Source organism: Eulemur rufifrons, chromosome 30 (genome assembly GCF_041146395.1).
Source record: "Eulemur rufifrons isolate Redbay chromosome 30, OSU_ERuf_1, whole genome shotgun sequence".
Classification (NCBI taxonomy): domain Eukaryota; kingdom Metazoa; phylum Chordata; class Mammalia; order Primates; family Lemuridae; genus Eulemur; species Eulemur rufifrons.
Window position 1 is genome coordinate 13,548,452 of NC_091012.1, and position 72,089 is coordinate 13,620,540.

The 72,089-nt window shown below is 44.8% G+C and overlaps 1 protein-coding gene and 1 pseudogene across 1 annotated transcript; one reads left to right on the forward strand and one right to left on the reverse strand.

Moving 5' to 3' along the window:
* Nucleotides 1–25,385: 25,385 nt before the first annotated feature.
* On the reverse strand, nt 25,386–26,336 carry LOC138378756 (olfactory receptor 10V1-like). The gene has a single exon (XM_069464130.1). The coding sequence runs from the start codon at nt 26,334–26,336 to the stop codon at nt 25,386–25,388; it is 951 nt and encodes a 316-aa protein (XP_069320231.1).
* Nucleotides 26,337–49,887: 23,551 nt separating this feature from the next.
* LOC138378757 (transcription initiation factor TFIID subunit 10 pseudogene) overlaps nt 49,888–72,089 on the forward strand; it is a 23,848-nt pseudogene continuing 1,646 nt past the window's right edge.

The following is a 72,089-nucleotide window of genomic DNA, read 5'->3' on the forward strand; positions in this document are numbered from 1 at the left end:
AGCATCTTAGAAACGACATGAAGGCATCTTCATGTATCAGTTGAGGTTTGTTCCCAGATAACATAAACCTCTCTGGCTAGTTTTGCACAGGAAATTTAACACAGAGAACCAGTTGCTTACAGAAGCATTTAAAGAGCTGGAAGAAGGAATGTAGGCTGAGGCTCTGGGAATGACTCCCACGACACCACAGAACTGACCTGCTTGGGGAGCTGGCACCCATGCCATAAGAGGAAGATAGAGAATCAGGAGGCTACTGGCTCCACCTTTGGTTCTCAGAACATACCGCCCTTGCTATGATTCAAGTACCAGGAAGTTCCGTCCCTTAAGCATTGGTTCCAGAGTTACTGTGCAGGCGCTAGATCAGAATAGTCCTTAAGAAAGGATGCCTTGAAACCAGTGGTGTACTGGTAATAATGGGCTCTCGGGAGGCAGGGAGGAGCCCTGATTCGTGGCATTTGCTGGTTTCCATGGTGTACATATGCCCATCAGAGCTGGTTTCAAGCAACCGACATAATATCTCTGAGGTTGAGTTGTGAAGAGATGCTCCCAATGGGCTGTCACCAGCAGGTACACTGCTTGCCTTGCATCTGCCTTGCACCACACACAGGAATCTCATCTAATGCTGACCCAGAAACATTAGTCTCTGTGACTTGCAGAGAGGGCAGAGGTAGCAGATTCCTCCTCATTTTGCCTTCCAAATTAAGTGCTAGTGCAACTAACTGGCCAGATCTAAAGGACATCTAGAATGCTACTTCAAAAGGAGCAAGGAAAATGTAGTTTTTATTTCTCCAATATCTGCTGTTGAAAAAGGCTCACTAGATGAAGGTGGGGTTGGATGGTGAGGAGCCAAACCACGGAACACACCACAGTCCTCCCTGGTGTTCCTCTGCATCCACATGTATACTTGTGAAACACAACGATAGCCAACACTTACTATGTTTCAGATGCTCTTTCCAGTGCTTTATATGGATATGATCATCCATTGCTGGATCGGCACCTTTGTCAAAAATTATTTAGCCATAGATGTATGGGTTTATTTATGGACTCTCAATTCTATTCTTTTGCTTTCTGTGTCTGTCCTCATGCTAGCACCACACACGGTTGTTACAGTAGCTGTGTAGTAAGTTTGAAATTGGGAAGTGTGAGTCTTTCGACTTTGTTCTTTTTTGAGGGTTTTTTTTTTTTTTTTTTTTTTTGCGACTTGGGGCCCCTTGCAATTCCATATGAATCTGAGGATCAGCTTTTCCATTTCTTCAGAAAAAAAAAGGCTGTTGGAATTTTGACAGTGATTGCATTAAATTTGTAGATTGTTTTGGGTAGTATTGACCACTTAACGATATCAAATCTCCCTACTCATGAACACAAGAAGTCTTTCTATTTATTCAGGTCAGTCTTTAATTTATTTTAGCAATATTTTCTAATTTTCAGTATGCAAGCCTTTCACCTCCTTGCTTAGATTTATTCCCTGGTGTTTCATTCTTTGAGATGCTATTTGAAATGGAATTGTTTTCTTAATTTCCTTTCTAGGTTGCTCATGGCAGGTCCATAGAAACACAATTAAGTTTGGCATGTTGATCTTTTACCCTGCAAACTGCTCAATTTGTTTATTAGCTATAGTAACTTTCACGTGAATTTTTGGGGGATTCTGTATACATAAAATCATGTTATCTGTGAACAGAGATAGTTTTACTTTTTTCTTTCCAATGTGAATGCTTTGCATTTCTTTTTTTCCAAACTTCCTCTGGCTCAAACTCCCAGTACAGTGTTGAAAGCAGTCATCCTTGTTTTGTTCCTGATGTTAGGAGGAAAGTTTTCAGTCTTTCACCATTAATATGATGTTAACTATGGACTTTTCATGGATGCCCTTTATCGTGTCAAGGAAGTTCCCTTGTATCACTAGTTTTTGAGCGCTTTTATTATGAAAGAGTGTTGGCATTTGCCAAGTCCCTAGTCTGTGTCTAATGAGAGGATCATGTGTTTTTTCCTCTCTTGGTCTCATTAATGTGGTCTATTACACTGATACATTTTTTTGTTGCTGTTGAGTTATACATGCATTCCTGGGATAAGTGCCACTTGGTCATCGTGTATAAACCTTTTAAAATCCTGTTGGATTTGGTTTGTTAGTATTTTATTGAGGATTTTTGCATTGATATTCATAATGAGTATTGGTCTCTAAATATCTTTTGATGCATGTGTTGTTGTCATGTAGCTTTGATATCAGGGTAATGCTGGCCTCACAGAATGAGTTAAGAAGTACTCCCTTCTCTCCTATTTTTACAAGACTTTGAGGATTGGTGTTAATTCTTTTAAAAATATTCGGTAGAATTACCCAGTGAAGTCATCTGGTTCTGGACTTTTCTTTGGAAGTTTTTGATTACTGATTGAATCTCTTTACTTGTTATACTTATGTTCAGATTTTTTTAAATCTCTTATAAATTCACTTTAGGCAGTTTGTTGCCAGGAAGTTGTCTATTCATCTAGTTTCTCTAATTTATTGGTGTACAATTGTTCATAGTTTTCTTTCATATTTTTTTTAAAGTTTTGTAAAGTTGGTACTAATTTCTCTACTTTTATTTCTAATTTTAGTGATTTGTGTCTATTCTCTTTTTTTGGTAGTCTAGCTAGAGGTTTGTCAATTTTGGTGCTCTTATCAATGAACCAACTCTTTGGTTTCCTTGATTCTCTCTATTGTTTTCTCTTCTCTATTTTATTTATATCAACTCTAATATTTATTATTTCATTCATTCTTCTATTTCAGTTTGCTCTTATTTTGCTAGTTCCACAAGACATAAAGTTAGGTTATTGATTTCACTACTGTCTTCTTTTTATTTTTTATTTTACTTGTTTATTTTATTTTTTTATTTTTTTTTATTTTTATTTTTTTTTTCGGCTCATCATGGGGGTACGAAGTTCAGGTTATATATATTGCCCGTGCCTCCCCATCCCAGCATACCACTCTGTCACCCTGGATAGAGTGCTGTGGCGTCAGCCTAGCTCACAGCAACATCAAACTCCTAGGCTCAACAATCCTTCTGCCTCAGCCTCCCAAGTAGCTGGGACTACAGGCATGCGCCACCATACCCAGCTATTTTTTTCTGTATATTTTTAGTTGTCCAGCTAATTTCTTTCTATTTTTTCATAGAGATGGGGTCTCATTCTTGCTCAGGCTGGTTTTCAACTCCTAAGCTCAAACGATCCGCCTGCCTCAGCTTCCCAGAGTGCTAGGATTACAGGCATGAGCCACTGAGACCGGCCTTTTTTTTTAAATACAGTCATTTACAGTTATAAAATTATTTACTACCTTCACTTCATATCATAAACTTTGTGTGCTTTGTTTCATCTTCATTAATCTCTAAATATTTCTAATTTCCCTTGTGCTTTCTTCTTTGACCTATTGGTTGTTTAAAATGTATTGTTTCATTTCTGCATATTTGGGAATTTTCCAGTTTTCCTTTTTTTATTGATTTCTAGTTTCATTCCATTGTGGTGGAAAAGATACTGGGAAATATTTCAGTCTGTTTACATTAATTAAGTGTAGTTTTGTGGTCTACCATAAGATCTCTCCTAGAGAATATTCCATATGCACTTGAGAAGAATGTGTATTCCGCTGTTGTTGGGTGGAGTATTCTACATGGGTCTGTTAGGTCTAGTTGGTCTATAACATTGTTCAAGTCCTCTATTTCCTTATTAATCTTTTGTCTGCATGTTCCACCCATTATTTAAAGTGGTGTACTAACGTCTCCAACTATTATTGTAGAGCAGACTATTTGTCTCTTCCACCCTGTAAATTTTGCTTCATATATTTTGGGACACTATTGTTTGGTGCATATATGTTCATAACTGCTATATCTTCTTGCTGAACTGACCATTTTTGTAAGTATACAAGGCCATTCTTTTGTGTTTTGTACAAGATTTTCACTTGAATTCTCTTTTGTGTGATATTAGTACAGACACTCAACCCCCCCTTTTGTAAAGTTTGCATGGAATATCCACTTCCCTTCTTTCAGTTTGATTCTATTTGTGTCTGTAGATATAAAGCATACAGAGTAAAATCAAGATAAACCATATACAAATGTTTAGAAGGGTTTTATATAAGAAGAAAATTATTTAAAAACTAGCAGAACACAGAGGTGCATATTAACATGTTTTAGTGCCATCAACTAGATCAATCCTATTTTTATTCATGACGTTATTTTTATATTAAAAAATCAAATGTCTATCTGAAACAATATAGCAAAAGTGTAGTCAGGAACATTCTATGAGTGGAAAGTAATGACTGGAGTCTAGTGGTGTGATCCATTAAAATGTATAGCAAACATAATTCTTAAGACTATGATGTGTCACAGCTATAGCAGTGTTCATTCCACAGAGAAGTTTCTGGGGAGATTTACAACTCAATGGGAACGGGCTGAATTTTGACCTACTGTGAAACTTGACAACAAACAAAGGTAACTTAGAGGCAACGTACTGGGAAATGCACTTGCAATGTGTTTGATAATGAAAGGGCTAATATCTTTACTATACAAGAGCTCTCACACATCACTAAGCAAAAGCCAAACAACCAAGTGGAAAAACAGATAAAGGTAAGCACAAGCAATTCTTAGAAGACAGGTAGGAGTAATATGGCCCAGCGAAGGAACAAAAAGATGTTAGGCTTCAGTAATAACCAAAGAACCACATATAACAACATTGAGAATTCATTTTCCCCCATCCTATTAGCAAACATTATGATGATTGATAAGACCCTTACTATTAGCATGAATGAAGATGGTGCCACCATTTTCGTAAAAAATTTTGCAAACTCTCTCAGAAATTTAAAAGTGAATGTCTTCTGTCCCAGCAACTCAAATTCTTAGCTTTGTCCTTTGGAACGTCTGTACAACCACAAAGATGAGCATACAACAATGGTCATTGCAGCATTCCCTTTTTTTCTTTTTTCTTTCAGCATATTACGGTGTACAAATATGTTTAGGTTACGTATACTGCACTTGCCCCACCCGAGTCAGAGCTTCGAGGATGTTCATCCCCCAGCCGGTGCGCACATGTACTCACCATCAAACTGATTTTCACTGATCAACACTTAAGTGCAGTATTATTTAAAAATGACTAAAAGTCAGAAACAACATAGGTAAGTGGTGTAGCACATTATAATGCATCCATAAAATGGTTTACTGAAAGAATGAGATGCATGGCTCTGCACACTGCTAGGGAGAATCGTCCACAATATATATATGTTAAGTGAAAAGGGGAAGCCACAGGGCAATGTATATAGTATCATCACATGTGTATGACATGAACAAACTCTGCCTTTGAAGCACAGAAGCATCAACCCAGCCTGTTAACTGTACTTTGTGTGTGTGTGTGTGTGTGTGTGTGTGTAAATGTTCAGTCTGCCTTAGTCTTGTCTTCAGTGTTTGAATTATTTTTCTTGGGGTAAGATTATTTTGGGGATCAGCAGAAAACAATGAAGTTGGCTGCAACTGAAGGGACACTGGCCTGGTCTGGTGCCTCAGCCCATGCCCTGACGTAGGTCCAGGGGGCCCTGCGCTGTTTGCTCCCATTCTCCAGCTGCAGGTCCCTCCTACAGGGCGCCTAAGAAGAGGTGAAAGCTGTCTGCCCCTTGCAACGTGTCAGAGAACAGGACACCGAGGGTCTCAGCTCCAGGGCCAGGCCCTGTTCTGTGACTTTGCTGGCTGAGATGCTCCCTCAAGCACCAAGCCACCCTCTCGCTCCTTGGATGGCTTCCCAACCTACCAGGCAGGTGGGCCTTGAGTTTCCTGATGTCCTGGGGCAGACAGACCTATCTGCAGACACACAGACAGGTGGTCACAGACTGACTTCCGCACAGCTCGGCCTCACTGTGCAAACTGTGCTGGTTGTCCCGCTGCCCCGGGGCAAGGCGCGGCTCCTCCCCTCTCTCCCTCTCAGGGACTCAGCTCTCGGGGTGTCTGCACGGGGGGCCTCCTCCACTGCCCCTGCCCGCCCCCGTGGTGCCCCACGACGAGCTCCACTTTGGTGTGAGGTCTTGCCCGGGTGTCCCTGCTTCACCATGACTCAAAGTCCTCTACCTACCCACGTGACAACCATTCTACATATTTGGGAAGACAGCAGTCAAGTGGACTCTGGAGGACTTGACTTAGAATTACAGAGTATTAGGGCCGGAAGGAACCAGTAGGATCATCTGCATCTGGGGCTTCCATTTTGTCTACCACAAGCCTGGCCAGATGCTCCCACCACCTGTGCCTGAGCCTTCAAGGGCTGGAGAGCTCACTCATTCCCCAGGAAACCTGCTGGCAGGACAGGAAGGTCTTTGTGACATGGCTCTTTCTCTTTCATTTTCCTTTGTGTACCTTGGGCTCAAACAGAGTAAGTTCAGTTGGTCCCAACAGTCCCAGTGCCTTTCCATAGTCCACAGGTTCCCCCACATCTCAGCGACTCTTCTCGGCTTTCATCCGTGGCCTTGACTGAAACCAGATGCCTCCCAGGACACTGGGGGCACCAGAAAAGGAAGCTGCTCTCATCCTTCAGGTTGGGAAGGTGGGGTTGGCATTCTACTCGCTTCCCACTGGGGCTTCCAGACACAACTTCCACCTGTCCTGTGAAAACTCCTGCTTCCCTCAGGTGGGACTGGCCTCAGCACTGCCTAGCTGTGCCACCCTATCTCTCTCCTCATCAAGCTCTTTCACGGATGAGAGATAGAGACCGCTAGAAACATCTTGGCTAAAGGGATATTTGTCGTAATGCTGAGACAGGCAACCACGTGGACATTGGTGTCAGGAAGCAAAGGAGGGCCATATTTTGTGGGACCTGGTCTACAGAGCTGAAGGTCAAGAGTGGAGTTGCCTGTAGAACACATTGAAGGCACATTCAATGTCCGGCCTGTTCCCCTGGCCCTGTCAAGCTAATAGCCACGGTCCAGCCTCCCCTGCAGCTTGGGGTGACCACGTGACATGGCTCTACTCAATTTCTTATCATTTCTCACAGCTAGGGCACAACTCGCAAGAGTTGTCTGTATGTACTCTCTGCTCCCTTCCTCTTGTCACAATCTCTCTGGAGCCTACTCCATTTGATAGCGTTTTGGCTGTTTTCTGTCTGCCTGATTTTGGCCACTGCCTCTTCCTCCCAGGCAAAGCCAGTGGGAAGCAGTTCCCCTGTCTTACCTCTCCTCAGGGGAGCTTGCCAGTCTTTGGGATTCAGGTCACCTGGTTGCTGTGTGAGCGGAGCTCTTTGACGTGCCCAAGAAAAGTGAATATTTTGTAGATTATCTGTTTGTTTTGTTGTTGTTGCTCTTGATTTGGGAGAAACATTCTCTAATCAATTGTTGGGCCTCAAAGACCGAAATAGATGGGCAATTACTCAGGCCCTACCTGATGTACAGAGTGGAAAGAACTCTAGGTAGGGAAAGCAGAGGCCCGAATTAGGGACTATCTTGATGGAGGTCCAAATAGAAACCGCTGCAGCTCTCCTTCTCCAACAAGAATATGCAACCTGAAAGATGTAATGCATCCCCTGGGAGAATCACAGAGATCAGTGCCAACATCCAAGCCCCTAAACATATGGGGAAGTTAATACCCATAGAACACCCCACCTGTCTTTTGCAGAAGACAGATAACTCTTGGAGAATGACAGTATATTATGTCATGCTTACTCAGATGCTGACACCAGTTGAGGTTGTTCTCAGCATGCGACCATTACTCAGCTATTGTTCTGGCAAACGTCTTTCCCTCTATACCAGTGAGCAAAGACTGCTGACAATCAGAAGTTGTTTTCTCTCACCATGCTCTCCTCGACGGAAAAGTAGTCTCCCTTTATTAAGTTTACATAAAGTTGTCATTGCAAAGTGACTTACTTTTATGTAGCTTTAAAATAATTCCATGGAGTACTAATCAGCCGTAAAAATCATGAACTAATGCCCCTCGTACTCTCCTGGATGGAGCTGGAGCCCGTTCTTCAAAGTGAAATATCACTAGAATGGAAAAACAAGCATCACAGGTACTCTCCGTGAAATTGGTACTCATTGATCAACACTGGGGCCAGGCACGGCGGCTCACGCCTGTAATCCTAGCACTCTGGGAAGCCGAGGTGGGCGGATCATTTGAGCTCACGAGTTTGAGACCAGCCTGAGCAAGAGTGAGATCCCGTCTCTACTAAAAATAGAAAGAAATTATATTGACAACTAAAATATATATATAGAAAAAATTAGCCGGGTGTGGTGGCACATACCTGTAGTCCCAGGTACTTGGGAGGCTGAGGCAGGAGGATCACTTGAGCCCAGGATTCTGAAGTTGCTGTGAGCTAGGCTGACGCCCTGGCACTCTAGCCCAGGCAACAGAGTGAGACTCTGTCTCAAAAACAAACAAACAAACAAAAAACCCAGTAATATGCGCATATGGGAGTAGCATTCACAGGGCGTCAGGCAGGTGGGAGAGGGGAGGAGGGGATGGGTATGGTTCGCAATGTCAGGGGGTTGGGCACACTTGTTGGTCTGAGTTGGGTGGTGCAAAGGCAATGTATGTAACCAAAGCCTTTGCACCCCCGTAATATTCTAAAATAAAACAATAATTAAAAAAGGAAGAAAAAGTGATTACAAATACTTACTATGTGAGTGACTTAAGAACATGGAATGTAACCCCCCTCCCACAAGAATGTTACATCACACCTTATCGGACCACACATGTGAGTTATAGGTAGGCCTCAACTGCTGGACTCCAAGACACACAGGAACCCAAGATTTTGACAGACGCACTGGGAGCTTAGGCTGTGGCAGGGCTACTCTCCACCAGCCTTGGAGCGATTCTCTGAAGCCTCGCCCACCAGTACTGCGGCACTGCGCTACTCTCTGGCTTTGAGGGACCTTGAGTGACATCGTGCGTCTCCACCGTGTGGGTCAAATCGTCTCTCCCAAGGACCTCTCCTAGAAAGGTCTGCCTCAAACCTCAATTAGACTTTATGTGCACCCTCAGTGAGAAACTAGACTTTAACACTTGGAGACTCTAGACAAAACTGGAACTCACTTACTATGGGGTTCAGGTGCCTCGTCTACAGAGTGTGTCTCCTATGAGATTGTTCTCATGCTTCTCCCCCTTGCAGCATTGTGGGGGAAAAATAATATCTTTGTGTGGAAATAAACCATGTGATTGATGAGATCACGCTTTGATCATTACCTCATTGCAACCATACAAAACACATACAGCAAAGCACACATATCTCAAGTTGTGAAGCTTCATGAATTTGAACAACTTCAAAATGCTCATGTGACCAGCACACAGATCAAGATATAGAACACAACCAGAACCCCTAAGGCACCCCCAGTGTCCTCTCCCAGTCAGTACCTCCACCCTCGGGTAACCACTGTCCTGGCTCGATTAACTCTCGCCTGTTTTTCATTTAGAGGAATGGACTCATCCAGGAAGTACTCCTGTGTGTCTGACTTCTTTAACGCAACAGTATGTCTGTGGCATTCATCCGTGTTGTCCAGTGTTTCAGTACATTCATTCTGTTTGTTGAGCAGCATTCCACTTAATGAACACACAACTTATTTACCCATTCTATTGTTCACAAAGACTTGGGCTGTTTCCTCTATGTGGCTATTACGAAGAGTGCTACTATGAAGTCAGTCTGGCCTATTTTTATTGGTCATCTGTTGCTGCATAGCAAATTACCCCCAAATCTAGTGGCTAGCACAACAACAAACATTTGTTGTTTATGGGGGTCAGGAATTTGGGAGTAGGCTAGTCAGGCGGTTCTGGCTCAGAGTCTTTCGTGAGGCTGCAGTGAAATTGTTGGTCAGGGCTGCAGCTGGAACCGCAGGACCGCTGCCTACTGGCTCAATTCCGGTGAGTGGTTTGGAGATAGGGCATTTAGGAGATAATTAAGGTTAAATTAGATGATAATGGTCATACCCTGATCTGATATGGCTGTACCCTAATAAGTATAGAGACACTAGAGCTCTCTTTCTCCACCATGTGAGGACACAAAGAGAAGGTGACCATGTGAAAGCCATGAAGAGGGCCCCCGGTAGAAACCAACCATGCTGGCACCCTGATCTTTGACTGCTCGGCCTCTATAACTGTGAGAAAATAAATTTCTGTTGTTTAAGCCACCCAGTCTGGGGCATTTTATTATGGAAGCTTGAGAAGACTAAGACAAATGTTGTTCATGATTTTTTCCTGATTAAAAGATGACTTCTCATTTAATTCCATTGTGGTCATAAAAAAAACCCTGTATCATTTTGATCCTTTGAAATTCCGTGAGACTTGTTTTATGGCCCAGCATATGGCGAAACATAATGTATGATTCATGTGCACTTGAGAAGAATGTTTATTCTGCTATTGTTGGATGGAGTGTTCTATACATTTTGAATAGGTCAATTGGGTTGATGGTATTCTTCAGATTATCTGTATCTTTAATGATTTTCTGTCTACTTATTTTATCAGTTACTGATTCTAGATATATTTTGAAGAAGGAACTTGTCTTAGTGCATTTTTGTTGCTATAAAGGAATACCCTAGGCTGGGTAATTATAACGAAAAAAAGGTTTATTTGGCTTATGATTCTGCAAGCTGTACCAAAAGCATGGTGCCAGCATCTGGGAAGGGCTTCAGGCGGCTTCCACTCATGGTGGAAGGCAAACAAGAGCTGGTGTGTGCAGAGATCACATGGTGAGAGAGGAGGCAAGAGAGAGGGGAGGGAGGTGCCAGGCTCTTTCCAACAACCAGCTCCTGTGAGAACTATTGGAGTGAAAGTTCACTCCCTCCCCCCCGCCCCCACAGAGAGGGCATTAATCTGTTCATGAGGGATCTACCCCCATTGCCCAACACCTCCCATTGGGCCCCACCTCCAACATTGGGGATCAAATTTCAACATGAGATCTGGGGAACAAACATCCAAACTATAGCAGAGCCAATAGGATTTTGATGAACTGGGTGTTGAGCCTAAGAATACTGAGTTATAGAAATGCCCCCTGTATTTCTGGAGACAAGATTTGATTTCAGAAGTCAAATAAGGCTTTGCCTTAAGGAAAAAATAAATGTGTTAGTTCAAAAGCTGCCTCCTCTCAGGAGGGCGTCTTGCTGGTCAGTAGAAGCTGCACTTCAAAGAGACAGCTGTAAACTGGGCCTTTGGTTCTCATCTGTTTTGAAAGACAAGGCGAGCCTCCCTTAGAACCAAAGGTTGTTGGAGCTGACAGGTGGACCTCCAGAGATGAGAGCTAATCAGATAGATATGCTAATGCCCAAGCCGGGCCCAGATGGAACCATGAGGTTAAAGTAATTAACACAAAGCACAGCCCATGTTGACTTCTGGGATCATCTCTGTCTCCAAGAACACAATCACCGGAGCCAAGATGTCTGTTTGTTGCTAAAGTAATAGCCTTATCATAAAACTTAGAAGTTTGCCCCAAGACGATTTTATAACTCATTGTTCCCCTAGTTAGAGTTAGCCAAAGGATCTGTAGTAGCCTTTTAGGAGACTTTGACCCTAAAGCAAACTGCCTGTTAGTATGAAAATCCCATTGCCCTTGGCAACCAGAGCCTGTATGTACCGTACATAATACCTGTGTGGAGTTTCAGTCAGGGAGATATTTTATGCGGGTAAAATATTTCCATCCGGATACCTTCCTTTATCTATTTTCATAAACTTTTACTTTATAAACTATATCTTTGGCTCTGTGTATTATTGTTGCCATTACTTTATCTTTTATTTCTGTTTCCTACTATATTTTTCATCCTTTGCGATGACCCCTGTCTGAGAGACCTGATTGGAATAAAAAACCTCTTTGCAGGGAGCGTAGCTAACTCCCTGCAAACTGGCGTAGTCAACTTAGAGACCATGATCGAAACAAAGAGAAAAGGACCTCTTCGCGGGGAGCATAGCTAACTCCCAGCAACTGGGAGTTAAGATGATCCCCAAAAGTTTTTGGCCCAAGCAACTGGAAAGGCAGAGCTGCCACCAAATGAGATTTGGAAGATGGCATAGAGCAGGATTCAGTGGATGGAAACAAAAGATCGTTTTTTGTGGAGTTTGCTTGAATACTTTTGTTGGAAAAATTAGTAAGATAGGACACAGGAGGAACAAGTTGTTTAAAATTATCCAATGTAGTCGGAGACTTCTCTAAACCCCAGGGCCTGCGTTTTGCACAACAGAGTCTGCAGATGCAGCTGGGTGTTAAAATGTGTCCTCCATTCAAACACTGAAGTGACTTGGGGATGCCTTATGCTCCAAGGATAATCTCAAGTTCATGTTGTCAGCGGTTCTTTGTTTATCAGGTCATTATATGTCAGAATGGCAGGCATGTTTGCTAAATAGTATGCACCCTGGGTGGTGCATAGGTAGGTCCGATGGAGGATAGGGAAACTCCAATGATACACTACTAACATCATTCCTGACTTAAACCCACTTCTGGATCTTAGTTAGGAGTACCTCCTGGCAGGGATCTTGGCACCACCTTGAGGTTATATGTTGAGCTCCTAGGATTGGAATTTCTGAATCTAGGAAGTGGTAATACTATTGAATAATACATACTTTTCATATCACTTTATTGAATAATATTTCTGCAAGCAATGGCATGGAGATAATGTTGCAATTAGTAGTTACTGGGAAGAAATCAAAATCCTAAATATCAGGTTCTTTATCTGTAAAAGGAAGATGTTGGAGAAGATGATCACCAGGGTCCCTTCTTGCTCTATTAAAATGCTCTGATTCCAATATTCTATCCTGTAGAAAAGCATGATCATTAATTTGAACTCACAGTATTTATGAAAACATATATTTTAACAAATGCATATTAAAGGTCTTTTCAGGTTCCTCTAGATTATATTATGCCATCTCACGCAGTAATATTATTGCTATGGCTGAATACTGGAATAAAGTATTAATAGGTTATTTTGGGAGATGTTAATTTGACTCATCTATTTCACATCCAAGTACAGATGTCTATTTGGCATTTGGATATAAGAGTCTGGAGTTCCAGATAGTGGTTTAGACTGGAGATGGATCTTTGGAAGACACCTGTACATACAGAGTCTATTTACAGCTGTTAGGTTGTATGACCTCACCAAGGGAGGCAGTGAGTGGGTCTACATGCACTGAAGGTGAAGCAGCCCATGCACTGAGTCCCACCATCCCCTGCCCTTGCACCAAAATGTTGCAATAGCCTCTGCTCTCCTTGCTATTTATATCCCCAACTACCTATTCATTTAACTTACCTCCAAGTCGTTGTCTTCATCTGTAAGTATGTGTCCACCCTGGAATGTTGCCAAGCTCACATGCATTCTTCCCTGGCCCATCTCAGCCTATTTTCAATGTGGAAGGCAGAGAGAACCTGCTAAGATATAAGGAAGAATCCTCCAGTGCCTTCAGTTGCATCCAAACTACAAAAACCTGGATATTCCTTACACTTTGGGTTGTAACTCCCATCATGGTGCACCTACGAAAGTCTTACCCCCCTACATCAGTTAAGTAATGCAGGTGGGGAGAAGGTAGGCCGCAACTTTAAATAGGGTGACCAGGAAACCCTTGCTGAGAGGGTGACATTTCAGTGAGCCAGGTGGAATGCTGAGTTCCAGACAGGAAAAAGGCAGTGCAAAGGCCCCGAGGCAGGACTGGGCTTGGTGTGTTTCATAAAGGGTGAGGGGTCCTGGGCCTGCGTGGCTGCATCAGAGTGAGCAAGGGGGAGAGTGGGAGGTGAGGAGCCCAGAGAGGAAATGGGTCAGATGGCTTTGGGTTCGCAGGCCACCGTAAGGGCTTTGGCTTTGACTCTGAGTAAGAGGGGACAGTTTGGACCAGGGGAATACTGCAGAGTAAGTAGGGTTTAAAAGCTGTCAGCGTTAGCAGTCCATCCATGAGACTACGGTGGCAGGCTAATTCTGGGTTTTGCTGGGTGAAGGAGGGACAATCAGACTAAAGTCTCACCTGCTGGGTGAAGTAACCCTACGATTGTGGGCCAGGGTTGGGGAACTATGTGAAATGGTCCCAGCGTCCCTTCTGTTTGTTCCTTTCCTCCAGTTACCACCTTGCAGCCCCTCCCCTCCCTCTTTGGATCCTTACCCACAAAATACTCATTTATTTCGTTTTCTACCATAATGTGGCTTGATGGCTTATCAACAAGGGGTCAATCCCTTAGCAGGAGACATGCCCGTTTCTCTCCTGAAGGAAAGGAGGGCCAAGGCTTTAGATCACAGTAGAAGGTTAAATAAGAAATAAAACTACGGTTCTTCAATTCAGTCATGGTCAAGACTTTTCTATTGCCATGGAAAAATTAAACAAAAAAAAATAAAAAATGTCCACATTGGTTTAAGTCACAGGGAGAACTCCTGGGTCTGCGCAGCTGAAAGCTACAAGGGCAGTTCCGAGCTTCGGGCATGGCTGGATCCAGGAGTCAGTTCTCTGAGATCCGCCTTCCTGCTCCAGCTTCTCCTCTGTCCAGAGCCAGCCTACCCCCTGGCAGCCCCCAGAGTGTCACTGGCCTAGATGGGATCACAGTGGCCAGGGGAATGCAATGTTTCGACTGGCCAGGCCTGAGCCTCATGCCTACCCCTGGATCAGGGCTGAAGTCAACGCCACCAGAATCATCACTGCTGAGGGGAGAGGAGGGAGGCTTCTTGAGGGAAATAAGGACGCTGGTGCCAGGAGAAGGGGAACAGATGCTGGGTGAAAACACCAACAGATGTCCTCTATGGTCACACAGACATTTCATCAATGCAAAAACCGTTTCCAATGTTTTAAAAGAACAAGACTAGGAAAGATTCTTCCTTAACAGAGCAGACTATTAGTTTCCAAAGTAAAAATATTTATTTCAAAAGTAATACATGCTTAATGAAAAGAGTCAAACACATCACTCTGGAATTTAAGAGGTGAAAGTTTCTATAATGCTGTTGTCAGACGATGAGCATTCCTGACAGTGGAGGTGGCTCATTACAGGTAGTGACTGTGTGTATCCCCACACGTTCACATGGCGGGGGCGCATTGCAAAAAGAGGAATGTGCTAAAGCCCATATGCAGAGATCTGTGACTTGTTTTCATCTCTTTCTGTATTAATATCTGGCTATCTGTCTTGCTCTTTCCCTAAATGCTTCATAATTTTCCACTGGGACAGTTGTACAGTTATTTATTAAAACTTTCCCCACTTGGTGTAAATTTACATTCTAAAAATTTTTATGTGATGGTGTAATGAACATCCTTGTCAATTGTACCTCATTTGCATATGCAAGAGTTTCTCTATGATAAACTCACAGGTGAGTGAAAATGTATGCATGTCTTTGTCTTTAGTTTCATAGAAAATGCCAAATAAATGTCCAGATGGATTTCATTACCACTCCAATTGATAGTGTGTAAGAGTCCTTGTTTCCAACTACAGCTTTGCCAAACATTGGAGACTGTCAATTAATTATAATAGTCCTACATTAAAATCTGCTCTTGTCCCACTGAACAAATCTTAAAGGTAAGACTCAAAAGGATCAAACTGTTTCCAGGTAACTTAGCATCTCAAAACACAGCTCAATAATATGTTTAGGAATGGAAAATATCAATCATCAAAACCAAAATTCACAATGTTGGGACTCCAACCTAAAATTACAAGGCATGCAAAGAAGCAGGGAAATCTAAGCTATTATGAACAGAGAAATCAATCAATAAAATATTTCCAATGTGGGAAGGAAGAAGTAAAACTGCCTCTTTTTGCAGACAAGCTGATGATCAATGTAGAAAATCTGATGCAACACACAAAAGAGCTAGTACAACTGTGAGGGACTTTTACAAGTTTGCAGGAAACAACATATTTTAGAGGGAGCTAATTCCTCCCCTCAAACAGTTAACTAATTGTCCCTACACTTTTCTTCACTGATCTGAAACAAGTCCAATAAGCCACAGACTCCTAGTCTAGTGTTTCTGGGTTGTTTGCTTTCCTCTTGCAAATTTGGTTTTTTATTTTTGCAGACATCAGACTCAGTGGTATTAAGGTGTGGGCAAACCAGAATTCCAGTGGGAGGGCACACTTCCCGAATAGTAATTTTGTACTGTAGGTCAATGGCCTTAAAAAGTAAATAGAAAAGTAAATGTTTAACTCAGTAATTCTAATTTTTGTAATCTGTCTTCAGGAAATAACCATTCAGGCAAAGACATATAGAATTACGTGGAATCATTACCTATAGAAGGGCAAAAATGGAAACATATTACATGGTCAACAATTACATTATAATGGTTCTTTTATGCATCCATTCAAGTGCATGTTTTTGAAGTATTTTCAGAAAGAGGAAAAGCTCCTAGTTTAAATGAAAATAATTCAGGAAAAAATGTAATGCTGAACTTGAAAATAATTATACTTTATATGTTATTGTATATTTAAAATATAAAAGCAAGTGTGAATTTAAGAAAATATTCTGAAAAGTTGACAGTAGTTAATGCTGAAGGACAGGACATAATTGATTTACATTTTCTTCCATTTCCTAAATTGTCTCCAATTACTTTGTACTGTTAAGGAACCCACAAGGGAAGGAGGTTCGCTGTTGTTTGCCACACAGAAGGGCAATTACTGAGTCAAAGAGGATTGTCAAGGAAGAAAGGATTTATGGCAGGAGACATACCTGCTGGGAGGGGGAGGTATGGACTGTCTCAAATCTGCCTCCCAGATCAACGGGGTCAGCAGTTTTTCTGGAGGTGAAATGAATACTGCATGAGGGGAGTGAGCATCATTATGTGTTTGGGGAATGCAAGCGCAGGGAGAAATCATGTTAGTACATACATCCCATGACCAAAAACTGGTGGGTAAGTCCCTCCCAGGGCAGGGATTTTAGTATTATAATGAGCCAGGGGTTAATATTGCTCATTCTTTCAGTCTTGTGCATAGGCTCAATGGGTCTTTGGGCACAGTCTGTGGTGGAGTATTGCTTATCTTATCTGCTCCAAACAGTGAGGTTAAGGCTTTGTGGTTATCTCCTCACTGCAAGGAGGCTCTGCCATTCTGGGAAAGAAACTCAAAAGGGAATGCATCAGTGCAGCAGAAAGTTACAAAGTTCTGGTCAGAAAATCTCACTGGCCTGTGAACTTGCAACATAAGAGAACCACACACACACAAAAAGATGATAAAAATATTTTTTGCTTATCAAGCTGGTTACAGTACTACTTGAATATCTGAATCCCAGAACCTCCCCTCCAAACAAAGGCATGAAAATTCTAAGGTGCCTTAGCTGAAAAGAAGCTCAAGATGCAGAATAGTAGCTCAGTTTTGTATTTTGCAGTAACAAACATTGAAGATTAAAGCATCCCCCTCCTCCAGCAACAGGGAAACAAAAGGGCCAAGAGCACCCAAGGGCCAACACAGACACACAATTAGGCCCCCATAATAAAGTGGCAATTACTGCAGGAATCAATCTCCCAGGGAAGGATGCACGACCTCCGATGAGACACCAGGCTAGGCTTAGCTCCCTTTTGCTGGCTGAGGCTTAGTAAAAGATGGGGGCTGCAGGATCTGCACCAACAGGTAAAGCTGGTCGAGACAGGAGGGGATGGAAATTTGTAGGTGTCCAGGGTCTTCAGCGGTCAGTCAGCTAAAAGTGAGGGAAAAGGAAAATCAAGTCAAAGATGGTGTCTCTGCACTCACCTCCCTCCGCTCTCTCGGGCTCTGCACAGGCCCAGTGCACCAGGTCTCTGTTCTTAGACCCTACCGTGTGGTGTTCCCATTTCTCTATTAGAATGACCCTCAGATGCTGATTAATCCCAGCCACCTGCCACCACACCCCACCCAGGCCCCTTCTAGAACTGACATAGTCAGTATATCGCCGGACACTGCTAGTTCCTTCTGAACGGCCCCTCGCACGGGTTGGGCATGAGTGGCCAGGGACCAGCGCACCATGGGGGATGAGAAAGGCATGGTGAAGATGCCGGTGGAGATCAGGTTAAGGCACCATCTGATACCGACTTTGCCTGTGTCTCAGGCCTCCTTTATCACTCTGAGGCCTGCTTTCCACAGGCTGTCCCTCCGGCCACCCACGGCCAACTCACCGTGCCTGCAGTCTGCTCCCCCTTTTCAGGCCCCTCAGGCTGTCTCCCTGCCCACTGGCCCATGTCCCCAGGCCACCCGTTCCAGCTTTCCTGGTTCCCCACTGTTTCCCTTGCTATACCCCCAAGCTGACTCCTCCATGCCCTTCCAGGGTACCCCTCCCAGCCCATCTGCTGGGCCCCGGGCCACTACAACCTCTTTGAAGAGGATACAACAGAAGCTGTCGTCTTCCTGGCTCTATGGCCGTGGGCTCGGTGTGTCCATCCAGGGCTGACACAGCAGATCCACTGGGCCCCGGGGCTGCGTGTCCACCGGGGCCTGTGGTTCCCTGTACTTGTGCAAACTGTGGAGCTCTGCCGCCAGCGACCCCCGTCTCTCCTGAGCCGCCTGGGCCTCCATGGCCTCTGGGGCCATCTGGTCCGTCTTGGCCTTCAGCATGGCCTGCTGCACCGCCTGCACCTTGGTCTGCAGCCGACATGGCTCCCCAACCTTTGTCTTCGCCCTCAGAGCCCTCTGAACCTGTGAGCTCCACCGGTAGCGCGTGACTCACCTTGGGCTCCTGAGAGCGCCTGCGCAAACGGCCCTGTTCTGCGCCCCTGGAGACCCCGGGTGAGGCCGCTGGGCACGTGATTGGTTCCCGCCCAGCCCGCCCAGCGCGCGTGCTCCGCCGGCCTGCCTGGAAGGCGGTGCCGATGCCCGCAGGGCCAACCCCTCCCGGTGACCGGTTCCCTGTTGTCGGTTCCTGTCAGGAGAACACTGAGGCGCCCTTCCGAGGTTGCGCACTTAAAAGCCGGGCGCGACCAGGGCTCCCCCGTGTGCCTGTGCGAACCGGCTTGTGCTGAGGACTTCAGGCACCCGGCTGCTTCCTTCTGCCACTGGGCCCCGTCGGGACGTTCTGGCAGCGGGTCGGGCGCCCCTGGGCCTGGCCCGTCCCATCCCAGGGTCTCCCCTGCGCGTGCACGCGAGCCCCGGGATACGGAGCAGTCACTCCCAGTCCCTGCCTGTCCTCGGGGAGCACCCAGGCTAGTCCCTGGGGCTCGGACGGGCCTTGCTCCTTCAGCGACAGGGTTCACTGCCCTTCCCTAGTGCCCGCCTCGCCTGGTGGGGGGGCAGAGTAGGGTGGGGGCCTTGGGCCCTGGGGCCTGGGACTCGGGAATCAGCTGGGGGCCCCACCGCCTCCCGCCAGCCATGGACTCCCAGATGCCAGGCACACCGTGCCGCCTGCAGGCCTGGCCCAGGTGGACGACGGGAGGGACCGGCTGGACCGAGGGCTGCCAGAGCGAGGAGCCACGACCCCTCAGAGCGGATTCCAGTGGCTTCGTCCGTCCTCTGCTGGCACAGCCCTCATGGCGTCTTCTTCCCCTAGGAACAAAGTCTTGTGGCTGTCTGGGGGGCTGGAGGTGCCAGGGGCCCTCAACTGGGAGGTGACCCTGTGTCTGTTGGCCTGCTGGGTGCTGGTGTACTTCTGTGTCTGGAAGGGGGTCAGATCAACAGGAAAGGTACAGCTGGAGGCGGGCAGGGCGGGGGCAGCGTTGCCCTGGGAGCTGTGTGTCTGTCTCCACACTGTATCCACAAGTCTGTGGGGCGAGAGGCTGCAGTATTCTGTCCCGGGGACCCTGGGCCTCTGACCTGGCATGCTCAGGCCTGCCCACACCCTGCTCCCTGGGCTGGGCACGACTGCAGGGGTGGTAGATGGGTACGACCCTGGGAGGGGATCCGGGCATGGCTCCCACCTCCAAGCTTAAGGCTGATGCACTTGCCACATCTCAAGTCTTCCCTGTAGCAGCTGTAACCTACCTACGTCTGTGTCACGACTAGCCCTGAGACAGCTGAGTGGCCCCCAGAACGGCTGCCCACACTGGGGCATACGCTGGAGGGGTGGGGCTGGGTGAGGGCGGCTGGCCTGCGGGGACATTCTTACTGTGCTAAAAAGCCACTGCAAACATAGCAATAAAAAACATGTCATTTTCCAAAGGTGCCTCCTCCTGCTGCCTCTGCTTCTCTGGGAGGGGACGGGGTGCAGGAGGTATGAGGGGGGCCTTCCCCCAGCTCGAGCTGCTGCGGTCAGCCAGCATGTTCTGAGGGCCTCTGCGCCCAGCACGGGGTCCAGGAACTGGGAAGGGAGCAGGGAAGGCAGCCGGAAAGCCTGGTCCCCCCGGAGCTGACACACTTGGGGAGAAAAGGATAACAGGAGCAAATCGAGCAGGGAAGGAAGGGTTGGTGCAAAGATTCAAGAGGTATATAGAAAACACAGGAAAGATCTCGTTAGCCTGTCAGAGCCCCAGATTTAAGGCACGCTGGATGTGGAGGATGAAGAGTGTTGTCAAGGAGGACCTCCAGGCTTTGGCATAACCGGGCTCTACCGAGACGTGGCCATCAAGGAAAAAAGCAGGCTGGTGCAGGGCGACAAGCAAAGAGTTCGACTTTCAAGCTCTTTCCTGTATTTTCTATACATCTCTTGAATCCCTTCTGGTCACCGTCATCTGCAGCCTGCCTATATTCCTGTACCTTTATATTTCCCGTAGACACTTTTCTACATCTTCAATCAGGCTGTGCCTCTGGGCCCCCTGCACTCTCCTCATGCCCTCTGGCTCTGAACTGCTGGAGTGGGCACCTCTGTGCCCTGTGACAGCGCTCCCTCCAGCTCCCAGCACATCTCCCTTTTTCTGTCCCCTACCCAACCTGTGCACAGGGTGGTCCTGGGAGTGCAGGGGAATTTGTGCCCTTGGACACAGCCCTCCCGCGATGCAGCCAAGATCACTGAATAAATGCCTCAGTCTCTCACTCTTTGGAGGACAATTCTGAGGTGCAAGTGACAGTCAAATGAATGAAATGAAACAAATGAATAGTAATAGGAGCGGGCAAGTAAGTGCTGACTTACTAAGCTGCTATTACATATCTTGGTAAAAGCACTGGTGGTGCATAAAGGAATAGGATGTGTGGAAATATTTCTATATTATATGAATTGTGTATAATTAAAATGTATTCAGCTAATATATGCACAAAAAAACTAAAAATACTTGAAGAAAATTTAGGTGAACTTTATTTGATTTTGGATTGGAAAAGACTTTTCTAAGCCTACTAGGAATGGAATAATGATAACCAATAACATTTATTGAGTGATTACTGTGTTTCAGTCACTGTTCTAAACACTAAGCAGGAATTAACTCATTTATCCAAAAATATACCACATTCTCCTTATAGTTATCTTTAGTGGTGAGATAATGGTTGATTTTTATTTTCTTTTCCAAACTTGCCCATATTTTCTCTCTATTTTTTTTATAGTGAACACATATTTCATTAGTAAGCAGAAAATTAAGAAATGTATTCATCAATTATTGTTGAGAAAATCTTCTAATTAGTTCCCAAGTGAACTACATTGCTGAAGTTTTAATTGTCCTGTTCAATTCATTGGAGGCTGTATTTTTCCTCTGAAAGTTCCTTTAATTGGCACTTTTTCGTGATGCAATGAGGAGGACTATGCTATGAAGTAGTCTCTGAAGTCACTGAGCCTCTGGGCCTTGGGCAGACACTATGGGGCCAACGCCATGCCACTCTACTCTCTCTGTGGCTTTGAGCTGCTTCCAAAAAGCAATCCTTTCTAAATTCTACACACAGTGTTCATCCTATCCTGAAAGTTATTCCTCCAGAGGGCTACTGACAGTTTGATTCATCAGCATTTTGTTAATATTACACAATGAAATATTTTTTCTTCTGCCCCTTCCAAGTGCTCCTGTGTAACACATGTGTGCTTGAACACAAAAAATACATCATACACACAGAGGTGCTCAGCAAATAACAGCCCCTCCTCTCCAGAGTGCCAGTCCTAAACATTCTGGCAATCAAAGCCTTTGTGTTTCTGAATCAGAGATAACTTGTTTGGAATGTATTAAATATATTTTCAATCAAAGGCATAATCTGTAATGATTAAGCCTCAGAGCTGACAGGGCCAGTGTGTATAGTTCAAGGAAGGTGATAGTTAAACAAGGATCTTTTTACCAGATACTCAACATCTTTCTTGAATTCTTAAGCTTCAAACTGGTATAGCCGCATGAATTTGGAAGCCCTGTAGGTACCTCAAACCCAACCAACTCCCAACTGACCTCACTGTCTGTTCCCCCACTCCCCAAACGCTTCCCTCTCCTTTCTTCTTTGTCTCCTTTGTTTGGGAGGCATTTCCTCGGCCTCCCATACTCTCATCTCACTTTCCATCTACTCAATTCCTTTCAACATGTCCTGTCTACCCTCCCTAGACATCATCTCTTACCTATATGACGAGAACAGCCTCTCCCCTCATCTGCAGATTCCTGGGCCCCTTCCCTAGAGATTTGGCCTGAGCGGGGCCCACCTGCTCTTGGGAGGGAGATGGGCCCGGCACAGGTTGGCCTAATATGGACCGAGGTGGGGGGGCCAGGCCTTTTTTTGCCTGTGTATGTCACTGTGGGCGCTTCTGCTGGACCCAGGACTCTCGGGGTCAGGGCCCGGTGGGAAGCCTTGGCTGGCCTTGTGTCCTGGCCTAGTGCCCTTGGTCATCTCTGATCCCCCTCCCCTCCCTCCCTCCTGCCATTTGGGGACAGCAAAAGGCAGCTGTTGGGGGCCAGGACCAACCTGGGAACAGGGGAAGCTGCTCTGCTTTGAGCAGCTCAGCTGCTCCCCCAGGTACTGCCTGGACTGGGAGGCCACCTGCCACTGATGGCCCTTTTGATGGTGTCCATCCCCTTCTCACCCCTCCCATCCTGATGTATGACCCCCCTTGACTGGAAGGGGCCTCTCCCTCCTCCCTGGAGCCCCCTGTGTTGCCACATCCTTATCTCGCAGCCTGGGAACGGCTTGACTCCCTGTGCTTCCCCCAAGGCCCCGTGTGTGCATGAATGGGGGGATGAGGCGGCCCTTCTAAGCCATGGGGGGGGGGGGTGGACTGCTAGGCAAAGAGGACCAATCAGGAGTCTTTAACTTTTAAAACTTTTTATTATGGAAATTACATATCTACACACAGGAGAGAGAATAATATTTAAAAAATTCTACCCTTTATCCAGCTTCAACAGTTGCCAACATTTTACTAGTTTATTTTGAAAGTAGGGGAGGATTTAGGGATGCAAGCAGTAGGAGTTAGTGTTTCTTGACAGGATAGCAGAAGCGGCATCCACCTAAGCTTGCACAAATAAAGGGGTGCCCGCTGCAGGCTACAAGGGCATCATGTGGCCCTGAAGGACAGGGTCCACAAAGGGCTGGAGTGGTGGTGTCAGCACCAAACAGCTGTTATTTTGATCACTGTCCTTCTCTTGTTCGCACTCCCATTTGCAGCCTGACGGGGCAGGGCAACATGGAAGGGCCCAGTGCTGCCCTAAACTGCCGCTAATCCTCACTGCGTCCTGGCCATGTGTCACTCCCCATGCAATCCTCACCACAATTCCAGGAGATGTGGAATAGTATTGCCTCACTTGATAGCAACTTGAGTCTATCTTTGGGCGTAATATTGATAGCACTGGGCTGTCACCAGGTATTTGCTGTTCTGTCTCCTGCACTGGTTTGTGAGCTCCCAGGCAGAGCCTATAGTGGATTCTTTACTGTAGTCATCGTCTTCTCTCACTGACTTGCCATTGCCTTGTCACTGACCAAAGAGCAGGCAGGGCTGGGCACCAGGAAAAAGGACCAGATGGTGCCTGCCCTTCAAGGTCTACCACTCCCATCTGGGAAGGAGCGCCTCAGTGGTGGCTCCTGCAGCAGGGTCATTCCCTAGGCATGATGGGGGAGGTGGCAGGCAAAGTGAACTGAGGACAGCTGGCAAGGTTGGAAATAGCTGGTACTTGTGGTTCCCCCATGCCTCATTTAGGAATGCTTTTTGAGTTCAAACCATAGGAAATGTATTGTTGATAGAACACGAAGTCCAGAGGGAGGTGGTCTTGGTGTTGGTTTAGTTGCCCAATGAAGGGTCCATCAAGGACTCAGGCTCTCTCCTTCCTGACTCTTTTAACAGCATGTGGGTGTTCCGAGGTTTGGTGGTAGAAATGACTCATCCTCTCCTGTGAAGGCATAGCAGGTAGCCACTGTATTAAAATGAGTTGTTTCAGTGTCTGATAGCCCAGGATAATTTGTGAGCTCTTTGAGGACAGGGGCTTTGTCTGTATGCCTAGTGCCAAGCCCAGTGCCAGGTACACATGAGGGACTCATTCATTCACTGAAGAAATGTTTCCTGCTAAGTGTCATGGTTGAAGGAAACACAGGGATCCAAGGCACTGAGCCCAGCCTATGGGGTGGGAGTGAGGCCAGTAAATACTTTCTCCTGAGGTCACAGAGGCCTCAGCCCAGCAACATACTAAAAGTTTTCATTCCATTACCAGCTGAGGTCTGAAGACATTCTTGTGCCAAGGCTCATGGGGGCTTACAATTCAGTTCAATTACCATGTATTTATTGATTTATTTAGAGACGGAGTCTCGCTCTGTGGCCCGGGCTAGAGTGCCGTGGTGTCAGCCTAGCTCACAGCAAACTCAAACTCCTAGGCTCAAGAAATCCTTCTGCCTCAGCCTCCCGAGTAGCTGGGACTACAGCCACATGCCACCACACCTGGCTAATTTTTCTGTTTTTAGTAGAGACGGGGTCTTGCTCTTGCTCAGGCTGGTCTCGAACTCCTGAGCTCAAGCGATCCTCCCTCCTCGGCCTCCCAGAGTGCTAGGACTACAGGTGTGAGCCACTGCACCTGACCAATTACCATTTATTGAGCATCTGTTATGTGCCAGGTGCTGGGGTGACAGAGATTAATCATAGTTCTCATCTTCAAGGAGTCTCTAGGCCATTCGGGGAGACAAGCCATTTCAGTGCTAGATGATGTGTAAGCACGTGAGGCTTCTGGGAGCAAGTGGCCCTTTCACCAAGATTTGAAGGATGAGGAGGGGCAGCTGGCCCAGAAGCTGAAGTGCCTCAGTGAGGATGGTGCGTGGGTTGAGGGAGGAGTCCTCAATGCTGCTGCTCCGGGTTGCGTTCGTGTGTCTCTAGTGATCTTTAGGTCATTTTCTCATGGTGCAGGAATTCAGTTTCTGGGCTGGCTCTGCATTTTCATCCAGACTACCTACTTTGGATCTGGGAGTTCCTTGTATTTCTATCTCTGCTAGTTCTTTGGCCACAGAAGTGGCTGGTTTAATGTTTTGTTCTGGTCATCTAATGACCCTCTGCCTGTCCGTGTCCACGTCTCTGACAGTGCTGTGGGTGATGGATGGAACTGTTCATGAAGGGACAGTAAAACATCCGTCAATGCCTGAGAACTGCTGCATCTCAGAAAATCTTAGGATTCCTTCTGTCGTTCTGATCACAGAAAAAGAGGCAGTGAGAAAAGGGAGGCGTGGAGCCACGAGGTGCACAGTGAGATGCCTGGCTGGTGGGCCTTGACCTCCCTTCAACTTGCCTTGGGCTGCTGCTTCGTCACCAGGAGTCTCCTGACGGCACCCTTCACTTCCTTGTTCCTCAGACTATAGATCAGAGGGTACAGCATGGGGGTTACGTTGGTGTAGATTAAGGACACAATTTTGTCCTGTTCTGGGCTGTAGCATGACTTGGGGCGAATGTAGATAAATATCGCACAGCCATAGTGCAGAAGCGAGACCAGCAGGTGCCCTGCGCAGGTGGAGAAAGCTTTGTTCCTGCCCTCCACTGAGTGGATTCTGAGGATGGCCGTGATGATGAACCCATAGGAGAGCAGGATCAGCAAGAAGGGCATCAGCAGGATGAGCATGCATACGAGGAAGACTGCGATCTCATTGGCTTGTGTGTCTGAGCAGGCCAGGAATAGCACAGCGGGGATGTCACAGAAGAAATGATTGATCTCATGGGACCCGCAGAAGGGCAGGAGGAAGATCAGCGTGGTCAGAGTGAGAGAGAGTGCAAAGCCGCTGCTGCATGCCAGAGCCAGCATCTGCAGGCACAGGGCCCTGGTGATGATGAAAGCGTAGCGCAGGGGGTTGCAGATGGCCACAAAGCGGTCATAGGCCATCACGGTCAGGAGGAAGCACTCTGCCCCACCCAGGGCGATGAAGAGGTGCATTTGCAGGGCGCAGCCCAGGAAGGACATCCGCTGGTTCCTCGAAAGGAAATTGGCCAGCATGTTGGGGACAATAACCAGTATATAACCAATTTCAATGGTGGACAGGTTCCGGAGGAAGAAATACATGGGGGTCTGGAGGCGGGAATCAATGAGGGTGATGAGGACAATAGTTGTGTGCCCTGCTAGGGTGACAAGGTGCATGATTAGAAAGAGTCCAAAAACAAGGATTTGCAATTCAGCAAGGTCCCCAAAGCCCAATATAATAAACTCAGAGCTGAAGGTGTGGTTTTTCTGCTGTGGGTCCATCCTATATTCTTCTTTGTAGAACTCCTAGGATGGAAAGGTCAGTTTTTTTGTTTTTTTTAGCAATTCTCCAAGTTGTGGGAAACCTTGAAGCCCTTTCCAGGGATGGAAGTGTAGCCAGCTCTCCAGGCCCTCCAGGCCCCTTTTCCAGGATCAGCCCTTGTCTTCATGCTACTAGCTTTTTGAATTCTGCCCTCTGCTCACTGAGAATGAAGCCCTGCTCATGTGACGTCACTTTTGTTCACCTGTCGAGTTACTACAAAAACGACCTGAGACGAGCGAACTCTAAATAGGAAGTTGCTTTTCCTGGACTCCAAGGACAGTCTTTCTGTCAGAGCTGATCTCCAGTTTGAGAGTTGTCTGGGGTGGGGGTGGGAAGCTGCAGACTCAGTGAGCTGCAGGGGATTCTTGTAGGATCTAGACGCTTTTGACTTGGCGCATTGGCTATCTTGTTCTTCCCTTACTACCGCCTCCAAACGCCTGGAGTTCCTGCAGGTGACAAGCTGTGAACAGAGTGCTCGAGAGCTGCCTCTCCTATGTCCCTGCCTCAATTGCAGGGAGGCCCTGCATTATGTGTCACCTCCTTCTAGATACCTCCCCTGACCCCTAGGCTGTGTGAGGCCCTTCCCTATGTTCCCACAGCACTCTGGGCTTCCTCAATCATATTATTTATCCCTGAGTCCTGTGATTCTTTGATTATTTCTCTGTCTACCCCAACAGCCGATGAGCTCCATTATGGCAAGAACGGTGTCTTGTTCAGCCTCTCAAACAGTGGCTGGAACATATTGGGAATATCAATAAATGTTTGTTTAACAAGTGCCTGTTGTTCACTTATGCGTCTTCCACAGTTAGCACAGGGTCGGGCACAGAGTGAGAAGAGCAGAGGGCAAAGGGGTGAGCCAGGTCACAGGACAGAGTAAGGAGAGAGTCAGGGAGGGAATAGTCTCAGGACAATGGGCTGCTGAGTGCCCGGTGGGACCACACTTGGCTGGTCTGCTTCCCAGGCTTCGAGGAGCTGTTTGCTTCCCTCCTTCCCTTGGCAGGACCCACGTTACCAGTAGGGAGCCTTGTCTTTAGCCTCTGCTTTCTTCCCAGACATATCTCCATTACAGCGTTGGAGAAGAGGAGAAGGTTTCCTAAGATTCTAGAGATTTAGCAAATCAAGAATGAGCAGATGGCCGGGCGCGGTGGCTCACGCCTGTAATCCTAGCACTCTGGGAGGCCGAGGCTGGTGGATCGCTCGAGGTCAGGAGTTCGAGACCAGCCTGAGCAAGAGCGAGACCCCGTCTCTACCAAAAATAGAAAGAAATTATATGGACAACTAAAAAATATATATACAAAAAATTAGCCGGGCATGGTGGCGCATGCCTGTAGTCCCAGCTACTAGGGAGGCTGAGGCAGTAGGATCGCTTAAGCCCAGGAGTTTGAGGTTGCTGTGAGCTAGACTGACGCCACGGCACTCACTCTAGCCCAGGCAACAGAGCGAGACTCTGTCTCAAAAAAAAAAAAAAAAAAAAAAAAAAAGAATGAGCAGGACTTAAGGGCCCTGCAGAAGTGGACTTGCCTCCTAAAGGAGCATACTTTTTAGGGGCATGCCATTTCTGCTGGGATCACTGATGCGCAAAGTGGGTTAAATGAAACTAGAAAACCCATTTGGAGGATAGCTTTGCTTGGCATAGAGGGGGGTTCCTCCAGCCTCCCAGCCACTTTTGTGTTACTCTGAGCATTATTTTGTTTTTTACTTACCTAAAGGGCACCTGCAGTCTTTGAGCTGGACAGGTCCTTAGAGGGCAATGTGCCCACTCCTCACTGTAGAGCAGATGGTCACAAAGCCTCCTTCCCTTGATGACCCACCTCCTGCTCCTGCCCTCATCACTGGCCCTCCCCAGAGATCACAATGAGTCCCTGCCTGACAGAGCCCGGCCAGCCCAGGCTCCCCCCTCTGCCATCTTCCCCACTACCATCACAGGAGCCCAGTCTGGAAGGACTGGCAGAGGGCAGGGTGACCAGCATCCCTCCAGACAGGGCCCCTACAGCTTGAGCCCAACCCCTTCCCGTGACCTAGCCCAGCCTCCCACCCTCAGTGCCCCTTGATAACTCTGTCTGTGAGTGAGAATGTGCTTCCTGGGTTCATGTTTGCCCTCCTCGGGCTCATACGCTTGGCTTTGCCACACCACATCACTTCCACTCCTTGCCCCCATGACACTGCTGCAGAAATGTGGGCATTGCTTTGTTTTATTTGGGCCCTAAACCTTACTGAAAATACTGAAAAGCACAAAAATGAAAGTAAAAGTCGCACATGACCCAACACTTATGAAGTAAGAGGTGGAAGTCGGTATGCAAGTTACTTCTCCTTTGCTCCCCACTCTTCAGAGAGAAGCATTCTTAGCATTCCCTATCAGCTTTCCTGTGGGTATAAACACACACTCATGCACTCAAACACACACACAAGCACACACACAGACACACGGTCTTGCACACACAGCCACACACACACACAAGCACACACATACCACATATGCACATAAATACTCATCACACTCACACATTAAAACATCAAATAGCCAAGGACTGTTTGGAGCTATGAAAAAAAAATACAAAAAAGCACACATTAAATGGGATCATAGTGTACTAAACTTACGGTCATTATTGTAGTAATATGTCATTTAATAACACGTCTGGGGGAGGTTTGCAGTCAGCACATATCGGCTGGCTGCATTGTTTTTATCTGCTGCATTCCACAGTGTGAATGCACTATATTATTAATTAAAAATAAATTATAAATAAATGCTAATAACATACATAAACAAAAATGAATGAAACATAATCAAATCATAAAGTATAATTTAATTAATATTTTATTACTTCGACGTTGGAGTGTTTCCTCAATTTTTTAAATTGCACAAAGCACATCGCAGTGCAGAGCCCAGCATGCCAGGCTGTGCAGACTGCTAGTGTGTCCTTCCCTGCTCCTTTCTCACGCCTCTCCGCACCGGAGAACAGGACTAGGGTTACCTGGGAGGGGCAGATCAGTGCCTGAAGTGGAGATTCTTCTGTGACCTTCTCCTGTTGGTGAGAACTGAAGAAGGAAGAGCAGCCCGCTGACCAGGAAGCACAGCTCCCCCGAGCCCAGACCGTGGCTTTCCAGCCTGTCTGGACCGCGGGGAGCAGCCCTCGGAAGTGCTGCTGCTGGCTGCTAGGAAGGGAGTGTCCTTAGTAACTTGTGTCAAGTGGCGGTAAGGCAGGACTCAGGGAGTCCTAGGAGAGGTCATGGAGGAGGCCGCGCTGGGCTCCACCCACCTAGGGGAGTGCCGTCCCCAGGTCACACAGCTGGAAACCCCGATGGCTTACGTTCTTACTGGAAACCTTGGATACCGTGGGGGTCTGGACCGTGTTTTTTAAGTCAGATGTGCTGAAACTGCAGTCCCCACTGTGCAATTACCAGAAGGCGAATGGGCCGCAGGCTGATTCCAGAGGCAGAAAACAAATCCAGTGACCAAGGCTTGCTAGAGAGGAGCGTAAAGTGGGCAATGGAGCCTGGGATTGGTGGCCTTTTACGTGCCCCCTGTCCCGCTCAGATTCTGCCGTTGTTTGTAATAATTAGGAGGGGCATAATCAGAGCCATCAAAGTGGCTTGTTTCATGCAATGGAGTGAGGAGAATGCCACTGCTCAGCTGACCTAACCTTCCTCTAATACTTACATCTCCCAGGCAAGTGTCGCCACACCCTGATTTAGTTAGGTGCTGCCCAATGTCCAACCCGCACCACAGTCCGCATCTCGGCAAAGCAGTCACTTCCTCTCAGCCTGGTGTGCGCCATCGTCCCCTGATGCTGCTTCACCCGTGTTCAGGAGCCTGCGGCGGCAGCCACTCTTGTTCAGAAAAGCCTCCTTTCCGCCACACTCCCAAACAGGAAACAGGAGCCCTGATCAGCCCCGTCTGAGCTAAGAATCATACACGCAATCCCCCTTAAGTCATTCTGGTAGTTTCTGCCTCTGCTTCCACCCCCGGAGGGGCTCCCCACACCCCAAGGTGGCACTTTTCCAGTCACTCAACTTTCCTCTTCCTCCTTCCTCCTCTCCAGCCCCTCTCATCTTGGCCACAGTTGCTGAAACAAAAGCTCTTCTGCTTTTAGTAGAGACAGAGGCCATGGAAACCTTACTGTCCTAAACACCCGTAGAATAGGCTTTGGGAAAAGCTCCGTGAGGTGATCCTGTCCTGTATGTGGGAAATGTGTGGGCCTGTTATAAAGTCACCGAGCCTTCCTGAGCCGAGCCAGCGAACAGCAGACGCCCCGGGAGCCCGAGGGAGAGACCCGGCCTGGAGAGCGAGGGTGTCTGCTCCCGGAGACCAGGGGGCTTTCAGCAGGCAGTGTTAGGACTAGGGTTACCGCCACATGGGGCCCAAAGGGGGGAATGGAAAGCAAGAGGTTTCAAATATAAACTTAACATTTTGGAATAAAGGCGCCTCAAAAGAGACCTAAGTAACTGGGCTTCTGCCTTTGCAAACCTAGGTGTTCTAAAGCAGTGATAGTTCAGGTACCAGAGCTGTCAAAATTACCCAGATTTTTTGCCTCTCCCTCCAATTAGACACCAGTTAGCGGCCACAGATTCTGTTAGGATTTGGGGCAACATGGTACTGAGTCTTATTAACTATTTGAATTCTTTAAAAAGGGAAAGTCACAGTGAGTTGGCCTTTAAATAACCTAATTGACAAGGCACTGAATAAACAGCACCCATGCCTGTGGATGGTGGCCCAGACTGCAGAACTCTGCGGCCTCACAAACTATCCAGAACCTTTAGCTGAATGCGAGCACAGGGGAGGGTGGAGAGAGTGATTAGGGATTCCAATGTCTTTCAACTTTATCTCATAAGATCAAAAGACTTAGTGTTTCTCCTAAGACTGGGTCTGTCTCTGTTGCTTGGGCTAGAGTGCACTGATGTGATAATAGCTGAATGCAACCTCCAACTCCTGGGCTCAAGTGATACTCCTGCCTCAGCCTCCTGGGTAGCTGGGACTACAGGTGCACACCACGACGCCCAGCTCATTTTTCTATTTTTGGTAGAGACAGGGATCTCGCTCTTGCTCAGGCTGGTCTCAAACTCCCGAGCTCAAACAATCCGCCCACCTTGATCTCCCAGAGTGCTAGGATTACAGGCTTGAGCCACCGCGCCCGGCTCAAAAGACTTTTATTTTGGACTTTTCTCCCATGTCTTTGAACTTCAACTTGCTAGGAAAATTTTGAACTTTATTGTCTCCTCTGGAAATTCTTTGTGGGAGAGGGTTTATGTTTAGGACATCTTGTATGTTGGACTGTTATTTTTATTGTGAGGAAGGCACAGTCACACCCACAGCCTGGACACCAAGGTCAGCTGAATGGAACCGTCTGCGTGTATTGGGGTAAAATATGATGAAATAATCTGGTTGATCATTTTTTTTCTCACTTGACCTTACTAATTACAGTCTCTGTGTTTTGGAAAGGTTAACTACAGATTTACATGTTCTTTTAATTCTATCGTCTTGTGTTTGGAGTAACCACAAAGAATTTCATAGTTGGAATTGCCCGAAGGTAGGTAAGTATTGGAGTTCCAGGTCCACCAGATACCCCTTCAGGACGATCTTGAGGTGGAGGGTGGGTGGATGTGATTTGGTCTCAGCCAGTCCAGATTCTGGAGTTCAAGGGGATACCTGATGACCTAGTTTTCTTGTGCATGTTGTCCTGGGTTTTTGGTTTTGCTATCCTATTCTCTCTCTTTTTTTGTGGGGTGGGGGAGGTAAGTTATGAATATGCAAAAACAATGTTACGGCCACTGTTGCTACCTTTTCAGAATCTAGAAATTGTATTATTTCTGTATCAGAATAATTAGTAAGGTTGTTTTAACTTTGATACAACAAAGCAGTAAACAATGAGAACTTCTAGGCAAATTGTGACTTAAAGGCATGGATCTAAGTCCTCTCCCCAGATTTCTCCTGAAATGAAAATGAAATATAAATTATAGGGAAAGGCCAGTTCAACAGCTTACTAGGAAACACCATAGGAAACAGCACCAGCCCGGCACCAGAAAATCTGAGGAATTTCTGCCAGCTGTTTTTTAAGAGTAGCACTTCTCAACTTTCTTTGGTGGAGAACCTTCTCTCTGTTTCCCTCTCTCTCTCCAAGCCATCATGGAATGATACTTTAAAAAATACATTAAAATTAGTAGTAAGATTAAGTGAAAATAGATATACCAAATACAATTCCACATTTTTTATTATTAGATTCAGCAGACATGCACTCACTCTGTCTGCCTACACACTCAATTTCTGCACTTATCACAGGCCACGAACAGTTTATGGACCATCATCAATTTGCAGAGCATATTCATTTCCTAGGGCTGTCAGAACAAAATATCACAAACCGTGTGGGCTTAAAACAACAGGAATGCATTCTCGTATAAGTTCTGGAGTCCACTAGTCTAAAATCAAGGTGTTTGCAAGGCCATGCTCGCTCCAAAGGCTCGTAGGGAAACATCCTTCCTTGTCTTTCCTAGCTTCTAGTGGTTGGTGGCATTCCTTGGTGTTCCTTGGCTTTTAGATGCTTAGACACAGCACTCAAATCTTTGTTGTCTCTGTTGTCATATGACCTTCTCCCTGAATGTGTCTGTCTCCAAATTTCCCCTTTTTATGAGGAAATCAAGTTATATTATATTAGAGCCCACCCTAATGACTTCATTTTAACTTGATTACATCTTCGAAGACTCTATTTCCAAATAAGCTCATGTTCACAGGTTCTGGGTGGACATGAACTTTTTTGGGGACACAATTCAACTCACTATATAGACCATCATCATTTTGCAAACGTTACTTTCCATAACCCTCATGTAGAGGGTAGAAGATTGTCGGTGTGGGGACCAGATGTCAGCTCCATGTTCCTGGCTCTTGGTTCCCAGTACTGAAACATGGTTACTGGTACTGAGTCGATGGAGCAAATGAGCAGACCAAGCAGATGCAAGCAGGCAAAGTGCCAAAGTTTATTAAAGAAGCACAGTACATTCTGGAGAAGGAACAAGTATGTCTTCGCAAATGGAGAGAAGACCCTGGGTTTAACAAGATTTCTCCCCTTTATGCTGATTCCCTAATTTTATGTTAAGTGTGTATGGGGGTAATATTCTTGGTTTTTCTTGGGAAGGGGTTGAGAATTCCTGGAATGGCCAGTCCTCCTCTTTTCTATCCCTGTAAGGCAATTTGCGGGGCTTGCCATGGTATTTGTAAACTGTCATGGCCCTGGGGGTATGTGACTTTTTACTATGTTAATGACGGTAGGTCACTTGAGGATACTGTCACCTTACTTATACACATGCTCCAAAGACCCATTTTTGTGGCCTTGATCATATCTCTACTTCATGGCCTCTCTACCTCTTTCTGGTTGGTCAGTCCTTGGAGACCCCCTATCGTAGACCAAACATCTGTTCAGTCCTCAGAATTCCCCCTTGACATGTCATCTGTTCCTTCTTGGCAGCTCCCTCTGGTCAATTTGTTCCTCCTATTGTAGACAAAGCATTTCCTAGTGCCATCTGCACCTCTCCCTCCTTATCCCTACCTAACAAGACTAATTTAAAGGGAGATTTAGCCTGCAGCTCCCTGCATATGAAAGCACAGCTCCTTGGGGAATTATACCCACTAAGTGAGAGGGGCTTCGGCTGGAGGTGAGGTTGGGCTATGTGGCAGCTGGAGAAAGGAGACACAGCTGGCCCCACTTCTGAGAAGTCCATGGGAGTCTTTATTCATGCCTTATACTGGTTGCATTTGGCAGTGCTGGGGAAACAGCTTGGCACTGCCACAACCTGGCTTTCTGAGGGAAAATGTGCCAGCTAGAGGTCAGGGGGAGCTGCCCAATCTCTCTGCTGCCATTATATTGGGCTCTTCACAATTAACCAGGTCTCTTAGCTGGTAAAGTAGAACTACAACGAGTCTAAACTTCTTCTGTCTCTCTTCATCCTGGCTGAAAGACTGGAACACACAGTGTGTGGTGGAGCCCTCTTAACTCCCAGTACTGGCAGACACAGACCTTCTTCTAGAAGGGTGAGTAGGCAGATGTACCAGTTAGGCTTCTATTGGTCAAAAGTAGCAGAAACCAACTCCAACTAGCTCAGAAGACCATGGGAATTTATTTTATGAATACCAGGTTTGGTGAGGGATGGCTGTCTCCCGGAAACCCAGGACAGGACTGCAGGAACAAACTGGAGCCAGAGACTCAGATACCACCAGGACTCCCTCCCTCCCTGTATCTTTCAACCCTGTGAATCTGCTTTGTTTTTCCTTTTCTCTGAAGACAAGTTTCTTCTGCATCTTCCATTGCAATGGTAGCAAACAACTCCCAAATTTACAGGTGATGGTCCAGGTTTGAGTAATTTCAAAATTCCCCAATTATAAAACAACCTCAAGATTCTCTCCATGTTTCAAACATCCACTAAGAGGTAGCCAGAAAAGCCTTGTGGTTGTGGTCTGCATACAGTGCCAGCGAACGAGACAGCGAGAGATGTTGGGAAGGGGGATGTTAGCCAGCGCGTGTGAAGTATGAACTCCTGCACATGACACTGATCTCAAGACACAGTAGTCGGGGGGAGCCCAAGTCTGTCTGACTTTTCTCCACCTTCCCCTGTGGTGTCATCTCAGTGGTGAGAGCTGGCTCAATGCCACCACACCCTCATGCCAGGTCATATCCCAGGCCACTAAAAGGAGCAACAAGAAAGAAGGGACATGGCATAGAAAATTAGCCTAGGAGTGAGAAAATGACTTATTCAAGGTTGACTGACAAATGTAATGCCTTTCTTCCACCTACTCTTTTCATGTTTCCTCTCTAGCCTATGAGCTCTCAGCTCTGGAATGAGCATTTATTAAGTGGTGGCAGCTCTGGAAGTTTCTGCAATTGGGTGCACCTCTAGAGCCTGGCACAGTGTCTGGCGCTTCACAGATGCTAAATAAATAGCTGTCGAATGAATGAAGAAAGCAAATGTGCTAATTTGGCTGTGGGGTTGAAGGACGGTGTCTTTCAGGTCTGAGCATTTATCTCCAGGAAAGGATTTCCAAACAGGACACACACTGAGCACAGGCTTGGGAGAGAGGCCAACTTTTACTAAGTGCCTTCAGGTTCCCTGCAGCTCAAGCTGTTACTTAGTCTTGACTTGCTCTCTCTGCCACGCATAGTAGGAGAGCAATGTGCAGCCCCTCAATGGAAAGAGCCACTTGGCGTGCCTGCCTGGCTCTCCCTTTCCTTCAGTACGTTCTGTTCTGGCCTTCTGCACACCCATCCCATTGAGCGCCATGTGCATCCAATACACACCGTCATCAACAGCATGTGACAGTGCCTCTAGCCTCACAGCCTTGCCCAGACTGATGTGAATTTAAAAAATGTTTGCCAATAGGATGGACAAGAATATCTTTCTTTTATTTTTTCTTTCAAAATTAAAGAAATTAAAATTCTTTTAAAATGAGCGAGGCTGAGCATCTTTTCATGTGTTTATTTGCTTCTGTATTTCTTTTCTTGTGACTTCCTTATTCATATTTATAGCCTATTTTTGATCCGGTTTTTTGGGCTGTCCTAGAAACTCTCTGTTAACAAAATTAGCCCCATCAAATTGTTATGAATATTTTCCCATTTGTCTTTTGCTACACATACATTTTTAATTTTATTCAGATACTTTATCGTTTTTCTTCTCTATGGTTTCTGAGCCCAGAAATATTTTCAGCACTCTCAGAAAATAAAAATATCCACCAGTGTGTTTTTCTAGCAGTTTTAGTGTTTCATTTTTCTATGTTTACTCTTTGATCCACCTGGGATTTATTTTGATGTAAAGAACGATGTAGGGATGCACCTTTGTGTGTGTGAACATGTGTGTGTGTTCAAAATGGAGAGCCAGTTGTCCAAAATGCCATTTATTGAATGTTCCCTTTATCATTTACTAAATTTCTCCTTTATTATGTACTAAATTTCCATATGGATTTAAAAAATCTATATCTGGACTCTTAATCCCATTTTATTGATCAGGCTTCCTATTTCTTCTTCAACACCAAGCTGTTTTCATTATCATATTTAGTTATTATTTGATTCATATTTCCTGACACTTTATTCCACCTAGTTACATACAATGTCCATGGGAAACATGGTGGGGCTGCCCAAGGGCTGTCTCCACCTCTGCACTGGAGGAGAGACAAAAGAGCCAGGCTGGCCTGCACTGCTGATGCTCTCTGTGTTTTTGCTGATGGAATAACCCAGTACATGTCCATACAGGACCATTGTGTTCGATGTCAGTGCCATAAGAGCCATAGGTGGAGACCTTATTTGTGGGAGTAGGAGAATACTGGGCTTTTTTGCTGAAGGATGCCTGTACCTATGAACTTGTTATACATATGCTCTCTCAGTTATTCCTCTGAACAATGAAGTGTGGTAGTTACCGTTATTTGCTCCATGTTAAAGAGGAAAAATCTAAAGCTGAGAGAGGGGTTAAGTATCATAGCTTACTCCAAACCACACAGCCGGGAAGGGGTGGAGCTCAGCTTGGAACTTTGGTGATCTGTTTGGCTCCAGCTCAAGTCCACCGCTTGGTCAAGTCTTGCCCATAGTTTTCCTTCTAAACTAATTCCAATTCTAAGCATTCTAAGCAGACTTAATTCTAAAGCCTAATTCTTTTTTTTTTTATTTCAGCTTACTATGGGGATACAAAAGTTCAGGTTACATACGTTGCCCATGTACCACCCATCCCCCTGAGTCAGAGCTCCAAGCGCACCCATTCCCCAGACAGTGCGCATCGCACTCATCATGTAGTTATACCCCCATCCCCTTCCCCCCACCCCCATCTCCCCGAGTCAGCACCTTCAAGCGTGACCATTCCCCAGATGGTGCACAACACACTCATCATGTAGGCATACACCCATCCCCTCCCCCCACCCCCACCTCAGTCTGATATCCGATTGCTATCATTTCCAAATGTGCATTTAGGTGATGATCAGGGAAACCAATTTTCTGGTGAGTACATGTGATGCTTGTTTTTCCATTCTTGGAATACTTCACTTAATATAATGGGTTCCAACTCTCTCCAGGAGAACCAAAGAGATGTCGTATCACCGTTATTTCTTATAGCTGAGTAGTACTCCATGGTATACATATACCACAATTTACTAATCCATTCATGAATTAATGGGCATTTGGGTTGTTTCCACATCTTTGCAATTGTGAATTGTGCTGCTATAAACATTTGGGTACAGGTGTCTTGTCATAGAATGATTTATGTTCCTTTGGGTAGATGCCCAAAAATGGGATTGTTGGATCGAATGGCACGTCTACTTGAATCTGTCTAAGGTATCTCCATAATGCTTTCCACAGGGGTTGCACTAGTTTGCAGTCCCATCAGCAGGGTATGAGTGTTCCTGTCTCTCCGCATCCACACCAACATGTGTTGTTTTGGGACTTTTTGATAAAGGCCATTCTCACTGGAGTTAAGTGCTATCTCATCGTGGTTTTGATTTGCATTTCCCTGATAATTAGAGATGTTGAGCATTTTTTGATATGTTTGTTAGCCATTCTTATATCTTCTTTTGAAAAATTTCTATTCATGTCGTTTGCCCACTTTTTGATAGGGTTGTTTGATTTTTTCTTGCTGATTTTCCTGAGTTCTAAATAGATTCTTGTTATCAGTCCTTTATCTGATGTGTAGTATGCGAAATTTCTTTCCCATTCTGTAGGTTGTCTATTTACTCTCGTGACTCTTTGGCTGTGCAGAAGCTTTTTAATTTAATCAGGTCCCATTTATTTATTTTTGTTGTTGCTGTGATTGCCTTAGGGGTCTTCTTCATAAATTCTTTGCCTAGGCCAATGTCTGTAAGAGTCTTTCCTACATTTTCTTCTAGAATTCTAATCGTTTCACACCTAAGGTTTAAGTCTGTTATCCACCGTGATTTGATTTTTGTGAGAGGTGAAAGCTGTGGGTCCTGTTTCAGTCTTCTACATGTGGCTATCCAATTTTCCCAGCACCATTTATTGAATAAGGATTCTTGTCCCCAGAATATGTTTTTGTCTGCTTTGTCAAAGATTAGATGGCATATGAGGATGGTTTTATATCTGGATTTTCTGTTCTGTTCCACTGGTCTGTGTCCCTGCACTTGCCCCAATACCAGGCAGTTTTAAGAACCACAGCCTTGTAGTATATTTTGAAGTCTGGCAAATTAATGCCTCCCATTTTGTTTTTATTGCTTAAAATTGCTTTTGCTATATGGCGTCTTCTCTGATTCCATAAATCCATCACAACCAAGTGGGCTTCATCCCAGAGATGCAGGGGTGGTTCAACATACGTAAATCTGTAAATGTAATTCACCACATAAATAGAAGCAAAAATAAAGACCATATGATCATCTCAATAGACGCAGAAAAACCATTTGACAAAATTCAACACCCTTTTATGATAAGAACACTTAACAAAATATGCATAGATGGGACCTACCTAAAAATAATACAAGCCATATATGACAAACCCACAGCCAACATCATACTGAATGGGGAAAAATTGAAAGCATTGCCACTTAGAACTGAAACCAGACAAGGCTGCCCACTGTCCCCATTACTTTTCAACACAGGATTGGAAGTCCTTGCGAGAGCTATCAGGCAAGAGAGCAGAATCAAGGGAGTCCAAATAGGGACAGAAGAGATCAAACTCTCACTCTTTGCTGATGATATGATGTTATATCTGGAAAACCCCAAGGATTCAACCATGAGACTCCTGGAATTGATCAATGAATTCAGTAAAGTCTCAGGTTACAAAATCAATGCACACAAATCAGAGGCATTCATATATGCCAATAACAGTCAAACGGAGAACCACATTAAGGACTCAATACCCTTCAAAATAGCAACAAAGAAAATAAAATATCTAGGAATATATTTAACTAAAGAGGTAAAGGACCTCTATAGGGAGAACTATGAAACACTGAGGAAGGAAATAGCAGAACATGTAAATAGGTGGAAAACCATACCATCCTCGTGGATCAGAAGAATCAACATTGTTAACATGTCAATACTATCCAAAGTAATCTACGGAGATTCAATGCAATCCCTATTAAATTACCAACATCATTTTTCACAGATATAGAAAAAATAATGCCTAATTCTTAACGCCTGCTTCAAAGTGTTTACATTTGGCCTTCTGTTAGTCTGTGATCTCTTGCTGATCTTTCCCTTCCTCACAGCAGTAGCACAGAGCCTGGCATAGAGGAGGTACAAAGTAAATGATCATAGTCAGTCTCATAATTCTCATGTCTGGACAAGAGTCGCTGATTCTTGAAAGTGTCCTGAAACTCAGTTATGGGCAAGGAGTGCAGAAATCCCATGCATTGGGCTGGGAGGCTGCAGCATGAACTTGTTATTTGCTGTAATTATTTGGCTCAAAGAGTTAGTCTGTTTGTTCCACCTGGGACCGCATTTACAAGTTTGGCTGCCGACAACTTCAGTAATACGGTAGGCATACACCTCTAATTGTCTCTCCTGAGGCTCTCTTGCTAAGATCCTTTTGTATTTCCTAAATCTCTCTCTGCTTAATAACGTCAGCAGAGTTAACTCTCAAGTCAACTCTCACCTCTCCAATCCAACTGGAGGTTGAAAAGTCAGGATTACTTTATTGAGCCACATTGTGAGCCACGTGACTCTGGGAAGTATATCTCTCTTCTTACAGTGCGATCTTGCTGGAGATGTGCCAGCTGTGGTGGGCCTTTGTTCCTAGCAAGAGCACTGGACCGTCATACTATTAATACCTATCTTGCCTTCACTGCAGCCCTGAATCACGGGCAATGGGGTAACAGCGGAGGATTGTAGGGCAACTCAGATTCAGAAGACTTTCTTGGCATAGTCCAGGCCTGTGAAGTCCTTGGCAAGTTTGTGTCTAGGGAGATGTTCCTTCTGTCTGTCCCAGGTGGACCTCAGAATCTGGGGAACAACTAGTTAGGAATATTGATAGTTATGGAAAAAGAGTAAAATTTACCCTGCACCCCTGAGAAGAAGAAATACTCACCTCTGTCCACATGTTCATTTTCTACTATACTGCCTGCTTTTTCAGAAGTAGAAGAGAATTACCTATTAAGCATCCAGTCTCTGAAGAAACAATCGGGAAATAATTCATCAACTATTGATATATACAGCTCTTAGGTCCATAAAACTATTTTAATCTCTTACTGTTGAGCTCTTCAAGTCACTAACAATCAACCCTGTTGACCTCTGTCTGAAGGAAAGCACTCTCTGAACAGAGACCAAAGTTATTCCCATCCCCAGGTAGAGAACTGTAAGCCAACACTGTAGGTGCAGCCTTTGTAGGGGCAATTTCAGTAGCTGTAAAAACCAAACATTTGTTCTTGCCCTCTGCATTTGCTGCTCTGAGAGCACTGGGGCAGATCTCCAAGGCCAGTGGCTCTGAAAATATCTAACCCGGAACAAGATGTCAGTCTCTGCTTTGTGCAGACTCCTACAGACTGTACACTTGAGATGCTAGCCCTGTACCCTTCCAGAAATTGAGAGAACCTTGAGAAGAAGGGTGGCTTTTCCCCAAAGGTAACTCCTTCACCTCTGCCCTCTTTATGAGAAAGCTGTAGAAAGGGCTTCTTTGAAATGGCACCTCTTGACAATCCCTGCAAGGCTGGTCCTGAACATGTGGCCCTCTTTGTTTAGAATGAGAGGTACTTTGAAGATCTTTTTTTCATAGCTGTGGACCTTACTCATCAATTCTAGGAAAATAAGAAGGACCCACTTTGGCATTTCATGTCATCATGCCACCTCAATTCTTCTACACCACAGAAATGCTTGTAGATGTATGTAATGGGGATGTGCAAGAATGCCTGTTAAAGCACTCTTGGGACTTGGGAGAATTTTGAATAAAATCCCCAAGTGTCTGGTCAATAGAGCAGTGTTTAAATAAATCACAGTACATCCATATTATGGAACATCATGCAGCTAGGATGGCCCTATTCCACAAGTCTCTCATTCTTCTGAGACCAGAAGGTCACCTGGCTATTTCACATTTTCTTTTCATGATGATGGCAGACATTTAAGAGGGGTGACCATGATGCCTCTTAAGGCCTAGGATCAAATTCGCACTTTGTTACTTTTGTCCACATTCCATTAGCTAAAGGTAGTCACACAGTCAAGCTCAGTATCAGTGGGCAGGGAACCATATCCTGGCACTAGAGGTAGGACCTTCAAAGTCATGTGGCTAAGGATGTGGATGAAGAGGAGGGCTGGGCAGTGCTAGGCCATGGGCAAGGAGACTGGAAACTTTGCCTGTGGTAGATGCATGTGTTGGAGAAAGAAAACACCAAGTATGTAGCCAATTCTACACTATGAGATGTGGGCATAGTGGATGGCTCTGGTTAGCAGTCACCGTCCCCTGTGGGCCCCAGGTGAGTGTGGGCCTTTTTAGTTGTCTACTGGGTTGCTAGACAATAAATACCTCCCTATAGCACACACATCTATCGTTAGACTTCTGGATGTCTGATTTGCAAGGGCTTTCAGGAACATGTCATGTACAAGGCAAGAAACTACCTCGATCCAGGTCATCTATTCGGACTTTGTGGGCAAAGGTGGTGGAGAGAACAAGCTTTGAGGGGAGCGAGGGCAGCATAGATATTCACATTAGACTGGGGTCCTGAGGTTTTTTTTTTTTTTTTTTTTTTTTTTGAGACAGAGTCTCACTCTATTGCCCGGGCTAGAGTGCCGTGGCGTCAGCCTAGCTCACAGCAGCCTCAAACTCCCGGGCTCAAGCAATCCTCCTGCCTCAGCCTCCCGATAGCTGGGAGTACAGGTGCCACCACCAACCCCGGCTAGTTTTTTTTCTATTTTAAGTTGCCCAGCTATTTTTTTCTATTTTTGCTCAGGCTGGTCTCGAACTCCTGGCCTCAAGCCATCCTCCTGCCTGGCCTTTCAGAGTGCTAGGATTACAGGCATGAGCCACCGCACCTGGCATGGTCCTGAGTTTCTAATGCTGCCAATCTCTCTGGTTGTTTCCTCCAGCCATGCGTCACAGCTTATGAGCAAGAATGGAGAAAATAGGTGGTCAGATTAATCTTGGGTTGGGGACTTGTGATTGAAGGTCTAGGGGTGTAGCAATTGTGTTCCCAGTTCCTAAAAATGTGTCTTGATGAGGACCAGGGACAGGGAGAATGAAAGTAATGAAGTTAAAGAACTAAAGTATCAGGAAGTTCTAGTCAGAAAACAATATATTTTCCATTTTATTTTGAGAAAATTTGGAACATAAAAAAAGAAAGTAAAATTTACCTATAATTATGTGATTTTGAAAACAATCTAATAAGTGAAGTCCTGGCCAAGGTCTGGCTCATAGTGGGCCCACTGGATCCACCCAGAGGTCATTTTCCCAGCCCCTGAGTGTATAATTGGAATTGGCACACTTGGTAATTGGAGTAACCCTCACATTGGGTCCTTGACATATGGAGTCAGAGCTTTCACACAGAGGAAGGCCAAGGAGAAGCCTATGAACTGCATCCTGCCCATCCAGGCAGAGACTGAGTCAAAGGCTATGTGACCATCTGGAGGAGGAATGGCCTGAGCTTGGTTTCTGACTAGATTGGCTTGGTATTTGGGTACAAGCACAGAGTAGAAGGCAGCTGCATTCCAGCCACACCCAGGGGTGACCCTCACTCCTGGATAGGAATGCAGAGCTGCAAGTGGTGCACCCCATCCTCCACTTTATGGGGAAGGAGAAGTGGCCCCAGGTGGGACTATCTATCTGTCTATCTGTAAGTTGAATGATATGTTCCCCAGAACCTGTGAATGTGACCTTATTTGTAAAGAGGGTCTTTGCAGATTATTTAAGTTAAGGATATTAAGATGAGGCTGGGCGCGGTGGCTCACGCCTCTAATCCTAGCACTCTGGGAGGCCGAGGCGGACAGATTGTTTGAGCTCAGGAGTTCGAGACCAGCCTGAGCAAGAACGAGACTCTGTGTCTACTAAAAATAGAAAGAAATTATATGGACAACTAAAAATATATACAAAAAAAAAATTAGCTGGGCATGGTGGTGCATGCCTGTAGTCCCAGCTACTCGGGAGGCTGAGGCAGGAGGATCGCTTGAGCCCAGGAGTCTGAGGTTGCTGTGAGCTAGGCTGACACCCCGGCACTCTAGCCTGGTCAACAGAGTGAGACTCTGTCTCAAAAATAAAATAAAATTAAATTAAAATTAAAAAAAGGATATTAAGATGAGGTCATCCTAGCTTATCTAACTAGGCCCTAAGTACAATGACACAAGAGACAGAAGAGGAGAGACACAGAGAGGAGATGGCCACGTGAAGATGAAGGCAGACCCTGGAGTGATACAGCCACAAGGGAGGAACACCTGGAGCCCCTAGAAGGTGGAAGAGGCAGGAGGGATCCTCCCCTAGAGCCTTCAGAAGGAGCATGTCCCTGCTTACACCCAGATTTCAGATTTCCAGTCTCCCGAGCTGTTGTTTTAAGCCACTCAGTTTGTGGTAATTTGTTATGGCAGCTCTGTTTTTTTATACACACAATGCACACACACATAAATAAAATACAGGTAAATATGTATGTATATATGTACTGTATAAAATATGTAATATTTTCATATTATGACATTAATATAATTAACTATATAATTAATTATAATGAATATATTAAATAGAAATAGATGCATAAAAATGTTTCTGGGCAATGCCCAATGGCTTGGTTTTTGACCCGGGCCTGAGGGGAAAGGACTGGAAGATCAGGAGCAAGGAAGAGGTCTAGGGGAGAGGCTTGTGGACGCACATCTGGGAGTGGGCATGAAGTGTGTGCAAACTCCCGGCAGAAAGCATCCACCGTGGAAGAGGCACTGAACAAGGCAGTTGATGTTGGCCACCTTTTGTCCTGAGTGACCCCAGATGGAGCCCCAAGAGTAAAGACTCCCACGTACCAAGGCCGATGCATCTACTACTGCCAACCTTCCAGCAACAGGGACCGACACTGAGTCCCTGCTGTGGCACAATTCCTTGAAGAGACTGACGGGACACACAGTGCCAGCCCACTACACTGGGCCCCTTCCATCCTGAAGCAGCAGGCAGTGTATCCTTATTGGGACAGATGTGACAAATAATACTTTAGATCCATATGTGATGGTTTAAGATGCTCTCTAAGGCATGTTGTGTAAAAAGCAAGGCGCAGGACAGTGACTGTAGCTTGCTGTGCTTGCGCATGACAAGAAAAGGATATCTATTCCTACATGCTTGTATCTGTATGGAATAACTTTGGAAGGATTTGGTTAATGACCTGAGGAGGAGGAATGGAGGTCAAGGGTAAGAGGGAGACATACTTTTCATTGTATATCTTCGAAGTTTATTTTTGCCATATGCACCTGTCACTTCTAAAAAGGTAAAAATTGCAAACCACTCTTGTTTTAAAAGAGAGAAAGCAACGGGAAGGCTCTAGTTGAATGGGAAAGACTAACTGCCCAGGAGAGGGAAGGGTACTCAGCAGTGAAGGCAGGAGATGGAGACCAAGGCAAGGTGCAAAGATGAGCCTTGAGCAGAAATGCACGGGCCTGCAGTGTGGCAGGAGGGAGGAAGCAGAGGTGGGGCAAGTGATGGATGCCAGGCTGATGGGCAAGCCGGCAACCCTGGCTTTTCTCTAAGAAGATCTCGGGATTCTCTCTGTGGTGGGGTGGGGAGAGGAGGGAGTATATGGAACACACGGAGGTACATTAGAAACTTCAGCTGGGTACACAAGACTTTGCTGTGTATCTGAGTCTCCCCGAGAGACCAGGGTCTTCATACCCGTGAGTCCCAAGGCTCGACTATGCGTATGCCCGTGTGTCCCTCTGTACTCAGGGGTCCACCTTTCTCAGCCACAGAGCCTGGCCCTGACAGACATGCCTGAGTACCTGTGGATTCTGAGAGAGAGAGGGACAGAGAGAGATAGAGAGAGAGAGAGGGAGATTATATGTATGTGTGTTCGCAAGTGGGAGTAACTGGTCTGTCGTGTTCGCCGTTTGCCTCGGGGCTCCTTTAAGTCACCTCGCTGTGAGCCCCTTGGTGCAGTTTCGCTCGGGCTAGGGGCCCGGTGCCATTTGTTTACCGCGGGGTTCCTGCATGGGGGTAGGATGGTGTGGTTCCGCCTGGTCAAGGGCGGGGGTGCCACCTGAGATCGGCAAGAGGAGGAACGTCCTCCCCACCAGGAGGTGAGCCAGTATTCCGACAGGAAGAAGATGACAGCCAAGCTGACGACTACCACCACCACCTCACCAGGAACTCTGGAGGCCGGAGAGGTGTGCAGGGAAGGCCAGGAAGGAGATTCTGCCTCCCTTGGGCCTCATGCCCTACCTAGGCTCACGCCTGCCTTCTCCGCTGGAGGCCGGAGGGCAGAGAAGCAGAGACTATGGAGGGAGAACATCTGCCCTCCACAGGGGCTTTTCTGGCTAGCTCAGCCATCCAAGGTGGCATCCCCGTGACGCTTGGCAGTGCTTTCTCCTGCCAGCTTGTACCCCAACACCATGCCCCCACATCTTATCACCTCCTCCACGGTTTCCGAGGGCCTGGAGCCTTCTTCATCTGCGTGAACCGTGTGCGCCAGAAAACATTCCCACTCCATCAAGGTCAGCATTGGGGGCATCCACTGCGTGAGGCTTTCCTTCTCCACCGTGACTTCTTAATGACTGGGTAGGCCTGAGGCCCGTGCCCATCCTCCCAGACATTTGTTTTGCCAGCAAGGCAGTCAAGTCTTGGTGTCAGTGCCCCATCGGTCGTTGCCCATGATTCATATGGGCTGAGCGGCAGCACACCTTGCCTGGCATTGCCTTCTGAGGAAGAGGCTGTTGTCTTGGCGTCCGCTCTGCGTTTGTTCCTTTCTTGCAGGGAGATGTATTCTTGCCTTGTTCCTGGGGAGGTGTGTGCAGGGGTGGGCAATGGCTGGCAGGGGCCATTGCCCACCCTTGTTTTCCCTCGGGGGTGGGAGAGCAGGAGGAGGGACAGGGTTTTGTGTGGCTGCAGGGTGGTGGTGGCCCTGTTCCCCTTGGCTGAGGTTCGGGGGCTGAGTGCACTGGTGGGTAAGCGTTTTCTCTTCGGCCCAGAATGCCTAGTCTTGCCCAGGCCTGCAGACGCGGGCCTGTGCCTGTGGTCCTAGGTAGGCTCTGCTTTCCTGAGCTCTCCTGGGGCCCTCTGGGCCCCTGGCAAGGGTGCCTTCTCCCCAAGGTCAGTCTTGGAGCGGGCCGGTCCCGCTGGCAAAACACCCCCTCCCTCCTTGCACCCTGCTGGGCTGTCAGGTCTTAGCCAGGCACCCCTCTCTGGTCATACTTGCTGTCCCCTGGACTTGCCTGGCTACGCCTTACCTCCTACCCTGAAGAGCAGAGGGGACAGTCTGCAGGCCCTGGCAATGAAGACTGGGCCTCGCAGGCTGAAGGTGGCTCCATGGCGGCATCCAGGAAGCAGCAGCAGCATCCACGGACCGGTCCACCATCGCCACCTCACACCCACCTGCTGGCTGTTTGTGTGAGTCTCCCCCAGAGTCCAAAGTCATCATGCCCCTTACTCGGGAGGTTGGACTGTCCGATTGCCGTGTGCCCCTTGTACTCACGGGTTTCTCTTTGCCCACCGTGGAGCCTGGCCCTCTCAGGAACTGCCTGAGTTTCTTAGGCTTTGGAGAGAGAGAGAGAGAGAGAGAGAGAGGTGATATGTATATGTGTTGGCAGGTGCGAGCCACTGGTTTGCCTCAGGGCTCCTTGAAGTCACCTTTCCTCGTGTTGAGCCCCTTGGTGCACTTCTGCTCGGGCTAGAAAGTCCAGTGCCATTCGTTTTCTGTGGAGTTCCTGCTAGGGAGTTGGATGGTCTGGTTCCGTCGCGGAGATGGGGCGCCACCTGGCAATGGCAAGAGTAGGAACGTCCTCCCTGCCAGGAGGTGAGCCAGCTTTCCCATGCGAAGCAGACGACAGCCAAGCCAATGACGATGACCAGCACTTCAACAGGAATTCTGGATGCCAGGGAGAGCTGTGCAGGGAACGCCCATTAGGAGATTCTGCCTCCCTTTGGCCTCATGCCCTACCTAGGCTCATGCCTACCTTCTCCGATGGAGGCCAGAAGGCAGAGAAGCAGAGACTCTGGACGGAGAACATCTGTCCCTCCACAGGGGCCTTTCTGGCTAGCTCAGCCATCCAAGGCGGCATCCCCGTGGCGGTTGGCAGTGCTTTCTCCTGCCGGGGTGCCAGCTTGTACCCCGACACCATGCCCCCATATCTTTTTTCTTCCTCCATGGTTGCCGAGGGCCTGGACCCTTCTTCATCTGCATGAACGGTGTGCGCCAGAAAACATTCCCATTCCATCAAGGTCAGCATTGGGGGCATCCACTGCGTGAGGCTTTCCTTCTCCACAGTGCCTTCTTAGTGACTGGGGAGGCCTGACGTCCGTGCCCCTCCGCCCAGCCATTTGTTCTGCCAGCAAGGGAGTCAAGTCTTGGTGTCAGTGCCCCATTGCTCGTTCCCCATGATTCCCACGGGCTGAGCGGCAGCACACCTTTGCTGGCCTTTGCCATCGGAGGAAGAGGCTGTTTCACTTGGCATCTGCTCTCCCTTCGTTCCTTTCTTGCAGGGAGATCTGTGCTTGGCTTGTTCCTGGGGAAGTGTCGGCAGGGGTGGGCAATGGCTGGCAGGGGCCGTTGCCCGCCACTCTTTTCACTGAGGGGGTGGGGCAGGAGGAGGAGGGACTGCGTTTTGTGTGGCTGCAGGTTGGTGCTGGCCCTGTTCCCCTTCGCTGAGGTTGGGGGGCTGAGTGCACTGCCTGCGTAACTGTTTTCTCTTTGGTCAAGAATGCCCAGTCTTGCCCAGGCCTGCAGAAGCGGGCCTGTGCATGTGTTCCTAGGTAGGCTCTGCTTTCCCCGAGCTCTCTGGGGTCCCATTGGCCCCTGGAAAGGGTGCCTTCTCCCCAGGGTGAGTCATGGAGCTGGCCGGTCCTGCGCGGGAAACAACGCCGCCTCCCTTCCTGCGTCCTGCTGGGCTGTCAGGTCTTAGCCAGGCACCCCTCTCTGGTCATACTTGCTGTCCCCTGGACTTGCCTGGCTGCGCCTTACCTCCTACCCTGAAGAGCACTGGGGGCAGGCAGGAGCCCACGGCGATTAAGACCGGGCCAGTACCTGGTGGCCCCAGGGGCCCTTGGAGGCACAGGACACCTAAGTTGATGAACTGTTACCTGGAGCCTTCCCTCGGGCCTCAGGTAACCCCTTGTGCCCCACAGGCCCGGTCCCCGCTCACCAGAGTTCATCGCGGCCGACGTGGGCAGCCACGCCTGTCCCCAGTGGGTCTCTTCCCAGCTCAGATCCCAGGAGGAGGGATGGCAATGTTCGCCTCTCACCCTGAGGCCGGCCCTCCACTGGGAGCTGGGATCCCAACCAGATCTCTGCGCAAAGAGGACCTAAAGGCTGTGCCCCCTCCTCGCCCCTCCCCCCACCCATGGTGGTCCCTGTCCGCTCCGGGTCTTTTTCCCCTCACAGCCTCCTGCCGCCCTTCCAGACACCCTAGGCAGCACCGTCTCGCCCTCCACCGCCGCCGCAGGTGGGCATCCCCGTGGCCATGGCCGGATCGCGAGGCCAAAGCCGCCCTGGCCTTCTGACAGCCTTGGCCGGCCAGGGGAGCCGGCCTTACAACCGCGCATGCGCAAGTCGCTGTCATTATGACAGCGGCCGTTGCCTAGGGGCGCGTCTCTATGGCAGGAGCCCTCTGGGGCCAGGCCGGGCACGTCCTTGTCAGGCTCTGGCCTGTCCTCTCCAGGATGCCTGCCAGGGGTTCGTCCGCGGTTCCAAGGAGAAGAAGGAGGGCTCAGCGGGCGGCAGAAGGCTCCCTCGTCGCAGCCTGCAGGAAGCAGCAGGGGGATCCCTGGACCTGTCGCCCATCGCCACCTAACAGCCGCCTGCTGGCTGTGTATGTGAGTCTCCCCGAGAGTCCAGGGTCTTCACGCCCGTGAGTCCCAAGGCTCCACTATCCGTATGCCCGTGTGTCCCTCTGTACTCAGGGGTCCACCTTCCTCGGCCGCAGAGCCTGGCCCTGACAGGACCTGCCTGAGTACCTGTGGCTTCTGAGAGAGAGAGGGACAGAGAGAGACATAGAGAGAGAGGGAGATTCTATGTATGTGTGTTCGCAAGTGGGAGTCACTGGTCTGTCGTGTTGGCCGTTTGCCTCGGGGCTCCTTTAAGTCACCTCGCTGTGAGCCCCTTGGTGCAGTTCCGCTCGGGCTAGGGCCCCGGTGCCATTCGTTTACTGTGGGGATCCTGCATGGGGGTAGGATGGTGTGGTTCCGCCTGGTCAAGGGCGGGGGTGCCACCTGAGACCGGCAAGAGGAGGAACGTCCTCCCCACCAGGAGGTGAGCCAGGATTCCGACACGAAGAGGATAACAGCCAAGCTGACGACTACCACCACCACCTCACCAGGAACTCTGGAGGCCAGAGAGGTGTGCAGGGAAGGCCAGGAAGGAGATTCTGCCTCCCTTGGGCCTCATGCCCTACCTAGGCTCACGCCTGCCTTCTCCGCTGGAGGCCGGAGGGCAGAGAAGCAGAGACTATGGAGGGAGAACATCTGCCCTCCACAGGGGCTTTTCTGGCTAGCTCAGCCATCCAAGGTGGCATCCGTGTGGCGGTTAGCAGTGCCTTCTCCTGGCGGGGTGCCAGTTTTTACCCCAACACCGTGACCCATCATCTTTTCTCTCTTGATGGTTTCCGAAGGCCTGGACCCTTCTTCATCTGGATGAACCCTGTGTGCCAGAATACATTCCCACTCCATCAAGGTCAGCATTGGGGGCATCCACTGCCTCAGGCTTTCCTTCTCCACAGTGACTTCTTAGTGACTGGCTAGGACTGACACCCGTGCCCATCTGGCCAGCCCTTTTTTCTGCTGGCAAGTTAATCAGGTCTTCGTGTCAGTGCCCCATCACTCATTTCCCATTGGTAGAGCGGCATCACACCCCGCCTGGCCTTTGCCTTCTGTGGAAGAGTCTGTTTCCCTTTCGTCTACTCTCCATTCGTTCCTTTCTTGCAGGGATATATATGCCTGGCTTGTTCCTGGGGAAGTGTCAGCAGGGGTGGACAATGGCTGGTAGGGGCCATTGCCCGCTACTCTTTACACTGAGGGGGTGAGGCAGGAGGAGTTGAGACTGGGTTTTGTGTGGCTGCAGGGTGGTGGTGGCCCTGTTCCCTTTCGCTTTGGTTGGGGCACTGACTGCACTGCCTGGGTAACTGTTTTCTCTTCAGGCAAGAATGCCCAGTCTTGCCCAGGCCTGCAGAAGCGGGCCTGTGCATGTGTTCCTAGGTAGGCTCTGCTTTCCCTGAGCTCTCTTGGGGCCCTCTGTGACCCTGGAAAGGGTGCCTTTTCTCCAAGGTCGGTCTTGGAGTGAGCCGTGCACACTCTTTTAAGACCCCTTCTTTCCTTGCACCCTGCTTGTCTATGAGGTCTTACCCAGTCGCCACTCTCTGCTCATACTTGCTGTACCTGAGACTTGCCTTGCTGTGCCTTTCCTCCTACCCTGAACAGCAGAGCGGACAGCCTGTAGTCCCAGGCAATGAAGGTTCGGCCTAGCGGGATTAAGAAGGCTCCATCGCATTGTCCAGGAAGCTACAGCAGAATCCATGGACTTCTCAGCCATTGACGCCTTAGCCCCCCTGCTGACTGTGTATGAATAGCATTTAAAAGGAGACACAATTAAAGATCGAGGAGATATAAAAAAAATAAATTAGATTATAAACAAATATTTGCCAATATCATCAAAAATAAAAAAAAGTTAGCAAATTCCTGGAAAAATATAAACCACCTTGATGACTCAATAAAAAATTAACAAATCTAAATCATTATAGAACTATTAAACATTTTCAATTAGTTGTGAACGTATTTCTGCAAATAGAATAAACCATTTCATGTTGGCTTTGTGAGTAGATTCTAACAAATATTTAATAAATCAACAATTCCACAGCCAGGCATGGTGGCTCTCACCTTTAATCCTGGCCCTATCGGAGGCCGAGGTTTTGGATTGCTTAAGACCAGGAGTTCAAGACCAGCCTGAGCAAGACTAGATCCTGTCTCTAAAAAAATAGAAAAATTAGCCAGTCATGGTACCATACACCTCTAGTCCCAGCTACTCTGGAGGCTGAGGCAAGCGGATCACTTGAGCCCAGGAGTTGTAGGCTACAGTGAGCTATGATGACTCCACTGCATTCTAGCCTGGGAAACAGAGCAAGACCCTGTCTCAAAAAAAAAAAAAAAAAAAAAAAAAAAAAAAAAAAAATCCACCCTTACAGAAACTGTTTCAGAAGACAAGAAAGAAGAATCTCTCCCAAACCATTTTATGTTAACAATATATCCTTGATACAAAACTAGACAAAATAATTTTAAAGAACATTGATATTGATAAAAACAAATAAAAATAGAAATATAACATACAAACACCTATGAAATACAAGAAAAAGCAGTACTAAGACAGAAGTTGATATCAATAAACATCTACATCAAAAGAAGTAGAAAGACATCAAATAAACAACCTAGCAATGCACTTTAAAAGACAAGAAAGGAAAAATAAGTGAAACCCAAAATTAGTAGACAGAAAGAAATAATAAAGTTTAGAGCATAGATGAAATTGAGATGAAAACACCATAAAAAGATTATCAAAACAAAAGGTTAGTTTTATCAAAAGATAAACAAAGTTGACCAAACTTTAGTTAGACCTGGAAATAAAAGAAGATCCAAATAAATGAAATCAGAGATAAAGAAGGAGACATTATAATTATTACCCAAGAAATTCAAAGGAACATCAGAGACTATTACATAGTCTCTTATGGTGCCAATAAATTGGGAAATGTAGAAGAAATGGTCAAATTCCTAGACATAAACAGCCTACCAAGATTGAACCATGAAGAAATAGAAAACCTGAACAGACCAATAATGAGTAACAAGATAAAAACACTAATAAAAAGTCTCCAAAGAAAAGCCCAGAACCCGATAGTGTCAATGCAGACTTCTATAAAATATTTAAAGAAAAACTAATACCAATTCTATCTCAAACTATTCCAAAAACTTGAAGAAGAGGAAATACTTCCAAACTCCGTTCTACAGTCCAGCAATACCCTGATACCAAAACTAGACCAGGACACAGCAAAATAGAATAGTACAGGTCAATATTACTGATGAACATAGATGCAAAAGTCCACAACAAAATACTTTCAAGCCAAATTCAGCCACATATTTAAAAGATTGTTCTCTATCATCAAATAGGAGTCATCCTAAGGATGCAAGGATCGTTCAACACCTGCAAATCAATAAGCATGATACATCACATTAAGGACAAAAACCATATGATCATTTCAATAGATGACAAAAAAGGTATTCAACAAAATTCAACATCCCCCTTCATAATAAAAACTCTTAACAAATTGGTTATACAATGGGAACATATTATAACTCAAAACAGTAAAGATCCTATATGACAAAATCACAGCTAGCATCATACTGAATGGGGAAAAATTGAAAGCCTTTCCTGTAAGTTCTGGAACAAAGACAAGTTGGCCACTTTCACTGCTTTTATACAACAGAGTACTGAAAGTCCTAACCAGAATAATTAGACAAAGAATAAAATAGAGGGCGTCCAAAGTGAAAAGATGTCAAATTGTCCTTGTTTACAGATGATACTATCTTATATTTATAAAAACCTAAAGATTCTGCCAAAAAACTTTTAGAAGTAACAAATGAATTCCGTAAGTTTTCAGGATACAAAACCAACATACAAAAATTAGTAGCAATCCTATATGCCAATAGTGAATAATCTCAAACGAAATCAAGAAAGCAATCCCCTTTATAATAGCTATAAAAAGTTAAAATAAAATACCTAGGAATAAACTTAACTAAAGAAGTGAAAGATCTTTACAATGAAAACTATAGAACGCTGGTGAAAGAAATTGAAGAGGACACAAAAAATGAAAAACATCCCATGTTCATGGATTGGAAGAATTAATATTGTTAAAATGTCTGTAGTATCCGAAGTGATCTACAGATTCAATGCAATCCCTATCAAAATACCAATGACATTTTTCACAAAAATAGAAAAAGCAATTCTAAAATTAACAGGGAATGACAAAAGACCCTGAATAGTTTAAGTAGTCCCAAGCAAAAAGAACAAAGCTGTAGGCATTCCATTACCTGATTTCAAAATATACTACAAAGCTATACTTACCAAAACAGCATGGTACTAACATAAAAAGAGGAACAGATCAATGAAACAGAATGGAGAACCCTAAAATAAATCCATGCATTTACAGCCAACTCACATTTTACAAAGGCACAAAGAATATACATTGGAGACAGGACAGTCTCTTCAACAAATGGTGCTGGGAGAACTCAATATCCATACACAGAATAAGGAAACAAGACCCCTATCACTCACTATATACAAAAATCAAGTCCCAGTGGATTAAGACTTAAATGTAAGACCTGAAACTATGAAACTACTAGAAAACATTTAGGAAATGCTTCAGTACATCGGTCTGGGCAAAGATTTCTCGAATAAGACCTTAAAAGCACAGGTAACCAAAGCAAAAGTTGACAAATGGCATTATATCAAGCTAAAATCTTTTGCACAGCAAACGATCAACAAAGTGAAAACCTATAGAATGGGAGAAAATATTTGCAAACTACTCATCCAACAAGGGATTAATAACCAGAGTGTATAAGCAACACAAACAAACCAATAGCAAAAAATCCAAATAATCTGATTTAAAAAGGGGCAAAAGATCTTAATAGACATTTTTCAAAAGAAGACATACAAAATGCCAAAAGGTATATGCAAAAGTTCTCAACATCCCTAATCATTAGATAAATGAAAATCAAAACCACAATGAGAGATCATCTCACCCCAGTTAAAATGCCTATTATCAAAAAAACAGGGCTGGGCGAGGTGGCTCACGCCTGTAATCCTAGCACTCTGGAGGGCCGAGGTGGGAGGCTCGCTCAATGTCAGGAGTTTGAGACCCTGTCTCTACTAAAAATAGAAAGAAATGATCTGGACAGCTAAAAATATATATAGAAAAACATTAGCCAGGCATGGTGGCACATGCCTGTAGTCCCAGCTACATGGGAGGCTGAGGCAGGAGGATCGCTTAAGCCCAGGAGTTTGAGGTTGCTGTGAGCTAGGCTGATGCCACGGCACTCTAGCCCCGGCAACAGAGTCAGACTCTGTCTAAAAAAAAAAAAAAAAACCACCAACAGAAAACGAATGCTGACAAGGAATGAGAGAAAGGGGAACATTCATATATCATTGATCAGAAAGTAAACTAGTACAGGCACTATGGAAAACAGTATGGAGGTTCTCAAAAAACTAAAAGTAGAACCACTACCTGTTCCAGCAATCCCACACTGGGTATATATCCAAAAGAAAGGAAATCACTATATTGAAGCAATATCTGCCCTCCCATGTTTATTGCAGCACTAGTCACAATAGCCAAGATGTGGAATCAACTTCAGTGTTCATCAGTGGATGAATGGATAAAAAAGAAGTGATACATATATGCAATGGAGTCATATTCATCCATAAAGAATAATTAAATTCTACGTTTTCAGCAACATGGGTGGAACTGGAAGATATTATGTTAAATGGAATAAGCCAGGCACAGAAAGACAAATATGGCATGTTCTCACTCGTATGTGGGAGCTAAAAAGAATATTGATATAATGAAGGTAGAGAGTAGAATGATGGCTGGGAAAAGTAATGGGGATGGGGAAGAAGGGGGGTTAGTTAAAGAGAACAAAACTACAGTGAGATATAAGGAATATGGTCTAGCACAAGAGAGCAACTATGGTTAACAATATTGTATATTTTAAAATAGCTAGAAGAGAAGAATTGGAATGCTCCCATCACAAAGAACTGATAAATGTTTGAGGAGATGGATATCTTAATTACCAGATTTGATCATTACACATCATATGCTTGTATTGAAACATCACAGGTACCCTAAAAATATGTGCAACTAGTATGTATCAATAAGAATTAAAAATTACAAAGAGAACAAAGGATGAGTGGGGAAAAATCCTACTAAACCAAATGTTAGCAAACCAATTCCACAATGAATGAAAAGATAATACTCATGTCCAGGTGGGCTTACTCTATGAAGGCAAGATGAATTTCATATTAGGAAATTTGCTTAGATACTTTACCACTTTAATGTATTTTTAAAAACCTGTGTTATGATCTCAGTAAATGTGGAAAAAATTTCAGGAATATTTCACTGATGTCTCCTTCTACCCCTTCTATCTGACATTGTATTCTGGCAATCCAAATAAGACAAGAAAAAGAAATAAAGGATTTAAGCTTTGGAAGTGAAAAAATTTAAAAATATCTTTTTTCACAAATGATACTTTTCCCTAAAAGATAGATTATATAAGGCAATTATTAAAAATTAACAAGAGAGCCTGGCAAAGTTACATTGATGTGCGATCAATTCACAAAAGTCCATTGCATTTCCGTACACCAGGAGCAAACTGAAATTCAATTTTTAAAACATACTATATACAAGTGCAACAAAAAATAATGTTTCTAAGGATAAATGCAGCAAACATGTACAAGACCTTAGTGTAAGAAATCCTAAAACTATGTTAAAAAACATTTTTAAAAAAACCTAATTAATGGAAACACATGTCAGAGTATAGTTCGGAAGACTCAATATTGGAATCACATCAACTCTCCCACAAATTAATTCATAGAATTAGTTAAATCCTAATTAAAATGCAAATTAAGGTTTCATGAAATTTGACCATATGATTGCGAAGTGTATATGGAAGTTCAGGTTGCCAGTAGTTAAGACACTTTTGAACAAGGAAAGCAAGGTGATGGTACCTGCGTGACCCAATATCAAAACATATTAACACAACCGTGTGTAGTATCGGAGCAGGAATAGACAAACTGAGCAATGGGCCAAAAAGAGAGCGAACAAACTGACCTATGAGTATAGTATAGAAACCTGATTTACTGCTGTTTCTATGGGAAAATCTGGACTGTTCACTAATTTAAGTGCATGAAAACGAATCCACACTTCACACCATACACATACAAAAAAATCATTCCAGATAGACCAAAATTTTTAATGTCAAAGGCAAACTCTAAGTCTTTGAAGAAGGGGAAACAAAAACACATATAGGCAATGCAACCTGCAAAAAACAACTTGGTTTCAGAGACGCAGCTCTGGTCAGTTTAGCAGGTGTGGCCCTGGAGTTTTGCTGCCTCAGTTCCAATCCCTGCTTCATCACTTCCTAGATGAGAGGTCTTGGGAAAATTACTGAATTTCCCCAAGCAAGTGTCTTCATCTGTAATAACGGGGTAATATTAACACCCCCTGCAGAGGTTTTTGTAAAGGTTCAGTGAGATCCTTTCTGTAAAGTGAGTAGCACAGGATTAGCACGTGGTAGAAGCTCAGGAATGCCGCCAGGACAATGACCTGGCCATTTGGACAACCGTGGGAGAATCCAGGGAGCCAGAGCCACATTTCCTGGAGAAAAGCAGGAAATTCAAGATTTGATGCCCTGGGGAGGGAGGCCAAGGATTTTGTGGTGTTCCAGGGGGAAGAGCTAGTTCTGAGGGAGACGGATGCCAGAATACAGAAGAAATGTTTAACCATTTAAAATGGACCAATGGCTGTTTACTCCAGCAGATTTTGCTGTAAGATGGGGCAACTACACAGCCCATTTCTCTTTAACCTGTTTTCTTTTTAATTTCATATGTTGCAGACATCTCATCATGTCAATATATGCAGATCTGCCACATTCTGGATTTGCATAAGATCCTGTAGTGCGGATATAATATGTAATTGATCCACTCATGATGAACATTTAGATAGCTTCCCTTTTATGTTTTTTTACTTTAAAACCACAGGAAAAAATGAATCAATAGAAATGTAAAAACAAGCACATATATGTATCTACGTGTGTGCGTGTGTGTAGATAGATAAAGCATTTCAAATTGGAGTGGGGATGAAGAGACCCCATTCTCTACCAATTTCTCTGTAAGTGAAATCATAGAATCATTGAATGACAGGGTAGATGGGGCCTTAGAATATCCAGTGGGATGACTTTAAGTTTATAGTGTTGTTTGTTGCAACACCATTCAAAGTAGCCAAAATATGGAATCAGCCAAAATGCCCATCAAAAGATAAACAGACAAATAAAATGTGCAGAGCACTAAACACAAATGGAAACATGTAATTACTGAATGTTATAAACTCCTACTCTAGGCTTAGCTGGAGGTAGGTGCTCTGCACATGTCACTTATCCTTACAACTCTCTTCTGAAGAAAGTACCGCTAGAGTGACCATGTGACAATAAGGAAACTGAGGTCATATTGTTAGCAAGTGGCGCACTTGGCAGTCCAACAAGTAAAACCTAGAAGCCTGAATTATTCTAGTGAAGCACGTGTGGGACTGCACAGGCCTACCCGACATGCTCTGCTCTGTACACACACCTGTGGCTTTTCCACTACCCCCGGAAGATTCCCAGACCCAATTGCAAAATCAGTTCTTTAAACTGAAGATGAGGCCCAGAGTCCTTCAGGGATCCGGACAGCAGTAGGTCTCCGTGGACCTGCGGCTCCTCGGCAGACTGCTGCCTATGCAGGGAGTAGCCAGGCGGGCCCTCTCTTGGGAGAAGGGGAGCTTTACCCGGGAGAAGCCAGAGCAGATGCTGATGAAATCCCTGAGGTTCTGTGATTCTCTGACAAGGGAGGCGAGGTCTTCACTTCCCTGCCTTTTCTTAATCCTCTTCAAATTGTAGCAGAGTGCAGACACTAAGACACATAATTTATCACCACCATATTCTTCTTCCTAAAATGTTCTCATCATCTAATCACATCACGACTCAAGAATGCAGAGGTGTCGCTCTCAGCCTGCAGAAAGGCTGCTCCAGTTGCCCTAGGAGCCCTCTGCTTCCTTGGAGACAACCTGGGCGTCATGGAAGAGGAGTGAAGGTTAGGGCACAGGTGACCAGGGAGATCTGGGTTCCCCTGCCCTCTGTTAAATTTGTATTTATTAATTTTTAAATTCCCATAGAGTAAAATTCACTTGTTGGGTGCATAGTTCTAGATTTGACCAATGCAGGGGATTGGGTAACCACTATCACAATCAAACACAGAGCAGCTCCATCACCCCCAGTGACCTGTGTGCCACGCTTGGCCCTTCCCTGCTCGGTGGTCCTAGGTCTTTTGGCCTTTTCCAGAATGTCAGGTAACTGAATCCACACGGAATGAAGTCTGTGAGTCCAGCTGCTTTCAGCGGGCATAAGGCATCTGAAATTCATACATTCTGGTATGTTAATCAACAGTGTGGTCCTTTTTACTGCCGAGAGGTATTCCATCGATGGATGAGCCACAGTTTGTTTATCCGTCCACCCACCGAGGACTTCGGTTTAATCAGTTTGCAGTTTGAGGCAGTTATGAATAAAGCCACTATAAATATTTACACACTTTGCAAATGTAAGCACAGTTTTCCTTTTTAATTTTTTTTAACTTGGATGTATTCCTAGCTGGGATTACTGATTTGGTAAATGAATGTTTACCTTTCTAAGAAACTGTCAAACTTTTTGAAAGTGGCTGCACCACTCTGCATTGCTGCCTGCGATGCACAAGTTTCAGCTCTACACACTCACCAGGACGTGGTATTTCTGATTTTTAATTTTACCTACTTGTAGCGACATCACCTTGTAACAGAATTGGCATTTCCCAATTCCTTGTAATGCTCAGCATCTTTTCACATGCCTTTTGCCATCAGTATATCTTCTTTGACGAAGTGTCATTCAAGTCTTTTGCTCATTTATTTTTAGAGAGGTTTTAGATTCACAGCAAAATTGAGTGGAAGGTATAGAATTTTTCATATACCCCTTCCTCATATATCTAAAAATTTCAAAATTTTACATGTTATGCTTACCTCTATGATATGGTTTGCATTTATTTTTATATCTTTGCATACAGTTTTCTGATTATTCTAGTATCATTTTTGAAAGGATTATCCATTCTCCATTGATTTGTTTTTGCACCTTCCCCCAACCCCACATGGGAGACTGCAGCCCACACCTCCTTTGGTCCGTAGCTCTCTTCATCATCCCATATGAACTGATAAATCTTTTTGGTATATTCTCTCCCATTTCTCAATGAACATTCAACTACCCCCACTTATGGAGTATTCATCCCATTCTCTATACTTCCCCATCCTAAGTGAAGGAGCCAGGGAAGGGCCTCATTGTTCCTTCCTCCCACTCATTAAGGTAGCTGATAGTCTGGATAGTTCACACCCAAATATTTGAGGATTTCTTATTTAAATTTAAAATAGAAGTTGCCATAGGAGACTCTATATGGTATTCTTTTTTTTTTTTTTGATCTGAGATTTATTGCATAGGATAATGACTACAGTAATAAAAATGTATGCATATTTCAAATGTACAGTAAGTGAGTAAATTTCAAATGTCTTGCCACAAAAAATGACAACTGAGGCAAAAAAATCACATTAGCTTGTTTTCATCATTCCACATTATCTACATATATCAAAACATCATAGTGTACCCCATAAATGTATACAATTATTATTTGTCAATTAAAACTAATAATAAAATAATGACTTTGGTTTGTAAAGCAAAAATAGGAACATTTCTCAGCTTCACAAATAGGGTCTAGAAATAGGTTTTAGTGTGTCCTGTGGAAGAAATGTTGAAACCATTTATTTCCAGTAAACCTTGAAACCATGCAGTATGAGTCCCGAGGCACCTTTTATACAAGCAGAGTGATTCTTTGCAGTCCTGGGCAAGGAAATAGAGGCAGTGTCAATAGGGGTTATAAAGAGGCTCTCAGTCCACTTCCTCCTGGTGCCTCTCTCTGGCCTCCCTGTCCAGTCCAGGCTGTGAACCTGACCCAGCCTACATCGTAAAAGAGCACGGAGCCTGCCTCAGATACAGCTGATGTCACATGTGCAGAGGACAGGCAGCCTCAGTGACTGACCCATTCAGGATGGGAAACAGGGCCCTCCCCTCCAACTCATACCACAATCCTAGGATGACTCCACGGTTTGTTTCACAGACATTAAGTTTCCATAAGAGACACAACCCACCCCGAAATCTTAAAGAGTAAAGAGTGAGAACTTACAGAGCAAAGAGTGACAAGTCAGCTGAGTAGAAATCTGAATCGTGCTAGGAAACTAACCCCACTCCCGGGAAGAAATGTCCAAAGTAATTTCTCTTCAAGTTCTTCTCACCCAGACGACTCTCTCCATTTGAGTAAAAGCCCCCAAAGCTCAGTCTACCTCAATCAGAAACACACAAGGAGCCTTTGATAATTCATGATTCTCAAGCTCTTCTCCAAAACATTTCTCTTCAGTAGGTCCTGGTGGAGCTTGAGCCACTGTCTTTCAGAAGCTCCCTCAGGTGATCCAAAGACCCCCATGAGGGAACCGCCATATAAAATGCCTCAAGCCTGACCTAAGAACTTGACCCTTCGGATCTAAAGATTCTTGTCCTGACTTGGTCTCAGCCCTCTGCTGCCAATCAACCCAAATCCACATCCACACTGAACGTCAGCATTTCTTTCACCATTTAAATGGTTTTGTTTAAACTTAGGTTTGTTCTTCCTTCAGACATATTCCATAATGTTATCTTCCTCTCTCTCTCTATCTCTCTCTCTAAGTTCCTAGGGTTTTTTTTTTTTTTTTTAATTTCATCTTGTTATGGGGGATACAGAATTTCAGGTTACATACGTTGCTCCTGTTCCGCCTTTCCCCCCAAGCCAGAACTCCAGACGTGTCTGTTCCCCAGGTCGTGCGCATTGCACCCATCATGTAGGTATATATCCCTCCCTTCCCCACCCCCCCCTTCCCGAGTCAGCACCTTCAAGTGTTACCACTCCCCAAACGGAGCACAATGCACTCATTGTGTAGGCATACCCCCATACCCTCCCCCGCCCCCCACCTCAGTCTGACATCCAATTGGTGTTGTTCCCAGATGTGTATTTAGGTGATGTTCAGGGAAACCAATTTTCTGGTGAGTACATGTGATACTTGTTTTTCCATTCTTGGGATACTTCACTTAATATAATGGGTTCCAATTCTCTCCAGGAGAACCATAGAGATGTTGTATCTTCATCATTCCTTATAGCTGAGTAATATTCCATGGTATACATATACCACAGTTTACTAATCCAATCATGTATTGATGGGCATTTGGGTTGTTTCCACATCTTTGCTATTGTGAATTGTGCTGCTATAAACATTCGGGTACATGTGTCTTTGTTACAGAATGACCTTTTTTCCTTTGGGTATATGCCCAGTAATGGGATTGCTGGGTCAAATGGCAGGTCTACTTGAATCTGTTTAAGATACCTCCATAATGCTTTCCACAGGGGTTGCACTAGTTTGCAGTCCCACCAGCAGTGTATGAGTGTTACTGTCTCTCCGCACCCACGCCAACATGTGTTGTTTTGGGTTTTTTTGATAAAGGCCATTCTCACTGGGGTTAAGTGATATCTCATTGTGGTTTTGATTTGCATTTCTCTGATGATTAGGGATGTTGAGCATTTTTTCATATGTTTGTTAGCCATTCTTATATCTTCTTTCGAGAAGTTTCTATTCATGTCATTTGCCCACTTTTTGATAGGGTTACTTGATTTTTTCTTGCTGATTTTCCTGAGTTCTAAATAGATTCTTGTTATCAGTCCTTTATCTGATGTGTAGTATGCAAAAATTTTTTCCCATTCTGTAGGTGGTCTGTTTATTCTCTGGACTGTTTCTTTGGCTGTGCAGAAGCTTTTTAATTTAATCATGTCCCATTCATTAATTTTTGTTGCTGCTGTGATTGCCTTGGGGGTCTTCTTCATAAATTCTTTGCCTAGGCCAATGTCTGTAAGAGTCTTTCCTACATTTTCTTCTAGAATTCTGATTGTATCACGCCTAAGGTTTAAGTCTGTTATCCACCGTGATTTGATTTTTGTGAGAGGTGAAAGCTGTGGATCCTGTTTCAGTCTTCTAAAAGTGGCTAACCAATTCTCCCAGCACCATTTATTGAATAGGGATTCTTGTCCCCAGAGTATATTCTTTCCTGCTTTGTCAAAAATTAGGTGACTATATGAGGATGGTTCTATATTTGGATTTTCTGTTGTGTTCCACTGGTCTGTGTCCCTGTACTTGTGCCAGTACCAGACTGTTTTAAGAACCACGGCCTTATAGTATAGTTTGAGGTCTGGCAAATTAATACCTCCCATTTTGTTTTTGTTGCTTAAAATTGCTTTTGCTATACAGGGTCTTCTCTGATTCCATAAAAAGTGTATAATTATTTTCTCTACATCTGTAAAGAATGATGTTGGTAATTTAATAGGGATTGCATTGAATCTGTAGATCACTTTGGGTAGTATAGACATTTTAACAATGTTGATTCTTCCGATCCACGAGCATGGTATATTTTTCCATCTATTTGCAAGTTCTGCTATTTCTTTTCTCAGTGTTTCATAGTTTTCCTGATAGAGGTCCTTTACCTCTTTAGTTAGATATATACCTAGATATTTTATTTTTTTTTGTTGCTATTTTGAAGGGTATTGAGTCTTTAATTTGGTTTTCTGATTGACTGTTGTTGGCATATATAAATGCCTCTGATTTTTGTATATTAATTTTGTAGCCAGAGACTTTGCTATATTCGTTAATCAATTCCAGGAGTCTCATGGTTGAATCCTGGGGGTTTTCCAGATATAGCATCATATCGTCAGCAAAAAGTGAGAGTTTGATCTCTTCCTTCCCTATTTGGACTCCCTTGATTCTGCTCTCTTGCCTGATAGCTCTCGCAAGGACTTCCAATACTATGTTGAAAAGTAATGGGGACAGTGGGCAGCCCTGTCTGGTTCCAGTTCTAAGTGGGAGTGCTTTCAATTTTTCCCCATTCAGAATGATGTTGGTTGTGGGTCTGTCATATATGGCTCGTATCATTTTTAGGTAGGTTCCATCTACGCCTATTTTGTTAAGCGTTTTTATCATAAAAGAGTGTTGAATTTTGTCAAATGCTTTTTCTGCATCTAATGAGAGTATCATATGGTTTTTGGTTTTGCTTCTATTTATGTGGTGAATTACATTTATAGATTTCCGTATGTTGAACCACCCCTGCATCTCGGGGATGAAGCCCACTTGGTCGTGGTGGATTATTTTTTTGATAAGTACTTGGATTCGATTTGCTAGTATTTTATTGAAAATTTTTGCATCTATATTCATGAGAGAAATTGGTCTGTAATTCTCTATTTTTGTTGCGTCCTTTCCTGGTTTTGGTATCAATGTTATATTGGCTTGGTAGAACGTGTTGGTGAGAATTGCATTCTTCTCAATATTAGAGAATAGTTTATGTAGGATGGGCACCAGTTCTTCTTTGTATGTATGGTAAAATTCAGGTGTGAACCCATCTGGACCAGGGCTTTTCTTTTTGGGAAGGTTTTTTATTGCTGTTTCGATTTCAGTTCTTGATATTGGTCTGTTCAGGTACTCTATTTCTTCCTGGTTGAGCCTGGGAAGACTATGTGTTTCTAAAAATTTGTCCATTTCCTCCGCATTCTCCAGTTTGTGTGCATAAAGATTTTTGTAGAATTCATAGATGATATCTTGTATATCTGTAGCATCGGTTGTGATTTCTCCTTTCATGTTCCTAATGGAGGTTATTAGAGATTTTACTTTTGTGCTCTTGGTTAGTTTAGCCAGAGGTGTGTCTATTTTGTTTATCTTTTCAAAGAACCAACTTTTTGTTTTATTAATTTCCCTTATAGTTCCTTTGTTGTCCTTTCCATTTAATTCTGATTTGATCTTAGTAATTTCTCGCCTTCTGCTGGGTTTGGGGTCGTTCTGTTCTTCTTTCTCCAGCTCTTTGAGTCTATTCGTTAGGTTGTCTATTTGCATGTTTTCTGTCTTTTGGATATAGGCATTTATGGATATGAATTTCCCTCTCAGGACTGCTTTAGCTGTGTCCCATAGATTTTGATAAGTTGTATCTCCATTGTCATTTAATTCAAAGAAACTTTTGATTTCCATCTTGATTTCTTCCTTTATAGAATAATTATTCAGGAGAAAGTTATTTAGCTTCCATGACTTTGAGTAAGAGTGAGGGTTTCTGTTTGTGATCATTGTTACTTTTATTCCACTGTGATCTGAGAAGATGCATGGTATAATTTCTATTTTTTTGAATTTTTTAAGACATGCTTTATGTCCTAGGACATGGTCAATCTTAGAGAATGTCCCATGAGCTGATGAGAAAAATGTATATTCTGTGGACTTTGGGTGGAATGTCCTATAGATGTCAGCCATGCCCATTTGTTCTAGCATTCTATTTAGGTCCATTAGGTCTTTGTTTATTTTCTGTTTAGAGGATCTGTCCTGTACTGTCAGTGGGGTGTTAAAGTCTCCAGCTATTACAGTATTATTATCTATCATCTGGTTCAGATCTAGTAGGGTTTGCTTTATGAATCTAGGTGCACCTATGTTGGGTGCATATATATTGAGTATAGTCATGGCTTCTTGTTGAATTGTGCCCTTGACCAGTATGTAGTAGCCATCTTTGTCTTTTATTATTTTTGTTGGTTTGAAAGCTAAGTTATTGGAAATTAAGATTGCCACACCAGCTTTCTTTTCGTTACCGTTTGCTTGAAATACCGATTTCCATCCTTTTACTTTCAGTCTAAATGCATCTTTGCTCGTTAGGTGGGTTTCTTGAAGACAGCAGATACTTGGCTTGTGCTTTTTTATCCATTGGGACAGTCTATGTCTCTTGATCGGGGAATTCAAGCCATTCACATTTATTGAGAAAACTGATAAGTGAGACGGTTTTTTGTTCAGCTTGTTGGGTAGAACTTCATTGTGATGTTTTCTCTCCTGAGCCATTGTTGTATCTGGAATTTCATCTTTAGCTCTTGAGTAGTTTTACATTCGTGGATCTTTCTTGTGCTGATCCGTGTATAACTCTCTTTTGAGTACTTCTTGTAGGGCTGGTCTTGTCTTGGTGAATTCCCTCAACCTTTGTTTATCTGAGAATGTCTTGATTTCTCCTTCGTATAGAAAACTTAGCTTAGCTGGGTACAAGATTCTAGGCTGGGCATTATTCTGTTTCAGAAGCGTGAAAATGGGGCCCCAAACTCTTCTTGCTTGTAAGGTTTCAGCTGAGAAATCTGGCGTAATTCTGATGGGTTTTCCTTTATAAGTTACTTGTTTCTTTCTCCTTACAGCTCGGAGAAGGGACTCTTTAGTGGATATTTTGGTCAGCCTGATGACTACGTGGTGTGGTGTTTTCCTATTTGCTATGAATCTCCCAGGGGTCCTTTGAGCTTCTTGAATCTGTATGTCTAGAGTATTGGCAAGGCCTGGAAAATTTTCCTCGATTATTTCTTCAAATAGCTTGTCCAACCCTTGCTTATTGTCTTCTTCACCCTCAGGAATGCCAATAACTCTCAAGTTAGGTTTCTTCACATAATCCCACATTTCTTGAAGACTCAGATCATTTCTCTTACTTTTTTGATCTATCTCTGTGACTGACTTATTTAGTTGGAAGGAATTATCTTCAATTTCTGAGATTCTTTCCTCTGTTTGATCTACCCTGCTTTTGAGACTTTCCACAGTGTTTTGTAGCTCTCTGAGTGAATTCTTCATTTCTAGGAGTTCTGTTTGGTTTTTCTTCAATATTTCAATTTCTTTAGTGAATTTTTCCTCCAAATCCTGTATTTTTTTTTTGCCATTTTCCTTGTGTTGTTTTTCCATTGATTCTTGTATATTATTCAGCTTGTTTATGATCCATAATTGGAATTCTTCTTGTGACATGTTGGTGTTTTGAGTCTGGTTTGTGTCAAATGGTTGAGAGCTGGTATTTCTCTTTGGGGGTGAGCTTTCTGTTTGATTCTTTGTGCTTCCTGTGTTTTTTCGCTGGGCCCTTCCCATCTAGATTAATCGTTGGATCTTTTCTTATAGATTTAGTCTGGTTAACAGCACTCTCTGTGCTCTATTCTTAGGCTGTGGAGCAGTCTAGGTATATTGCTTCCTTTGGCAAGAGGGGGAGACTGTTGTGAATTGTTTAGAAATTTTTCTATTTCAGTTGGGGGACTGCTTCTGATGGGTCCAATCCTAGAGGATTGGAGTGATCCAAGACTGCTTTGGCGAGTTAGGACACTGTGTTGTAGTCTTTCAGAAGGCAGGCAGGGTCCACACTAGTAGTGGACCAAAATTCTGTTTGTTTGTTTGTTTCCCTTTGGTTCTCCCTCTATAGGGGTGGTTTCTGTCTCTATCTGCAGGAAAGATACTAGCTGTGGGGAGTGGATGGTGCCCTCGCTCGCTCAGCGCCCCAGTTGCCGCAACTCCCACGGGCAAAAGTCTGCCTTGGCCCAATGTCCCCAGGGACCAGGCTCCACACTCTCACTTCTGGAGAAGTAGTCAATGTTTAGACATGGGTGGGGTCCCTATATAAGGTCTGTGGACCAGGGGAGGGGGCCGTCCAGGGAGCCTCTTGGCACCCTATTGCTCCGCAGTGACTTGGCTGTGGGCCCCAAGATGGCGATTGCGCACCCGCAGATCGCCGGCGTTGGGAGTGACTACTCAGGTTCCGGTATGTACCAGAGCCAGGGGCCTGGCCCGTTCCCAAGCTCACCGTGGGTTCCCTGTTAGAAGGCAAAAAGAGAGAAGAAATAAAGAAAAAGAAAAAAGAAAAGAAAAGAAAAAGAAAAAAAAAGAAAGGAAGAGAAAAGAAAGAACAGAAGGAGAAGAAAAAGAAAGAGAAAAGAAAAGGAGAAAAGAAGAGGAAAAAAAAGGAAAGAGAGAAAAGAAAAAACAAAACCAAAAAAAAAAAAAAAAAACAAAAGAAGCAAAATAAAACAAAACAAAACAAAGAAAAAACAAAAACCAAACTAACAAATAATACAAGAGACCTAACCCAGAAACAGCAAAAACACAAACACAAAAGAACAAAAACAAAGCTACACAGCACCACAGCACATCGCTAAATGAAGGGATACACAATTCTGAAGTATACAGTTCAGGGGCTCAATGATTGTGTTTTTGCGCCTTAGCGCAGCTCCGCCCCTTCATGCCCGCTCCGTTGGGTCCCGAGCGGCAACTCAATGTTTATTTTACGTCTTAGCGCAGCTCCGCCCCTTCACGCCGAGCATGTCCTGGCGGAGATGGCGCGGGCCCAGAGACCAGCGGAGGGCGCCTGGGTGAGAGAGCTGCTCGGCACCTTATGGCTCCCGAGCGGTTCCGCCTTTGCTTTCAAGATGGCGCCCACAGCGCTCCGGGGTCGGAGGGGGACCGGCTCCCTGGCAGGCAGAGACCAGAGACCGCCACTGCTGGGGGGGTTGGCGGGCAAAGCCGCCGGGGGCCACCGGCTGAAGAACCACCGACAAAAGTAGCGCAGAGGTACAGCACAATTCGCTGATCGGGGATCCTTCATGCCCCTCCCCCCTGGCACAGGTCCCTCCCTTCTCGCCAAGGGCTGTCTCAGCCGAGACTTCCCAGGTTCCAAGCTATTCTCCCGAAAAAGCCTCCTGTCTGCAATGCCCTACGTCTCCCTTGGTGATTCTGCTCTGGCTTGCGAGGGAGTCTCCAAGCAATTGGGGGTGGAGGTCAGTGAGGAGCGCAAGCTGCTTTTCCTAAAGACTGCCCCCGCCCCACCTGGGGGCGGGCGCAGCCGCCTGCGCTCCGCTGGCTACTGTCTGTTCCGCGCCTTCCGCAGAGTTCCGCGATCTTAATTTCTGTTCACCTCAGACCTCACTTGCTCTGTTTGTTCCACGCTGATTCTCCGGGGATTCACACCGCTGTTCCTGTGTGGGAGCGGTCCTCTAGCGTTGTGGCAGGTCCGAATCCACGGTTCCTCGCCGGAGCGCAGATCCAAGCAGTCACCGCCACTCCGCCATCTTCCTATCTCCTATATGGTATTCTTAATACAGGTTTTTTGTTACCTTGATGAAAGCTTTTTTTTTTTTCCTTCCAAGTATAATTCAAACACAAAGAAAGAAATTTGGGGGCTGCTTAAAAGAACTGAAAAGTGTGAAATGTTATTGCCAGAGCTGCAGAATTTTTTTTAAATATGAAGTAGTTTACCGTTGGATTTGTGATTTCTTTAAAATTCTAACTTTGACACAGATATATCTTCAGTGACTTAAGACTTCATTTTCCTGCTCTAAAGGAGAGGTGGTGTAAAGGTTTGGGAGTTAAAATGCCAGACCCTGCCTGTAAAAGACTGTTTCCATGGCTCCCCACCTCCGGCCCCCAGTAGAATCCTGTTCAAAGATAAGATTGTTGAGGTGAAAGTTCTTAAGACTCTAAACCACTGGGAGGAGGGAGATGGGAGGGGGAAAAGGAAGAAATATTTGAGGTTTTTTTTACTTTTTTTTAATTTCAGCATATTATGGGGGTTCAAAAGTTCAGATTATGTATATTGCCCATGCCCCCCACCCCGCTGAGTCAGAGCTTCAAGCATGTCAATTCCCCAGACAGTGCACATCACACTCATTATATAGGTATACACCCATCCCCTCCCCACCCCCACATCTGCCCGACACCCAATTAGTGTTATTCCCAAATGTGTACTTGAGTTTTTACTTCTAGAATTTTGAAAAGAGATGAATCTAGGTAAAAATAATTTAGGATAACAAGGTGGTTTGTGAATAAAAATTAAGTGCTTTGAAATAGAAAACATTGGATCACAAAGAAGTTTACATGTGGCTGGCTTATTTTTTCATTTAAGTGCCAGTGGTTTCATTGCTATAGAGGAAAAGCCTTAGAGCTCTTTTATTGAAACTTTGGTTAGACTCTTAATTCACTTAAAAGTTAGAATAATTAAGCCTCATGACATGAGGGATGTGCCTTTGCAATTGGGAAGTGCTGTACTCACTTTTCAGAATATTCAAAAACTGCAAAAGAATGAACAAATATATTATGTGAATTAATTGATTGTACCTTTATACACAAAGCATGTAAGTACTTGTGAAAATTTTTGCTCTGCTTGGTGGTTTAAAATAAGCCTGTGAGTGATTTTACAAAACAGTTAGTAGATGGGTAGCATAGGATGAGAGTCCAAAATGGTCTCTTTACATCATTCTTTAGGATGTATAACACATTTTCATGTACATCATATTTGGCCCTTCCAAATACAAATAAAGCCTGTGTATATTCTCTCTATATTTCTGATGAAGAAACAAGGACTTAAAGATCTGAAATGACTGTGTAAGACAGCTACTGAACCACACAAAAGTTCTAAGTCCTCAGACTGGCATGGAGGTGGCAGATATGCCAAATTTGGTTCTTAAAATACTTTAAAAGATGAGGAATGCATCGTATTAATATTTTACCCAGCTATTTTTAAAAAAAAATTTTAGAGATAGATTTTGCTATCTTGCTCCACCTGGCCATGAACTCCTAGCCTCAAGCAATCCTCCCTCTACAGCCTCGAAAAGTGATGGGATTACAGGTATGAACCACCATGCCTGGCTTGCATTGTTAGAAAGTACTTAAGTGTATAGCAATGGACTTGTAAAATAAACTGGTACATCCACACAAAGGAGTTCTATGAGCTATAAAAATAATAATATCTCTCTTTACTGCTATGGAGTCATCACTAGGATGTTATATGAAAAAGCAAGGGGGAGAACATACATTAACTTACATGAAAGAAAGCAGGGGAAATATATGTTTGTTTATTTAAAAAAAAAACACTGAAAGGAATTTGTGTGTGTGTGTGTGTGTGTGTGTGTGTGTGACTGTTTTTCTCTCAACTTTAGTAGGTAGCCAAAGTGAATATTTGCCCAAGATATTGTTTTGGTATGGGTTTTCCAATGAATGTCAAATATTTACGTTTTGCTTTTGAGTTAGTGAAACCTTTGTTTTTTAGTTTATTGTGCATTATATAGTATATATATTGCTCTTGCATTTCATTCACTCCTCACAATGTTTTGATTTAGGTAGTGGAGAAATTATACCTGTTTTATATACGAGAAGACAGGCTTTGAAAAGTATAAATTGAGTTTCCAAGATTTTAAATAAGACTTGGTAGATCAAGAATGTAATTTCCAGACACATTGAATATAGGAACAAAATTTATAGAATCACTTATATAGGCCTCTTGGATATTACATTTTTTCTCATCCTTTTTTAGTGTACTAAAGTAATTAAGCTTTAGGGTTAAAACAGTAACATTAGATAATAAATGAAACAGAGGTACCAGTAACACAGAAATGTTCTTAAAAGTCTAAGAAATGGAGTTAAGTGCTCTTAAGGAATATATGAAGGAAGAAAGGCATACTACAGTATATGAATTGTCACAGCTCAGTCACAGTCACTAAAATAAATTGAGGATTAAAAAAGTTAAGGCAAGACTTAGAGTTGATGCAGAGACAGATAAAAAATTGAGAGACTTAAAATATTTGTGTTATGGGCCATAAAACTAATACAATGTGCAGTATAGGGATGAGAGAGCAGGTCAGTAAATGCAATGAGCCTTTACATAAATGGGTGCCCAGCAGTTGGCCCAGAAACTGCTTCTATTTCATTGAGATATACTGCAATCAATGTTGAACTCAATCTCTTTCTCTGAAATGTACTGGTTCTTTGATTAATTTCTTGGTCACTGCCCTCTCCCTTTAATATTTTGCAAGGAAAATTATTTCTTGATGGTTTACTATTGTATAATTTTAACATTTTTAGCCTTTAATAATGCATTTCATTTATTCTAAGTTACATATATTTTTACATTTTAACATCTGTGCAATTGAGATGGATCTTACAACTAGGATAATCTTAGAGGAAAAGCAATATTCAACATTAGTGAGGTGTCTTAGGGACTTTTGCCTCTGAGGGATGTTTACCTTAATTAATTAGTTTATTGTTTCCTCTCATGACAACTTTTATTATCCCATATGATGGTAAAGTTTGTCTTATGGAAATTCAATAATCTGTTTTGTTGTCTCACTTAAATAGGAGATTATCCCACTTTGGTGACCTGCAGGCATAGGTAGGATCAAAATTTTTTAGAAGCTGTTCTATGACCTGCTCCGGAAGATAATTTTGATGAATCCCCAAATTAACCATGCTGTGGGAAGAAAAACATGGGAGTTTAGCTTTGGATATTGAGGGCAAAATGAAAAACCTCACTTTCTGTTATGACAGTGTTCCTGTAGATTAGAAAATTAAACTTTTTATGCAGCCCTCTTAAATCTGCCATGATGAATATCCCAGATACATCACAGCTAAATAAATGAGATCATTTATTGAATGGAGTTAAAATTAGCCTTTGATTATCTAAAGAACGCTTGCCAAAAACCACCCTGTTTATTTTAGTATATTTGATATATTGAGCTGGTGTCTGACAGTAATTGGCCACAGCATCACTTGCTACTTTAGACTGATCCTGAAATGTGCTAGTCATATCAGCATAGAGGAGGGTGAGAGTGTTCCTATTTGATAAGTAGAAGGAGGAGGTCATGTAGATGATTCACCTACTAGTTGCATCAGATTATTCAGGTACAAGTTAAAAAAGAAAAGAAGTTGCATAGCCTAGTTTTAGTCTACATGTGTGGAAAGATTGAACCATGGTGCATTTCCCAGTAGAATTTTTATATTGTTGCCACCATATTTCTTCATATTTATTACTACACACTTCTTTCAAGACTGCTAAAAGTGATTAAAATTAACGTGTACCTATTTTTTAGACAGAATCTCACTCTATCTTCCAGGCTGGAGTGCAGTGTTGTAATCATAGCTCACTGCAGC

Bases quoted from the DNA above. Each gene is read 5' to 3' on its own strand.
- LOC138378756 (XM_069464130.1), bottom strand. From the start codon at position 26,336: ATGGACCCACAGCAGAAAAACCACACCTTCAGCTCTGAGTTTATTATA.